General features: G+C 36.9%; 1 pseudogene; it reads left to right on the plus strand.

The window, feature by feature from the left end:
* The first annotated feature begins 34,613 nt into the window (after positions 1–34,613).
* LOC100025557 (40S ribosomal protein S11-like) lies at positions 34,614–35,189 on the plus strand (annotated as a pseudogene).
* Positions 35,190–72,089: the final 36,900 nt, after the last annotated feature.

The raw sequence follows: 72,089 nt of genomic DNA on the forward strand, positions 1-72,089 counted from the left end.
AGAAAAAGAGAATAATATTCTGGCATAGTACACTGAGGCAGGCACCACATATCCTGGAGAGTGATTCCCATTTCTCACCTAATCCAAAACAGGACTTAGGGCTCAGCCCTCTATTTGCTTCCAAGTTTAACCACATATGGTCATATGTTTGGCCTCCCTCCAATTAATCCTCCACATACTGTACAAAGTGATATTCCTTAAGTTTAGGGCTGATCATGTTACTCCCCTACTCAATAAACCCTAGTGTCTCCCTATGACCACCAGGATCAAACATAAACTTTGTATGACATTGAAATCTCTTTACAACCTGGTACCTTTCTCCTCTTCTATTCTTCTTACATATTCCTTCTCTTCATACATTCTGCAATCCAATGTATTTGCTGTTTCTCAACATTATCTTCTGATCCTTGGTCTTCTAAGCTGTTTCCTAAGTTGACTACCTGGCATTTATTTTTTATATATAATTTACATATATACATATACATGCTTTTATGTACATATGTTGACCCTTGCGCTAGAAATGTAAACCCCTCAAAATATAGAGAACTGAGTCAAATTTATTTATTCCATTAAATTTCATTTTTTTCAATTACACATAGAGACAATTTTTGAGAATTTTTTTCCTGACATTTTTCTATTCAGATTTTTCTTCCTTTCCTCCCTTCATCTCCCTGAGATGGTAACTAGTCTGATATAGTTTTTACCAGTGCTTTCATGCAATATGTATTTCCATATTTCCCACCTCATGATTGAAGAATACATACCACATATATAATAAATTTTATTTATTTATTAATACATATTATATATGTAAATATATAATATATAAATAAATAATATAATTTTCATGAAGAAATTAAAGTGAAGGATGGTATGCTTTGATCTGCAACCAGATTCCAACAGTTCCTTCTTAAACTGTGGGTTTTGTTTTCTTAATCAGTTCCCTTAGGGCTATCTTGGAACCTCTTTTTACTGATAGTTTAGTCCTTCATAGTTGCAGACACTGTTTTTCTGTTTCTGTCACTTCACTTTGCATCAGTTTATACTTGTCTTTTCAGGTTTTTCTGAATTCATCCCAGTTTTTTTTTGCCCATTTATCAACTGGAGATTGATCTTTTTATAAAGTTGACAAAGTTCTGTATATATTTTAGATCTGAGATTTTATCTGAGGGATAAATTTTTTTCCCTTAGTTTTCTTCTAATCCTGGTAACATTTGTTTTATTTGTACAAAAAAAGTTTTCAATATAATGTACTGAAAATTATTCATTTTACAATTCTATCTCTTGTTAATTCACAAATTCCTTTCTTATACTTAAATCTGAGAGGTTATATATTCCCTGTTCTTCTAATTTACTTATGATATCTCCTTTTATAGTCTAGATCATGTATCCATTTTGATCTTATCTTAGTAAATGATATAAAATACGGGTCTACACCTAGTTTCTGCCAAATTACTTATCCCAGAAATTTTTACTAAACTGTGATATCTTATCCCCAAAACATGGACCTATGCTTTTGTCAAATACAAGGTTACTATAATCTTTTACTGCTGTTTATTGTATATTGTATATCTATTCTGTTCCATGGATCTACCTTTCTATTTCTTGACCAGTTCCAAATAGTTTTGATAATTCCTGCTTTGTAATACAATTTAAAATATGGTACTGCTAGACTTCTTTCCTTTGCATTTTTAAAAATAATTCTTTTGATATATTTGATCTTTTCTTCTTCCAAATGAATTTTATAATTTTTTCTAACTCAATAAAAAAGATTTTTGGTATTTTAATTGGGATGGTATTGAGTATGTAGATTAGTTTAGGTAACATTGTTGTTTTAATTATATTGGTTCTGCCCATTCCATGAACAATTAATATTTCTTCATTCACTTATATGTGATTTTGTGTAAAAATGTTTTATAATTATGTTTCTGGGGCAGCTGGATGGCTCAGCCAATTGAGAGCCTGTTTTTCTGGTTCTGTCACTTCATTTTGCATCAGTTTATACTGATCTTTTCAGTATAAGGCCCAGAGACTAGAGGTCCTGGGTTCTAGACATTTCTTAGCTATGTGACCCTGGCAAAGTCATTTAACCCCCATTGCCTAGCTTTTACCACTTTTCTGCCTTAAAACCAATATACAGTTCCTTAACAGGTATACTCCCAGATATTTTATTCTATCTGTAGTTATTTTAAATGGAGTGTCTCTTTTTAACCTTCTCATAGGATTTTGTTAGTAATATATAAAAATTCTGATGATTTATGTGGATTTATTTAGTAACCTGCTACTTTCCTAAAATTATTAATAGTTTCAACTAACTTTAATTGAACCTCTAGCATTTTCCACATATACCATCAAGTCATTTGCAAACAGAAATAGTGATTTTTGGTTGTTGGTCTAGATTCTTTGCCTTGATGAATATTATATTCCCTGTCTTCTGATCCTTTAAAGTAGAAGCTAGGTCCTGTGTAATTTTGATTGTAGATATCCACAATATTTGAATTTTCTGGCTGTTTGTAGCATTTTCTCCTTAACTTGGGATTTCTGGAATTTGGTTAAAATAATCTTGTGATTTTTAAATTTGGGATTTCTTTCAGGAGGTGACCCAAGGATTCTTTTAATTTCTATTTTCTCTTCTTGTTCAAGAACATGAGGACAGTTTACCTTGATAATTTTTTCTGAATGGTATCCAGCTTCTTCTTCTTCTTCTTTCTTTCTTTCTTTCTTTCTTTCTTTCTTTCTTTCTTTCTTTCTTTCTTTCTTTCTTTCTTTCTTTCTTTCTTTCTTTCTTTCTTTCTTTCTTTCTTTCTTTCTTTCTTTCTTTCTTTCTTTCTTTCTTTCTTTCTTTCTTTCTTTCTTTCTTTCTTTCTTTCTTTCTTTCTTTCTTCTTCTCTCTCTCTCTCTTTCTTCCTTCCTTCCTTCCTTCCTTCCTTCCTTCCTTCCTTCCTTCCTTCCTTCCTTCCTTCCTTCCTTCCTTCCTTCCTTCCTTCCTTCCTTCCTTCCTTCCTTCTTCTTCTTCTTCTTCTTCTTCTTCTTCTTCTTCTTCTTCTTCTTCTTCTTCTTCTTCTTCTTCTTCTTCTTCTTCTTCTTCTTCTTCTTCTTCTTCTTCTTCTTCTTCTTCTTCTTCTTCTTCTTCTTCTTCTTCTTCTTCTTCTTCTTCTTCTTCTTCCTCCTCTTCTTTCTTCTTCTTCTTCTTCTTCTTCTTCTTCTTCTTCTTCTTCTTCTTCTTCTTCTTCTTCTTCTTCTTCTTCTTCTTCTTCTTCTTCTTCTTCTTCTTCCTCTTCTTTCTTCTTCTTCATCATCAAAGCTTTAAGGGAATCTAATGATTCTTATATTATCTATCCTAGATCTATTTTTTATGTCAGCTCTTTTGCCAGTAAGAAATTTCAAATTTTGTTCATTCTTTTTAATTTTTTTTATTGTTTCTTGCTTTCTCATGAAATAATTAGCTTCCATTTGTCCAATTCTAATTTTTAGGGAGTCATTTTCTTCTTTGAGTCTTTGTACTTCCTTTCTTAGGGATTTATTTACCTATTTGACTTATTGTATTTCCTTTCTTAGGAAACTATTTTCTTCAGTAAATTTTTGTTCTAATTTATTGATTTTTTCCTATTGTCTTCTTTTCTATTTTTCCCTCTAACTTTCTTATTATTTGTGCTTTAATCTTTTTTAGAGCTCTTCCAGTGATTTATTTTGGGCTTGTCACTCTTTCACATTTCACTCTGAGGTTTCACATGTTTTCATTTTTGTATTGATATTCTTGTGTGAGAGCATTTCAGTCCTTTCCTATTGAGATATTTTTCTAGCCTCAGGCCTTTTCTCTGTCTTTTGTTCATTTGAGCTTATTTTTCCTTTTGATTTTGACTATATGCTGAAGCTAACTTTTACTCCTGTAGTGGAGGGAGTACTGTCCCATGCTTGTACTGTCTGGGGTCAGCTCAGTTGTCTTGATCTCAGTTTAAGCACTCTGCAGAGCCTGCAGCATTCTGCCTGGTCGGCTTACTGTGTGGAGGTTCATAACTCTTCAGTTCAACTGGTTGGAGTTGGATTCTGCCCAGATTCACCAAGGTTGGATGTTGTTGGGTTTCCTTTCCTTGATTGGGCCAGGTTCTATTCTGGTTAGATTATGGAGGGCTGATTTCCCCTCATTGTTTCTTGTTCTGTATTGCTTCGGTTTCCACTCTTACCTTGCTAAGGTTGGGTTGAGCTGACTGTGCTCTTTCTCCTGTTGCTTGTACTCTCTCATGTCTGAGTTCCACTGAATCTTGTTTAGCACTTTCTCCTTGTACCCCAGTGAGATGAATCTTCCTTGCTATCTCTCAATATTGTTCTTGGCTGGAGCTCTGCTTCATCTCTGCTTCTGTTTGTTCTGTTGTTTTAGCATTCATTTTGAGGTGCTTTTTGTTCTGTGATCATTTGGAAGGTGGTTGGAAGGTTTTAAATGTTTCTTTGCCATCTTGACCTAATCTGCCATTGCCCCTACTGCTGCCACTGCCACCATCCCCACCCTAATACAACCATTCTCCATTCTGGAGAGCAATTAGGAGCCATGCACAAATAACCATAAAACTGTGCACACTTTTTGACCCACCAATATCATGCCTAAGTCTATATCCTAAAGAGTTCAAAGATAGGAGAAAAGGACCTACTTTTAAACAATATTTGGAATAGCTCTTTTTGCAGTGGCAAAGAACTGGAAAACGCAGGGATGTCTGCATGCAGACTGAAGCATACCATTCTTTACTTTAGTTCTTCCATGAATTTTCTATATATATTAATATATTTTTACGTACTAATAATTTCTCTCATGTATATCTTCTTTCACATGATGAACTTGGAAATACTTATTGTATGATAACACATGTACAATCTATATCATGTTGACATATGATCTGGAAAAAACAAAAAAACAAATGTATGCCCATGGAGGGCAAGGTCTATTTCACTTTTATGACATGTTTAGCATAGTACCTGACAAATTGTAGATCTTAAATGATTTGATAGCTGGTATTCTATCTGAGGAAAATCAGGTTAAGAGCAGGCAAATGGAAGCTAGAATATCATATCAGACTCCATTTCTTTGATTATTTTAAAGTTAAGGATCTGTAAAAAAGAAATGAGGACATGGGTATATATATATGTGTGTGTGTGTGTGTGTGTGTGTGTGTGTGTGTGTGTGTGTGTGTGACATGGGTAAAGCAATTAAAAAACTGCAGATTAGAAGAAAGAAACTGAAGGCAGCAGATTCTTTCTGACTTCTATCTTAGGGCTGTATAGTCAGTCTTTTATTTTCTCCCAATTATTTCCTTTGTGCATTGCTATTACAGTTATGTTATAGGACTATCATGTTTGCTTGTGTGAGTCCAAACAGGCCTGGCATAATTGTATAGGCAAAATATAGTCTTGGATCAATTTCAGTGCCATTCTGAGGGTCAGAGCCTATTTTTAGGTTCAAAATGAGCTCAAAGAATTCAATGGGTTGAAGGTCAAATGGATTTCAAGACCTTAATAGTTTTTGGCATCCTGATGATCCTCCATACTTATATTGACTTGGTATTAGCATAGATTTCCAGGGGTCAATCTAGTGCCACCAGCATTCTCAGAGACTTTATCCAGCTCAGATGTGACATGGGACATAAACAGTTTTCAACTTGCTTTGTGACCTACGTGATTCTTTTCATTTTTCCCTTTCTTATTTTCTCTTCCCCATTTCCTCCAGAGTCAGACAAATGCAACCTTGGATGTCTCTAATTGTTAGAAAGTTTCTCTTTACATCCTGGTTGTTCTGGACAACAAGCTGTTAAATTTTCACTGCAGGTATTTACCCAAGAAAATCAGTAAATGCTACAAATCAGGACTTGGTTGAATTTTTTGATGATTTTTTTTTTTTTAGACTTAGGAAAGTGATGGAGGAAATGTTAACCATGCACATTGAAATTTAAAAGTGTGTCATGAGCACATTTTCTGAGAGCAAGTTGTTAAACATTTTCAATCCCAACTTCCATCCATTATTTCTAGTTCTACTCTTAGAGGCCAAGTAAAACAAGTCTTTTGCTCTTCCACATGACAACCCTTCAGATCCTTCAAGACAATTATCATCCCCTCCCTTCCATTCCCCAAGTGTCACATTTCTAATTCCTCTTACTAGTCCTCATCTGACAGGATCTCAAGTACTTTACTACAATGGTCATTCTCCCCCGAATGACCTGTAGTTTAATGAAGTCCTTCTTAAAATGCAGAACTGAAGAAAATATTCCTGATGTGGTTTGACTAGAGTAGATTAGGGCGATCACTTCCATTGTCCTTGGATGCTATTTCTCTTAAAGTAGCCTAGAATTTTAGTAACTTTTTTTTTCTTTTGGTTGCCATCTCATATCAGGGGCAGAGAACCAAGACTAACACCCTTTTTTTTTTTAGATGAGGAAACTTGAAATCCAAAGAGGTTAAGTGACTCGCCTGAGGTGCCATTATGTTAAGTGTCTGAGGCAGGATTCAAACTGTCTTCTTGACTCTAACTCCAGCCCTCTTCTTTGCTCTTAAAATGTGGCATATAATTGCAAAACTAGAGCAGCAATGCTCAGAAATATTGAGATTATAGGTGGGACGGTGGAGAGAGGGGTTGGGCTTGGAATCAGGAAGGCATCTTCCTGAGTTCAAATCTGGCTGCAGACATTTATTGGCTATGTGATCCTTGCGAAATTGTTTAACCCTGTTTGCCTCAGTTTTCTCATTTTTAAAAAAGAGCTGGAGAAGGAAATAAATGGCAAACACTTATAATATCCTTGCCAAGAAAACCTCAGATGGGGTCACAAAGCGTCAGATGTGGACTGAAATGACTGAACAATTACATAAACGTGCAATTGAATATAAGTGACATCTGATAAGAATACTTAAGATGTTTTGTTATTAGATTAACATTATTTTGACATTTGAAAAAAAAAGTAGATCAGCACAGTGCCTGACACATATATAAGTGCTAATTCTCTTCCCTTCTATTGATGCCTCTAAGTCTTTTCCCCAACTCCCCTCCCCATCCCAAGATCAAGGTATAAAAAGCACCAGGTAAGCTAAGAGTTGTGTAAGCAAACAAAATGTGGCACACCAGCCTCCCACTCTTCTGAATTAAAAAAAGGAAGGGAAAATGGTTCACTGGAGATAAAAATTCCAAAAATACAGTTATAAACAGTCCCAGGACAAATAGTGGAAAGGAGAAAGGAACAGGAAAATAAAGTGATTGCCAGCCTAGTTACTTGTCAAAATACTGGTTGGCAGCTAGTCCCAAAGACTTCAGTAAAAGCTCCTAATAAGGTCACTCTAGGTACTGAAGCGAAACCTCACTTTCTGGATGGTCTAATGTTGACCGCTTCGTGTTTGGGGACTGACAGTGAATTTTGAATATCAGGTGGTACCTTTACTCCAGTGGAAACCTACTTTTTCTATTAAGAGTTTCATAGGTGGCATCACTTCAGTATAACACTTACTTATTCCTTGTTTCCTCACACAGTAGGAATGATCCCCAAATAAGGTCTGTATTCTTCCCTTAAATTTCAGTATCATGATATTAACACAATCATTATAACAGCAATTTTGCTTTGGTCTCCAGTTTCTACTTGAATGTGACATGTAGGATTTGCATGGGGCAGTTAGGTGACCTAGAAGATAAAGTATTAGTCCTGGCGTCAGAAAAACTCACCTTCCTGGGTTCAAATCTGGCCTCAGACACTAGCTATGTGACCCTGGGTAAGTTATTTAACTCCATTTGCCTCAGTTCCTCATCTGTAAAATGATCTTGAGAAGGAAATGGCAAATCACTCTAGTATCTTTGCCAAGAAAAACAATAAAATAGGGTCACAAAGTACTGAAAACTACTGAGCAATACCAAAGAGAGTCTCATATGGCATAATGTGGAAAGGCTACAGACTAAGCAGTTGGAAGACCTGGGTTCAAGTCTTTTCTGTTTTTTCTTACTTATATGAATTTAAAAACTATGTCCTCATCTTCAGCACTATCACCACCACTATCATCATCATCATCATCATCATCATTGCTGGCATTATATAATCTTTTGAAAGTATTTTATATATCTTATCTCAATTTGATTCTCTAATGGGATGCCATTCTTTCCCCATTTTTGCAGGGGACAAAACTGAGGGTCACAGAAGTTAAGTGACTTGTTCTGGGGCCATACAGCTAGTAAGGGATTTGAAACTGGTATTTTCAGATTCCAATCCACTACCTGGAAAGGAAAGTTCTTATCAATAGTGTCCTTGGTATTGTCAACTGACTCAGTGTGATAAATTGACATGTTTTTATCAATGGAAATTACACTAAATAATATGCTTTAGTATCTGCTTTGATGCTGCACATAAAGGGTTACTGTAGCTTTCCATTTGACTTGTAACTGCAATCTCTGATATGTCTCCTTTCTCCCTTCTCTATTAGCAAATGATAGCCTCAAAATTAAATCCTTGCTGCTTAGCTCAGTGTTTTGCACAAAGTAGATGGGACTCCATTTTAGAGTTTTCTTGGCAAAGATACTGGAGTAATTTGCCATTTCTTCCTCAAGCTCATTTTATAGATGAGGAACTGAGGAAAATGGAGTTAAATAAGGTTACTTGCAATTGATTAAAGGCCAAATTTAATGAATAGCCTTTTAAAAAAGTCCTAACTATTTAACCTTGCTGTAATTTGGGGGCTATTGGCTACTCCTTTCATATTTCATATTTCATAAAGGCTACTCCTTTTCTTTGTATTGGTTTTCCACCAACCTCTCTGACCATGTCATTAAAGAGCCAATTAAGTGTCAGTTTCCATCTAGACTCTAGCTTATCCCCACCTCTCTTTTTTTTCAATGTTCTGTACTCAAATTATTTTGTATATTAGAGGTAGGTAGGTAGGTGGCATAGTAAATAGAATTTGGGGCCTGGAGTCATGAAGATCTGACTTCAAATCTTGCCTTAGACAGTGAGTAGCTGTGTAACCTAGGGCAAGTCACTTACCTCTACCTGCCTCAGCTTCCTCAAGTTTAAAATGGGAATAATAATAGCACCCACCACCCAGAGTTATAAAGATTAAATCAGATAATGTCTCTAAAGAGCTTAGCACAGTGACTGACATGTATAAGTGTTATGTATAAATTTATATAAATTGTACATGCTTCTTCCCTTTCTCCTTCCTTGAATTTACTTATATTTGTAAATCTTGTCAATTGTAAACTTTTTGAGGATAAGACTTATTTTTCATTTTGCCTTTGTATCACAGTATTGTACAGTAGTACATCATAAATCATTAAAAGACTGTTTTTTTAAAAATAAATGCTTATTGGGTTGAACTGATGACATCATCTGGACTTATGGGTTCCAGTATCTCTAATATGCAAATAACTCAAATCTATATATACTCTTTCTCTTTTTTAAACCCTTACTTTCTCTCTTAGAACTCATTCTAAGTATTGGTTCCAAGGCAGAAGAGTGGTAAGGGCTAGGCAATGGGGGTTAAGTGACTTGCCCAAGGTCACACAGATCTAACCTCTTCTTTGAACTCTCTTCATCTTGTATTGCCTTCTGGGTATCTTGAATGCCACATACCCAAAATACGAATTCTATTTTATTCAAAACCCATCCCTTTGTCAGGGAAAGACCAATAGATGGCAGCAGAGAGCAGCAGCATCTCCATGGAGATGTCCAGCAAAGAAGAAATGAGCAAATCTCAAGTATTAAGAGGTATGAGTTTCCCTGGTTGTGAGTGTGCCCAGAACAGATTTGTTCCCCATATCCCTACCTGTGTTTCACTTCCTACATTTTCCTTGGCCACGTGTTTCCTACATCCCTATGTATGTATGTATCTGGTTATGAATTTGACTTAGCCATACATCTTCTCTCCATGGTCTGGTCCATGTCATGTAGCCCTGTTTATATGAATAAAACATTTATTGTCATTTATTCCTCTGTGCTTTTGGATGGCATTGTTCTTCATTCTGTCCATTTATTAGTCTAAAAAGAGAAAGCATGGCAATGGGGGCTTGTGACTTAAGTTTTGAATATATGCTATCATACAAAGTGACTTAAACCTGAGGTAGCTTCCTGGGGTTCTGTATAGTTGGAAATTCTTGAACCCCTAAAAAGTACATTATCCAAAATTTCTTCCTGTATTACCTAGAATCCTTTCCCATTTTCCTGTGTCTTCACGTTTGTGAGATTGTATTGAAGTTTGCTGTGACTCCTCCCTCTCTCTCTTCTCTCATAATAGGAGCTGAGTTAGGCAGGTTTTACTCTAGTTTTTTTATTTCAAGTTATAATTAATAAAACTTTAAAAATATAATAGTTATTGTATATTAATTTTAAAACAGACAGTTCCATGTGAGGAAGTCCTGAATACCCCATTAGCCTAACTAATACATGGCTACAAAAGATATGCCTTCTATCTCAAAATAATTAATTTTAAGAACGCCTTTTATTTTTATCCATATCTACTCACATGAATAAAATCACAGTTTTCAAAGATTGTTTCACCCATTTCTCTAGCTAATTATGTGACTGGATATTTCACTTATTCTTTCATGGCTAGTTTCCTTTTCTGTAAAATGACACTGTTAATAGTGATAATACCCATCTTAGAGGATTGGGGTAAGACAAATGCTTTGTGAGCCTTCAAGTACTTTATAAATGTGCTCTCTCTATCTTTCCAATTCTACATAAATCATCTTGTTTTATTCTCTTAAAAATCTTAGGAGTCAGGCAATGTAAATATTAGGAATCCTTGCTATCGTTGAGGAAATTGGATTGAAGTTCTGAGGGGTCAAACAATTTATACAAGCTTGCATGGCTATGACTAGAAGCCAAATTTTCTGCATTCAAGGCTGGTATAGTTTCTACTAGTTCATACTAATTCTAGTCTCATTTGATAGTCTTTGTGGGTAAGAATGATATCTGTTGTTTGTCCTTCATTTTTGAAGAATAATAGTACTATGGAATGTCTTGACTTGAATGTGAATTGGATTTAAATGAGGAAGAGTTGCACAAAGTCATCAGCCTTTCATCATCTCTCTCTTCCAGAGTCATCAAAGTCCACTATTAGAACAAAAGTCAAGACAACTGGAGATGGCATTGGATGCAGTGGATGATTTGAATATCTTTGATGTCTCACCAAACTCGAAGCCTTTACAGCTTTTGGTTCAGCCATCTCCATGGCAACTGGAACAAAGGTTCTTCTCCTCCCTCCCTCATTCCAATAAGGGAAGTCTTTTCATGCTTGGGCTGGACATTCCTCTAACTCACAGATGGGTTTGAGGCCTGTAGGTTATCCTCAACGTGGTTTAGCCAATCTGCTAAGATGATTTTATGGGCTGTGGCTTCTGGGCATGCTATAGCTTCTTGGAGTCACAGGTGAGAGCTGGGTGAAAAGTAATTAAAATGAAATGGCAATTAAATAGCTCTGAGAAGGGCTCAGGTAGTCCTCCCACGTGAGATATTAGTCCTTCCTGAATACCCCATACACACTTGCAACGTTGAAGCATATCTATTGAGCATTTAAAAGATTTCTAGAGCAATAGAAGATTCATGAGACTATATAAACATTTTTGATTGGCTAAAAATAGTTTTAAATAATGCTAGACTTAGTAACCATCAACACCCCCCTCCATTAACATTCAAATAGACAGTAATTTAAAACAATTAATGGTACTTGTAAAGATAGACTTCTGTTATGCTGTTATATATTCATAAAGTATGGTGAAAATAGGGAAAACTGATTAAAAATTCACACAACAGTGCATATATTTTTTATAAAGTTCTTTGATATTTCTTGTTGATTCTTGGCTTCATGACTTTTATTTACTTATTTTTAAACTTTTCATTATTTCATTTTGTTAACCATGTAGCTCATTATAAGGAAAATGGAAAAATATGTGTGCGGTCATGCTGAGCACTGTGACCTATCCATTTAATATGAGCCCAGAGAGGGCTCTTCCCTTTGTTCTATGATTATTATTCAAGGCTCTTACAACATTTGGAGCCTAAGTCTGAAGAAAGAGGTTAGTTCATCTCAGTGTGCTTTGGATAAATGGTTTGAATCATTTCCATGTGAAATCAAAGTTTTCTTTTTTCTTCTGGATCTGAGCTCTAATTCTCAAAATGAGGAAACATTCAAGTTCCTTCCAAGTACCAGAGGGCCCCATGACCTCTTCTTTGTGTTTTTATTTTTTTTCCAGATCATGTGAATCAAGGTCCCAGCTGGAGATGTTCTGTGGGACTATGGAAACTTCTAGAATCTGCAGATAAACTTGTCTGTGCTTAAGTATCTTAAATCCTTGCTATAATGGTCTGAATTATTATTAGACTGCCTTGAATTATCATCCTTTTGTTGTTAGGTGAATTCAAAGGAACCATATTTTTGGATAAAAAGCTCATGTAATAAATGAGAAAATTAGGATAAGATAAAAATGATATCTTATTTTCTATGTTCAATTATGCATTTTGGGGGTCTTTATTGGACACTGAGTTTTGAATGAAAATTTTTGATATGAATAAATCCAAAATATTGTAATATTTTAAAATTTGACAATTAGGGTACAGTGGAAATGGTGTGTACACTTGTGCCAAAGAATCTGAGTTTAAACTCAGCCCTTGACATTTGTTACCTGCATAATCTCAAACTGGTCACTTCACCTACTTGGACTTCAGTTTCTTAATTTATAAAATGGCTTAGCTGGTCTCTAGCCATAGTGGTAGGAGATTAAAGTGATAGTGATAGTGATAGTGATAGTGATAGTGATAGTGATAGTGATAGTGATAGTGATAGTGATAGTGATAGTGATTGATAGTGATAGTGATTGATAGTGATAGTGGAGGAGGGCCTAATTTATTTTCCTTTTTTGTATTTTTTTGGAAATTCATTACTTTCGCTAATTTTATTTTAAAATATTTATTAATTCCTTTTTCATTTAAATTACAGTGGATAGAATGCCAGGACTGGAGTCAAGAAGAACCAAGTTCAAATCCAGCCTCAAATACTTATTAGGTGTACTATGATGGGCAAATCACTTAAACCTGTTTACCTTAGTTCCTTCATCTGTAAAATGAGCTAGAGAAGGAAATGGCAAACCTCTTCAGTATCTTTACCAAGAAAACCCCAATTGGGCTCATGATTTGGGTATAAACAAAATGAATGAACAATACTTTCTAGATAAGTCTTTCCCCTCAGATGCCCAGATTTCCCTTGTAATGAAGACAAAGTTTGCTTTTAGAAAAGCAATTGACAGAGCAAATATATATTATTGAGGATTTAGCATTCCACAACAACAGTGCTCCAGGTCTCTTTCAAATTTTGCTAATGTTTTCACTTGAAGACTTGTTCCACCTGAATAAAAAGAAGCCTTAGAGAAAGTAAGGGAAGAAAAAGTATTTGGATGAGAAACCATTCCCTATGAAGCTTGTAGCAGTAGCAAGGGAGAAAAGGCAATGGTGAGATTCTCCCTTCTTCAATCACACAGGTTTGGTTCTATTATGACTTTGTTTGGTGATATTATCCTAAAGAAGGCTCAGAGGGTCCTGCTTCACTTTGTCTTGAATTTTAGACTCAAACCCAGAAAAGCAACTGGAATTCTTGCCCCCAAAACACATGCACCTTTGAGATCTGGTACTTAAAACTATGTTTTGCTCGTGTGAAGCCTGAATTGTTCATGGCTATATAACTCTTTCTTTGTATAGCTCCTCTGGTTTTCAGGGCTTAGAAAACAAAATCTAAAGAGCTCAGCCTACTTGTTTCTCCTCATTTTACTGGAGGTAGGGAAACATAAGAAATCTTGCCTCTCCCAAGATTGTTGACTACAACAGGAGCTGGTTAGTATTATTTCTCTATCATAAATACCAGGTCACAGCCTAGAATATCACCACCATTAGAGTTATAATTAGGGTGGCCAATTGGACCTTTCCTCCAATACAGCAGGTGTTGACAACATTATCTAGGAAGGGGTATGCTTTTCATTCTAAGTCTTCCCTTGCCTAGAAGTATTCCTTCTATAAGCTTTGACTGAGGATGCACTTCTGTCTTTTTGTGGCCAAGAAATCTAGAGGACAAAGATAATACTTCCTCTCCCTGTAACTCCTTCCTTGCCCAACCTTGAAGTTGACAGAACAAGTTGGAAATATTGCAAGACTAGAGAAGAGCAGATGATGTTCTCATCTTCAGAAAAGGGGAAGAAAGTAAAATCTGCAAATAACTGGCCAATGTGCACTACTCGAATTCCCGAAAAATGTTCTTGAACATGTTATTGAAGGGAAGGTTAATGAAGCTCCAGGAAAAGAAGTGGTGATAATAGAATCAATTCAGCTTAATCATGAACAATTTATACCTAATTAACTTCATTTTTCTTTTTTAAAAGGCAGATCTGAAAGATCAGGTGAATGTTATTGGCATGGATTGCCCAGATATTAGTGATGCATGTGGCGAAATCTACTTTGCTATTTTCACGGAAAAGAACAATGGGTGAGATAATAGATGGATTTGGAATTGTTGAATGGTTTCCTCCCCAAAGTAGTTATTGATGGTTCAGGGTCAATTTGGAAGGCAGAAGGCCGTACATATTCCTTCTAAATATTCCTTCTAAAATAGAAATGAACTTTTAGAAATGAACTCTTGCTTTATTTATCTCTTTATTTCCTATTAGTATTAGCAGGGAAATAAGAACCATAACAACATACAGAACTTCAAAAAGACTCTGTACCAGTTTCAGGACAAGCAATGTTTCTCCCTTGGAGGGGGTCAGGAAGAATATAGCTCCTCTGATCAGGGACACCAGCTAGTAGCAGTGGAGAGAAAAGCAGGATAATGAATCCCTCATCAATGATCTGTGTGGCTGCATGTGTGAGGCAGACAGTAGGGACTGTATTATTTATGACTTTGCAGAAGACAAACTTGTGGGTTTCATTAGGAAAAGAATAAGATGACTTCTAATAACCAAGGAATGGACTCTGAATTTCCACTGGTAATTAGTTTAAATGTTTTTGCTGTAGGAGCCCAGGACTTTAAAAAATTATCCTACATGCATAATGAGTATTCAGTGGATTAGTGATCACCTGAGTGAAATCACTCCCATCAGTGATACTGATTTCAACCCATCCACGCCATCTCTTCCTATATGACCTTCCTTTATCTTCTCTAAATCCATCCAAAAGGACCTACCCAATTATTCTGGGGCTTAGATCACTGGTCATCAATAATCATTTTCAATACTTGGCTCTTCCACTTTTGTTTATTTTTTCTTTAGGCCTAGATCTGCCTGAAAACATTCATTTATATTGTTTCTCGTTTCTTGAGGAAAGTGCGTTTTTAATGACAACTTGAAAATAAGACCCATTTTGTTTTTTGTTTTTTGATATTGGATCTCTTCGTCTCACTCAGGCTGGCAGTAGAGGGCCTTCTCACAGATAGTGTCCCGTCACTAATCAGAAAGGCAGTTTTGACCATTTCCAACCTGAGCCAGTTTTTCCCTGGTCAGGCAACTTGGTGACTCCCCACTTCTGGTGGATCAGCACATTAATGTCTTATCTAGAACTTCACAGCTCAAGAGATTTGACAAAGAGTCTTTTGGGAGCTGGGATTATACAAGTGTGCCATTAAATGCAGCTTTTTTATTTTATCATTATTTTTATCATTTTTGTTTTTATTTTATTTTATTATTTTGTCATTATTATTTTTAAACAGCAAATAACTTTCTGTTGGTGCTCTATCACTAGGAGTAATGGAATTCCAGCTTCCAAAGAATTAAAGTTGAGAGTCATCTCTAGGGCAAGGGTAAAAAAGCATGAAGGGGACAAGGAGACAACTAGTAGTTTTATGTTTTATTTTTTAGAGAAGGACACTATATTCTAATCCTCAATGATGGGATTCCAGATCCAACAGTGATTCAGGTAAGAATACAAACAGAAGGTAGATAACAGGAATAAAACTCACATGAAGCATCATGGCATCCAGTTTCTATTTACAAGGTAAAAGCTCCAGTTCATCTTTTATTTTTTTTTTAATTCTTGACATTACAGAATTAAACTGAAATGTATTAATATTCCACTCTTATGTTTCAGTGACAAAAACATTGCCACACAAGGTGTGTATGTGTACACATATACATATGAATGCATGCATATATATATATATATATATATTTCTAATCCAATAAGCACTTATTAAGTGCCTACTATATGTCAGGTGGGGATACAAATAATAAAGAGACTAGCAATCCTTGCCCTCAAAAGGACTTATAATCTAATAGGAAGTGTCACAGAAAAGGAGTCAGAAAAGAAGAGGTGGGGGGACATTCATACTCAAATTGGTAGCCAGTTCCGAGACATCTTGTTCCCTGGAATTGAAACCAGGTAAAGCAGGAGATGCAATGTGGAGTGATTGAAGGGTTCATTTTCTACCCTCTATATAGGAGGACATTGGAAGGATTTGATACTCTGCTCTCCATCCTCTATTCAGAGGGAAGTGGAGGTGAGGAAGGTGGTGTCAATCAGAGTCAGAGTCAGAAGCAAGATGATGAGATAGAAATGATGAGCTTATCCTGGGAGGGACACCTCATACTTTGGCATTGAAATCAAGCAGAATAGCAGAAATATATTACTATATAAAACTAGTCTTAAAAAACACTTTGAAACATAGTTTAAGAATTGGGAGATAACTTAGAGGTAATTTTTGTCGAACTCTTTGTGATTCTATTTGAGGTTTTCCTGGCAAAAATATTAGAGTGGTTTGTCATTTTCTTCTCCAGTTTATTTTATAGTGGGGGGGAAACTGAGGCAAATGGAGTTAAGCAACTTGCCTAGGTTCATGCAGTTAGTAAGTGCCTGGGGTACAATTTGAACTCATGTTTTCCTGACACCAGACCCCATGCTCTACTGAGCCACCTTATAGGTAATCACTATATTTCTATATCTGATCAAGAATTCCCTGTATAATATTCATGAAATGTGTTCATCTGGTCTTTTCTTGAGAACCTCCAGTAAGATGACAATTCCATGAAATTTCCAATATAGTGTGGAAGATAGATTGGATCAATGAAAAGAGTAGTGTATTTGGAGTCAGAGAATCTGGATTTGAATCCTGACTTTACTACTTGGTGTCTGTATGAACCATTTAATTTCTCTAGACCTCTTTTAATTCATGTATAAAATGATAGGAATAGATTATATGATTTTCAAGATGCCTTCCAGCTCAAAGTCTATGATTTCATGATATTTTAAGGAAGTCCATTCCTCTTCTACAATGCTGAAATTATTGGAAGCTTTCTTTAGGCAAGCATACATTTGTTTCTCTTTTGAACTCCTTTTATATTTTTTAAATGCTTTCCTTGTTTCTTAGAATCAATACTACTGTGTATTGATTCCAAGTCAGAAGAACGAGAAGGACTAATTATAGGAGTTAAGTGATTTGCCCAGGGTCACACAGCTAGGACGTGGCTGAGATGATATTTAAACCCAGGACCTCTGGTCTCTAAGCCTGACTTTCAGTCCACTGAGTTACTTAGCTGCCCTTCTCTTCAACTTTCTGTTCATTGTTCTTAGATCATGTCTCGGAAATCAAGCAGACAATCTAATTCAACTTCTCTATTTCAGTTTTTAAAATACTTGAAAACAACTTCTTTCCTAAGACCACTCTTAACCAATGTAATTATTCCCATTTCCTTTAACTATTTTCCATGTTTAGTTTGGAGGATGAATACATGAACCTTAACTTCAACTCTCTCTTTTTAGCTGATCCCCACCCAATCTTTATCCCACCCAACCATCCTACAGGAAGAGGATATCAGGGACTAGTCAGGGCAGGCATCATCTCATTTGCCCTGCCATACTTGTGTTTCTCACTCCTTCTCACTTTTGTTCTCTTAGAGTGACATTTCTACTTCCTTTATAAGTGTATTGAAGATTGTGATGCTGTCTTCATCCTCCTCCTTCATTTTTCCTCTAATCCTTCTTGCTGTTCTATAAGCAATACTCATAAATTTCTACTACTCTTCATAACATTTAACAAACTAGCTTTAGTTTAAAATGGAATTGCCATTGGATGTTAAATCTCTATGCTTGGAAAATAGGTTAAATATTTGCTCCTCACTGCAAGTTATATTTTGGGGAAAGAGGTCTTGCATTCTTATATTAGTAAGTGATTTGGAGGGAAACATCAAAAGTGATATTTGAGTCTAGGTTTTCTGACTCCAGAGTCTGTGTTCTTTCCCCTGTTCTAAGCTGACTCATTCATGTCAATGCCTTTTTCTGCATTTATTTCTTGTTCTAAGATCTCAGAAGTTTTTCAATGAACTATGGAGCAACTACATTTAACCAAAAATTTATTTCCCCAAATTATATGTAAAAATATTTTGAGTTCAATTCTCTCCCTCCATCCTTTCCACTTCCCAGAGACAGCAAGAAATTTGATCTAGATTTTACATTTGCAATGATGTAAAACATTTTTCCATATTAGTAATTTTCTGGAAAAGAACTTAACCCCCCCCCCAAATGAAGAAAGAAAGTGAAATATAGTATATTTCAATCTTCATGCAGACTCTATCAGCTCTTTTTCAGGAAGCAGATGGCATTTTTCATCATGAGTTCTAGGGGATTGTCTCAGATCATTGTATTGCTGAAAATAGTTGCCATTCATAATTATTCATCATACATTATTGCTGTTATTGTGACTAATAGTATTCTGGTTCTTCTCACATCACTTTGCATCAGTTCAAGTAAGTATTTCTGGTTTTCTGAAACTATCTGGCTTGTCATTTCTTATGTAATAGTTTTCCATTACAATGATATGCCACAATTTGTTCATTTGTTCCCTAATTTATGGATGTCTTTTCAATTTCCAATTTTTGCTATTACAAAAAGAGGTGCTATAAATATTTTTTACAAACAAGTTATTTCTCCTCCTTCAATAGTATGTGCCAGAAACTGTGCTAAGCACTTTACTTTAAATTTATTTTAATTTTTCTTTAATTGTTTACTTATTGATACAATTTAAAAAAATCCCTTACCTTCCATCTTAGAATCAATATTGTGAATTAGTTCCAAGGCAGAAGAGAAGTAAGGGCTAAGCAATGAAGGTTCAGTGACTTACTCAGGATCACACAGCTAAGTGCCTGAAGCCAAATTTGAACCTGGAACCTCCCATTTCTAGTTCTGGCTCTCAATCCACTGAACCACCCAGCTGCCCCCAATATAATTTTTAATAATGATTTTCTGACATTTTGAAGTCCATGTCCTTCCCCTCCCTCCTCTTCCCCCTCCCGGAGATGGTAGGCAATATGATATAGTTTATACACATGCTATCATGCAATAAATATTTCCATGTTCATCATGTGAAAGAGGATGTCTATCACTTATACAAAAAAAAACAACTCATGAAAGAGATAAAGTGAAAAATCATATACTTCAATCTATATTCAGACTCTATCATTTACTTCACAGCTTTTTGTTGTTGTGAGTCTCTTGGAGTTGTCTTGGGTTCTTACATTGCTCATTATAGCTATGTTCTTCTAAGTTGATCATCTTACATTATTGATGTAACTGTGTGTAATATTTTTCTGCTTCTGCTCACTTTACTTTGTATCACTTCATTTAATTCTTTCCAGGTTTTTTTTAAATGACTATCCTGTTTGCCATCTCTTATGGCACAATACTATACCATTACAGTCATATACCACAACTTGTTCAGACATTTCCCAAATGATGGATACCCCTTTAGTTTCTAGTTCTTTGTTACCACAAAAAAGAACTGCTACAAATATCTTTGTATAAGTAGGTCCTTTCCCCCCATGTTTGATCTTTTTTAGGATATAGACCTACTAGTGATATTGCTGGATCAAAGGATATAAACAGTTTGATGGTCCTTTGGGCTTGATTCCAGCTTGCTATCCATGGTTTCTAGAATGTCAGTTCCTAGATCCACTGACAGGGTATGTGTCCTAATTTTCTCACATATTTCTCACATAATTTATAATTCTCCAATATTTATCATTTTTCTTTTTGGTCATATTAGTCAATGTGTTAGGTGTGATGTGCTATCTTAGAGCTATTTTAATTTGTGTTGTTCTTATTAATAGTGACTTGGAACATTTTTTCACATGATTATAGTTTTAACTTCTTCATCCTGGGACTGCCCATTCTTGTCTTATGACCATTTATCAATTGGGAGGCTTGAAGTCTTATAAATTTGACTCAGTTCTCTATATTTTTGAGAAATTGAGGGGTTTGTCAGAAATATTTGCTATAAGTCCCCCCCCCAATTTGTTGTTTCCCCTTGGATATTGGTTGCATTGGTTTTATTTGTGTGAAAAGTTACAAATTTAAAAGTTAAAATGATCTATTTTACATCTTATTATGTTCTCTTTGTCTTACTTGGACATAAATTCTTCTTGGGATATAGAAGTAGAAATGATATTGCTGGATTAAGGGATATATACAGATATATGATCCTTTGGGTTATAAAAATATATGGATATTTTTATAATATATAAAAAATAAAAATATTACACATACTATGAATAGTATTGAATATTATGTATATGTATTTATTCAAAATGATGTATTTAATTTTCAAGAAAGAGAATAACCAATTTCCTGATTAACTCCTGTTGACTATAGTGTTCCTTTTTTATTAGACTCATTGGAAAAACTAAAGATCCTCTTTTTACCTTTCTAAAACTGCAGTGAGACATTTTAAAAATGAATTTTTAAACAATCAATTCTTTTCATAGACTTACAGGATCTTGGCATTGGAAGGGAAAAAAATCTCTGATAAATACTTCCACTGATAGGGAACTCATGATGAGACTTCCTGTTATGTTGTTGGAAATATTATTCTCTGCATAAGAATGATGTAAGAGTAAAACGAAATAATGAATATAGTTTTTTGTAAACCATAAACATGGGGCAGCTATGTGGTGTAGTAGAGTGCTAGGCTAAAGTCAGGCTTGATATCTTATACTACTTACTCTAAGAATAGTAAATTGAGTAAATAGGGTGAGAGTCCTGGAGTCATCTGAATTCTAATCCTGCATTTGAAATAGTCTCATTGGACAGGTAGGTGGCCAGTGGATAGAGTACTATGCATGGAGTCAGGAAAATCTGAGTTTAAATCTGGTTTCAGATACCAGCTCTGTGACCCTAGACAAGTCACTTGACTCTGCTTCAGTTTCTTAATCTATAAAGTAAACTGGAATAGGAAATGGCAAATTGCTCCAGTATCTCTGCCAAGAAAACCACAAATGGGATCACAAAGAGTTGGACATGACTGAATTGATGGAGCAACATCTACAAAAACCTTAACTATAGTTAAAAATAGTTGTCAGATAATTATACCAGATACTTGTAGCAGCAAAGAACTGGAAACAAAATAGATACCCCCTGACCATTAAAGGGATAAAATGAAATGTGAGAGTATAATAGGATTTTATTGTTCTGTAAGAAATAAAGACTATAAAGATTTCAAAGAAGACTCATATTAAACTGATTCAGAGCAATGCATGAAAAAACAGGAAAACAATCAACACAAATACCATAAAAGTGTAATTGGAAAGACAAAAAAAAAAGAAACTGAATTCTGAATAATTAATTGTAATGACCAAGTTTGACTCGGAAAGAAATATAGAATACATTCCTTCTTCATAAAAATGGATGTGCAGCCTTGCATATATTGTCATACTTGGTTGATGTATTGGTTAATTTTGTTGAACTTACTTTTTCCTTTAATTTTTTTATTCTTTGTTGTAAAAGACAATTCATTGTATGAGGGAGAGAAGAATATATTTGGAAATGAAGGTGAAATAAAAAGAAGAGACAAATAACAATTATCATTTTTTTCAATTGTCAACTATCCCTCTTCTTGCTGAATTATTTGGAAGTTCACTTTTCTCCTTCTCTGAATCTAGAGGACCCTCAATTTTAATTCTAATGCACTGCCTGTGTTATGTCTATATAAGGGTAGTGAAGTGAAGAACTGAGGCAATAATTCAGAGACTTTGAACAGGAAAATCTGGTGTATACATGAAAAAATTCATCAGAAGAACTACTCAGCTTCTCAGCCCCCTTTGTCTGACTACACATAACTGTAGAATGCACAAAAGTTTTAAGAATGCAGTACTCAGCAGTTGTCAAAGCAAGTCCTTTAAACGGAACTGAACTGTGAATGGAGATGAAGAGAGAAAAATGTGTGTTCGGCAGAAAGATGGACAGAAGTTGCCTTCAGAGTCTCTTTGACTAATGATGAAACTTTATGGGCTATAAAAATACTGCTACTGAACCTCAATGCCAAGTTTTTCATAATAAAATTTTGCATGCCTTCCATTGAACAGTTTTATGTGAAAACCAGATGAAAAAGTACCATTCAGCAGCTGTAAGGAGAGCACAAAACCTTTCACAAAATGTGTCTTTCAATCCAAAACCTGCTTTCAAAAATACGACACAAGGCATTTTAGGTTGGGTCTTGGTCCAAATAGACATTTATTATAACCCTTGAAGTGTCTCTTGTAAGAAAACAATGTTTCAGAACATACAAGAAAACAATGTTTAGGGGCTAAGTTTCTAATCTGGTAGGACAGTGGGAGAGTTGATTTGGGTGACTGTGTATCTGTGTGTGTGTGTGTGTGTGTGTGTGTGTGCTCCCACGTGTTCTAACTTCCTTCACATAACCCTTTTACTTGAACCAGTCCCATTTACTCCTTTTTTCTAAATAAATTTGTAATAAACACTACAAATCAGGGATCCAATTTATTATTTTGTTGATTTTCTGTACTTAGAAATAAAGCATACCTGGAAAAAATTCATCAGGAGAACTATTCAGCTCTACCCTTCCCTTTATTTGACTAAATATAAGCATGCATAATTTTAAGAATCTAATACTCAGGGACAGTCAGGTGGTACAGTGGATATACTGCCAGGCCTGGAGATAAGAAGGTCTGGGTTCAAATTTAGCCTCAGACATTTCCTAACTGTGTGATTCTGGGCAAATTACATAACCCCTGTTGCCTAGCCCTTAACTTCTTCTACCTTGAAATCAATACTTAATATCCTAATTCTAAGACAGAAGGTATGGGTATTAAAAAATAAAGAATCCAGTACTCAGTAGTTGTGCAACCAAATGATGGAGAAAATGCTACTAATGAAGATTAAATTTAAGTGTATCATATATACATTTTTCCTCATCAGAAAGCTAGTTATTAAACATTTACTAGCACTTTTTCTTTTTTAAAACATTATCTTTATTTTATTCTAATAGCAAATTTAAACATAAGTTTTCCAGAGTTATATAGCATTCCTCTTCGTAAAATAAACACATAATCAGAATTTGAAGCCACTGATCTATATCACTCAGTTAGCAATGGATGATGTAACATTTTGTACTCTAGCTTAATCATCCATGTCTTTATGCTTCATTGCTTCAAGAAAAAAATAAGTTGTTTGAGGTTGGAGACCTGGTTTTATAATTCTATGCATTCCCTATAGTTCCTTGCATGGTACTCTGAACATCATACAGGGAATATCCAACATCTGTTGATTGATTAGGCAAGCTAGATGGTGCAGTGACTGGAGGGCTTTCTGAATTCTGAAAAACTCATTGTTCTAAGTTCCAATGTGACCTCACTCACTTAGTAACTAATTGTACAATTCTGGTGGAATTACTTAACCAAAATGGGGCCTCTGTTTGCCTCAGTTTCCTTACCTATAAAATGAATTAGAAAAGGAAATGGTAAATCATGTCAAGAAAACCCCAAACTGGGATAAGTAAGTGAAAGATATGATTGAAAAACAACTGAACAACAACAAAATTGATTGATTGTCTCCTCAAAAAATTATTGATCAATCAACAAGTAATAATCTTTTGAGGTCACTGTATTATTATCCCCATTTAGCAGTCAAGGAAACTGAGGCAAACAGAATTTCAGCAACATGTCCAGAGTCATGTAGCTAGTAAAATATTTGAAGCCAGATTTGACAACAGGTATTCTTTCTCACCCCAGGCCTGATGTTCAGTGCATTGCATCTCCTAGTTGCCTCTAAGGGAAATAATATGTATCAAGATGAAAAAGATGGGTTGAATTCACATTACAAAGAACTTCAATTACCAATGAAAGGAATTTATTTTTGATACTAGAGATAAGAGAGCCACTGGATTTATTGAGTAGAGGAGAGACACATCTGTGTTTTAGGAAGGTATTTTTGGCAACTAAAAAGAAGGAATTAGAGTGGAATTAAGAACTGATGCAAGGGGCCGAATAGGAGGGTTCTCTAATAGTTCAAGGAAAAGGTGAACAAGGATATAATCAGAGATTTAAAAATTAAATAACAAGGGGTCATAGGAAACTATGGGCTAGGGATTGTATGCAGGAAGAGGATAGACAGGATTTGTCAGATGTGGCCAGTTTTATTATCCTGATTTATAGATGAAAAAACTGAGATTGAAAAGAAGAAGCAAACCCAATAAGGTGTCATAGCTAGTCAGAACTAGATCTCCAACACTTCAAATTCAGCACTCTTTCAGCTTCTTTTACCTAAAACAAAATCCCAATACATGCAGTTGAATAGAAAATATAAAATGAAACAAAGATTTTCTTCAGAAAACATGCTGATTTCAACTTCAAGACAAAATGGGCCAAATCTTATTTTGTGCACCTTTAAATAAAACCTCTTTGTTTTCCCATTTCACTGGAAGATAAGGGAATTTATGCCTCATCTGTACAGTGAAGGAGTTGGACTAGATTGTCCCTAAGGTCCTTTCCAGCTCTAACATACTATGATTTTAGCAGCTGGTAATGAGAAATCCATAGAAAAAGAAGGACAAGAAGTATGAAAGAACTTTGCCAATCGTCTAGACATAGAACATCTAGACAAGCAGGAAATACATACTGTACCCCTTTGACTTGGAGTTTCACCTTTAACCGGCCTTTTCAAAACCTGGGTTTCTCTAAGGCAGCAGAGATTGCATAAGACCACATCAATACCTACTCTACCATTTCTCCCAAATTCCTTCCTTTCCAGTTATGTTACCATCCCTGCTAAAGACAGTATTGGTCACATGAACATCCCTTAAAAATATTATGATTAATTGGTAAAGGAATCACTTACTTCCAGATGGAATTATTTTAGAAACCATGTTGCTCTGATGGTTTCAAGAAGATCTAAGAGTCCTCCCCCCCCCTCCCTTTCTTCCCCACCTCTCTCCCCATATCCCTCCATATGAAGAATGTCATCTATTTTTTCCTTTCCTCTAAATGGATCCTATCATTTCCAGGCTCCTTACCTCAATGCACCTGGACTCAAATTCTGCTCATTTGTCAAAGTTCAGCTCCAGTCCTGCCTCCTGAGGCTGTTACAAATGTAGATCATAGATAATGAGGCCAGTGTTAGGCAGTCCAGGATGAGAAATAAGCACAACGAAAATGAGTATCACATAACTGAAACCCAGATGTTCTCCCTGCCTTTGGACTACCCCCTTTCTAATAGCCTCCATGCAACTGATATTCCTAAAACATGGATCTGACTGTGACACTTTCATACTCAAAATCTTTTGTGGATTCCTAAGGTCTTTGGGAGAAAATATAGAATCTTCAAACTAGTATTTAAAGCTCTCCACAATCCAGTTCCCACTCATCAATCTGGTCTTCTTTTATATGAATCCCCCCCCTTTTTTTTTACCATATTCTGTACCAAGGATGTATATATTTGAGAAAGAAGACTTCTCATGGAGTCAGAAGTCTCTGGTTAAGTTCTACACTTGTGTTGTCAGACAATGCAAGAGGGATGGGAGACAAAGGAGTTAAGACTCTGGAAATGGGTAGACATCATTGAACAGCTTGTGTTGAATGCTCAGTAGCTTGAGGCCTAGAAGACATATCTTGGGGGTGACAGAACCCTGGAATTCTTTCCACCCCTCCCTGAAGCCTTCCAAGAACTGATACCAGATGTGATTTTTTCTGGGTCTTTTTTTCTCTTCTACCTGTCCCATTTCACTTCCTGCCTGGACTTACATTGAATCCAAACCTTTCCATTTGTTTACTATTTATTTTCATTTCATTACAATTAGTACTTTTTTCTGCAAAATACCACCCAGCCCCCACCAAACTATCACATATATTATCAAACTGGCCTCATAACCATTTATTGTATGCAATATTCTAATATACAAATAGCTATGTATTTACAAGATATATAGAGGGTAAACTAGAGGTTATTTCAGAGAAAAAAGAAATAGCAATACAGGGTGCCTAGGGAGAGGGGCACCAGGAAGTTTTCCTACCAAAAGTGGGATTGGAGTTTCTTAAAGAAAGCTAAGAAAACTAGGAGGAAGAGGAAGAGATGAAGAAGAGGTGGAGATGATGGAGAAGAGTCTTTTGGTATAGACAGCAAATGAAAATTGCCAGAGGGGAGAGATGCAGGTTTATGTACAAGGAATAGCAATGAGGCTTGGGGAGCTGGGTCACAGAGTATATGGAAAGTAACTAAAGTGTAAGAAGACTGTAAAGGTAGGAAGGGACTAGATTAGGAAAGGACTTCAAAGTCAAGCAGAGGATTGATATTTGAATTTAGAGGTGATAGAAATCCACTTGAAATTTGGAAATTATGATTGTATTTTTAATAGGATAATAGTATAAACCTCATTCAAAAAAGCCATTATAGCAAGAATGCTAAAAATGATCAAATCATGGCAATATTAATTTCTGAACATATTGAGGATTCAAAACAAAGGTTTCCTACTGAGAGGAATATTTTTAAAAGATTACTTGGCCATTATATGCATAATGAACTGTTTTTATTTCATTATAGATTAAACTTTTGTAAATGAGGAAACACAATTAAGTAATATTATACTTCTTCGCCTCAATCTTTTAGGATCTCTAAATACCTTCAAAGCATAACTCAGATGCAATGACTTATATAAGACTTTAATTGTTTTTATCACTCTCTGTCTCACTAGTTCAGGCATTTTCTTCTCTCTGTATCTGTCTTGCTCTTCCCCCAATCCCACTTTGTGTACCTTTTTTTAATGAAATAAAGGCGTAAATTCTGAATTTACTTAACTGTGTGGACCCAGGTTACCCAGTTGTAAATGTTATTTGCCCAAGTACAATGTAGGTTTCAGGAGCAGCTAATATTTGGTTTTATCACTGTATCTTCAGTAACTAGCACTGGTGTGCAAATGGGAGTTCTTATTAAATCTTTGTTTAACTAGATTGAATTAATGTAGGTGTTTTAAATGAAGCCCTTCTTGAGAATTCTTAAGATACAGGAATTTGGAGTTGCACACAAATGCAACAACCCTATTTTAAAGACTACTGTAGTTTTGACATGGAGGCTATATTAGTGATAAAGATAATCTCCAACTTATGGTTTTTGTTCCAAAGGTTCACTGGTCAACCAGTGTTTCTTTTGAGCTTAGAATACATTTTCCAATACAAGTAATGTTGTAAAGGTATGTGATGATTAAAAATTCTGAGAAATTGGGTTCTGGGTAAGAAAATAAATTCAGTTTCATGGATCATTAAATACAAATTTGGAAGTTCATTATTTAGCCTTCCTCTGGACTTCTCAAGACATCCCTATTTGATCAATAGCTAATGGGATATGACCGACATTCAGGCTCTCCCAGATGCCTTGACTGATATTGTAAAATTACACACTTTGTCCTAAGTTCCATTGTCGAAAAGAAGAAATCAGATTCTGCCCCATTAGAAGTGATTTTTTTCAATATTTTTCAATGTCAAGTTCAAGGACACTTTCCTACTGTTTATAGACATACCTGGTCTAAGCTGAGTTTTATTTACCAAGGCAGATGCACACAAAATAAACTGAAAGTAGTCTCAGAGGGAGAGCATTAAGATGAAGATGTACTGAGCAAGGCATCTGACAGACAGTGGGATTCTAGCTTAGATTTGGAGGCAGCTAAGGGCATTAGGAAGTAGAAATGAGGAGGGAATGCTTTTTCAGTGAAAAGATTTGAAGTTAGAAAACAGCATAGAGGAGGAGACCTATGTCTCTGGTGAAAACACGAGAGTTAGGTGTAAGAAGACTGAAAAAGTATGAAGAGGTCAAATTATGAAAGGCTTTAAAAGCCAAACAGAATTTTAAATTTATAAGTTCTTTGAAGGCAGGTATTGTTTCATTTTTGTTTTTTGTGTCCTCTGTGCCTGCCTCAACCACTTACACATAGTAATTACTAAATAAATATTGACTTGTTGATTGATAGGATGACAAATTCTAGGGAATCTTTTGTTTCTATATTTGCAAAGGAGAAGTCATTCTATCTGCAGATATTCTGAAATGGGAAACAAAGACAGTTACATTTTTGCCTGGGAATGAATGGCCAGAGCTAGACCCCACAGAAGTTTACTCACACAAATAGGTGTAATAGCTGTCTACAGTATTGTATATTTTTTAATTACGCTTGGTGCTCGTTCAAGTGTCTTCACAGTGGAATGAGCCCATGGGAAGCTGGCAGGAGATCCATTTCAGCCACATCATTTCCAACTACTTTGAGAGATGAAGAGAACAACAAATGGATACAATTTAGAACAAATGTTGTCAGCATCTCTCTAGCCATCTATTTTCACCATCAATGAGAGATTTTATACAGCAGATCATATTTTTAGTCACACAATTGGCTCAGAGGTATAGAGAATACAGAAACTCTCATTTATTAATTGCTTATTGATTATAAAAATGCATGTGACTCTGAGGTATAAAACTCAGATGTCTTTAAAGCTGGAAGAAAAAGGCTTCTGAGGCCATTAAGCACATATTCCTCATTATATAGATGAGAAAAGTGAGGTACAGTTTTGTAGAGATATACATAATCTCCCCATTGGAATGTCAGTTTCTCATTCAACTAGCATTTAGAAACATCTATTATGTGCCAGGCACTGCAGTAAGTGCTGGGGATACAAAGAGGGACAAGAGTAGCTCTTGCTCTCAAGGAGTTAGTTCACAGTCTAATGGGGGGAGACAGCACAAAAACACCTATGTGCAAGCAACATACAGATTCAATTGGGGCTAGTCTCAGAGACAAAATACTAAAATGGAGAACGGGGAAGGAGGTGGAGATGAGCAAGTATTTCATGCATGAGGAACAGTAAGTGAGAACTTCAGTGTCTTGTCTAGGGGTAGAGTTATTAGATATCTGAGGCAGAGTTTGGACTCAGATCCATATCCAATGCGCTTTCCACTGGGCTGCTTGATTACCTTGTGGGATACCATAAAGGTATCTCTGGTGAATATGTTAAGATCATATATAAGATCAACCCAGGAGTCTTTGGGATATATAAACAAAAAGATAATTTTGTTCAATGAGCATAAGTTGTGAGACAAAACAAAAGGTTTTTGCTACTGTTGTGGAGTCCAAATGGAAGACAGATTCCTTATAAATGGTGATGTTCTCCAGATGTTCTTAATGGTGATATCATGCTAATTGTGCTATGCTTTAGATTGAGATCAGTCATTAAGAAAGATTAATTTAGTGACTTGCAGAAGCAGAGGAAATGTTTGAAGAATATAGAATTGCCTAGATTTGACTAGGCTAGGCAGCCCAATGAATTCATAGAATATGCAGATGGACCATGAGATGAACCTACATTCAATAGGTTGGAAATAGGTTGGAAAATTGGGGGAAATAGTGAACCATTTTGAATAATTCTTGACTGCTCCCAAACAAAATCAAAACAAAACATCTATTCAATTCTAATGTTCTCCTTTTGATAATATATAGCTATAGATCCCAGAAAACTATTTAGAATTATAGATTGAAACTTACCATTCTTCACTTTATTTTATTCATGAATTTTTCTCTAGTGCAAGCAATATGTACCTTGTTTAACATGATGAACAGGGAAATATACATTATATGATAATATTTGTACAGCCTATATCATATTATCTGCTTTCTTAGAGAGAAAGGAAGGGAGGGAGGGAGGGATAAAAGGAATGAGACAGATTTTTGGACATAGATAACATTAAAATTTGTTTCTCTTGGATAAACATATGTATTATATTTTTTACATATATATAACAAATCATATAGATTATATTATTTTATATAACATATTATATTATGTTATAAAATTATAATAGAAAAAAGCAGTGCATAGTAGACATTGAAAAACAATTGACGATGTCCCAAAGGTAACTGAAAGATGCATGGGGATGTAGCAATTTGGTTATAGAATTTTATTAGCAATGGCTAGTATTGAAGTAGTAGCAAAAAGACATCATTTAGAGCAAATATGATCAGAAACGGAGGTAGATGATTGAATAAAGTATATGATTATAATGGAATACTATTGCACCATAAGAAATGATGAACAAGATGATCACCAAAAAAACTTCAAAAAAACTGGAAAGACATAAGAAATGATATAAAATGAAGTGAGTCAAACCAGAAGAACACTGTATGCAGTAAGAGCCATAAAGTACAGTTATCAGATGTGAATGACTTAACTATTATCAGCAATCCAAGGATCCAGGACAACTCCAAGAGATGCTCAAATCAAAAAGGCTATTTACTAGCATAGAAGGAACTGACAGCGTCCGAATGCAGTTTGAAGCATGCCATTCTTCACTTTGTTATCTCCATGATTTTTTCTTTAGTGTAAGGGACATATATCTTCTTCACAACAGAATAAACATGGAAATATATATTGTATGATGACCATGTACAACCTATATTATATTACCTGTCATGTTGGGCAGGGTGAAAGGAAGAGAACAATTTGGTTTGCAAAATGTTAGAAAGCAATTATAGAAAATAGCATTGACATGTAATCCTGAAAAAAAAAAAGAGATGGAGGCGTTCATGTCATATAGTACAAGTGAAGTAGAATGGAACTTAATCAAGAGAGCATTTCATCAAACAATTGACCCCGACGTCCCCTGACCAAACCCTTATACAAGATGGTCAGAGCTAGTATTCCACTTTTATCTATTAAATATGATAAGACTCATGGAATTGCCTCCAATGGGTTGGGCAGATCCTCTATAGATTTGTGGAAGCCTATAAAGAAAAATCAGGCAGGATAAGAAGGCTGGGATGGGTTGTGTACTTTGATGACGAGGTTAGACACTGATTCTTTCTTATTTTTAAACTCTTACCTTTCATATTAGAATCAATACTGTATATTGGTTCCAAGGCATAAGAGTAGCAAGGGCTAGGCAATGGGGGTCAAATGACTAGCTCAGGATCACACAGCTGGGAAGTGTCTGAGGCCATACTTGATCCCAGGATCTCCTGTCTTTAGGTTTGGTTCTCTCTCTACTGAGCTGAATAGCTTCCCCCAGATCCCCTGATTTTTCATGGAATTACTTAAATATTGGAATATACTCTTTTATCTTTCTTGGTGATCGCATTGGTTCCCATAGGTTGAATTTTCATACCAATACAGATGATTCTCAATTCTGTTTATCCACCTGGGACCTCTCTCCTGAACTCCAATCTCACTGTCTTTTGTATATTTCTCATAGACTCAAGGATGTCCCATAATCTGTGAGTCATCAAGCTTTTGATAACATCTACTATATTCCAGGCACTTTACTGAGCCTTGAAGTTATAAGGAAAAGCAAAAGATAGTCCCTATTCTAGAGTAGCTCACAGTCTAAAGACAGAGATGACATGAAAGCAACTCTGTACAAATGATATATTTACTAGGTAAATTGAAAATAATCAACAAAGGAAGGAAAGATACTAGTATTAAGGGAGATCAGAAAAGGCTTCCAGAAGACTATGGGATTTCAGCTGGCACTTGAAGGAAACCAGAAAACTCAGGAGGTCAAACTAAGGAGGGAAGAGTTACAGACTGTTATGATTAAAATTCTTTTGAAGACTGTATATTAATTTATTTAATATTAATCAGAGAGGGACAGAGAGAGAGACAGAGATAGATAGATAGATAGAGAGAGAGAGAGAGAGAGAGAGAGAGAGAGAGAGAAGAGGTGAAGGAGGAGGAAGAGGGGGAGAGAGAGACAATGGAATCCTACCAAATGAGGTGAATCTGCTAGAATAAGTAGGTACACTTTACATTGCATTCACAAAAGACATGAGAGACAGCCAGTAACAGGAGATGAATTATCTTGTGAGAGGAGCAGTAAGAAAGCAAGTATCACTGGATCAATAAGCATGTAGGGGTGAGTGAGGTGTAAGGAGATTGGAAATATAGGAGAATGTCAGGTTATGAAAGGCTTTGAATGCCCCAAACAAGGTTTTATATTTGATCCTAAAGATAAGGTGCCCATAAAGTTTACTGGATTGGTGGAGGCAGGGGAAGAGTAAAATAGTTAAACCTATACTTTTGGAGGATAAATTTGACAGCTCAGAGAAGGATGTTGCAGAGTGGGGAAAGACCTGAGTCAGAGAGAACAACCAATTAACCATAGAAATCTCACACTTACTATGTCCAAAACATTGTTATTTTCCCCATTGTCCCAACCCTCCTCTCTTAACCTCTTTTAAGAAAAAATCCTTGTCTTCCATCTTAGAACAAATACTATGTATTGGTTCCAAGGCAGAAGAATGGTAAAGGCTAGGCAATGGGGGTTAAATGACTTGTCCAAGGTCATACAACTAGCAAGTGTCTGAGACCAGATTTTTAGACCTGTCTCTCAATCCACTGAGCCACCCAGTGGCCCTTTATTTCTTAACTTCTACTACCATTGAGAGCACCAGTATCTTCTCAGTAACTCAGAAACTGAAATCTCAATGTCATTTTCAACTTCTCATTTTCATTTACTCCCCATATCTTATCTGTTGTGACCTAGTTTCGGCTTTTACAGCATCTCTTGTATATGCCATCTTCTCTGCATTAAAAAAGATGCCAATTTGGTGCAAGTTCTCATCACCTCATGCCCAACTATTGATTGAAATAACTGTAATTAGTTTCCTTGCCTGAAGTGTCTTTCTACTCCAATCTGTCCTTTAGTCAGCTGCCAAAAGTGATCTTTCAAAAGAAGAGGTCATCCTCCTACTAAATAAATTATATTTGCTATATATTAGCTCCAGGATCAAATATAAAAGCCTCTATTTGGCTCATAAAACCCTTTATAACCTGACCCTTCCCTACCCTTCTATACCCTATTCTTCAATGACATGGAGACACTGAACTATAATAAAACACTACATCTCTTGACTTTGATCTTTTACTGGCTACCCAAAATTTCTTTAATGCTCTCCCTTTTCACCTCTGCTTCCTGACTTTATTTAAGACTCAATACAAGTCCCACCTTCTGCAGGAAGTCTTTCTCAGTCCCCTTTTCCCCCCTCACTAATAGTGCCTTCTTCCTTAGAATTCCTTCTATTTATTCTGCATATGTCTTGTATATACAATTATTTTCATGTTGTCTCATCAGTTAAAATAGGAGCTCCTTGAGAGTAAGGAGAGTGTTTTTGCCTTTGTATCTTGGGTACTTTGTATAATTCCTCACACATAGTTGTTTACTGATGGACTGACTGGGATGGAGATAAGATTGTCCATTCCTTCCTGAAATGGCAAACCATTTTATTAAAAAAAAAACAAAACCCAACCCTTACCTTCTGTCTTAAGATTGATATTAAGTATTGGTTCTAAGTAAGTAGTAAGGGCTAGGCAATAGGGCTTAAGTGACTTGACCAGGATCACACAGCCAGGATATATCTCATGCCACATTTGAACCCAGGACCTTCCATTTCTAGGCCTGGCTCTCAGTCCACTGAGCTATCTGGCTGATTCTGGTAGGATATCCTTAAATGTAGCCATTCTCACATATCAGGCATGCAGCATTTTTTACTGGAGGTTACAAGTAACAATATGTGTAAACTTTTGCATTTGGCAGCATGTGTATGATTGTTATACAAGAAGGTTCTTTCAAATCCTGGCTAAAATTTTATCTTCTACAAAAAACATTTCCTGATCCCCAAAATAACACCTCCCCGCCCTCCCCTCCTTTATCTTCATTTATCCTGTATCTTGTTTGTACCTAGTGGCTTTCATATTACCCTCTCTATTAACTAATAAGCTCCTTGAGAATGCTTGTTGTTTTTTACTTCACTTCTATCTCCAGAGATTTGCCCAGTACCAGACACATAGTAAACACTTGATAATTGCTTGTTGACTTAATCTGACTTCATTTAACACTGAAAGAAATTAAATGTACAGAAGCCTCTTCATCTTTCTTCTTTCTTACATACTGTCAACTTTTTCTGCTTACAGGTATTTCCTAGCTTCTAGGGTAATAGTGTTATACAGTGGAAGGGTGTTAGTTATGAAGTTGGAGGATCTGGGTTCAAAATCTGCCTCTGCTACATATTACCTGAATAAGTTAACTAGATAGCTCCAAAATGGTTTCCAGATATAATTCTATGACCACCATTAAAGGGGCATCATTGAAGTTGTCACATGTATTTTAAAACTCCATGAGCATTAATTTATGAAGTTAGAGAAACACGGGAGGCAAAGGGAGATATATAAACGTATTCCTGTAGAATCTCTGAGTTGGGGAAATGCTTATGTTGAAAACATTTAGGTCGACGTAGCTTAGCTTACCAACACAGAAGAGGCACTTAATAAATGTTTATTGGGCTTTTCCCATCCGGCAGCCTGAGTGAGGAGAGCGAGAGCCGGTAGGAGCGGCGCCATGGCGGACAGCCAGACAGAGCGTGCCTAGCAGAAGCAGTTGACCCTCTTCCAGAACAAGAAGCGGGTGCTGCTGGGGGACACAGCCAAGGAGAAGCTGCCCCGCTACCCCAAGAAAATCGATCTGGGCTTCAAGACACCCAAGAAGGCCATCGAGGACACCTACATCGACAAGAAGTGCCCCTTCCCCCCGGAACGTGTCCATCCGCAGCGGAATCCTGTCTGGTGTAGTGACCAAGATGAAGAGGCCAAGGAACGTCGTCAGTCGCCAAGACTACCTGCACCACATACGGAAGTACAGCCGCTTTGAGAAGCGCCACAGGAACAGGTCGGTGCACCTGTCCCCCTGTTTCCCAAACGTCCAGATTGGAGACATCGTCACTGTGGGCGAGTGTCGGCCTCTCAGCAAGACCATGAGGTTCAACGTGCTGGAGGTCACCAAGGCAGTAGGGACCGAGAAGAAGTTCCAGAAATTCTAAGCCCCTCCCAGAGGCGGGCAGCAGGGCACGCGGGCATTGAGTGTGCCCTGACCCGCTGCTCTGCTAATAAAGGCGTCCTCCCCTAAAAAAATGTTTATTGGTTTTGATTTATGTCGTGGTTATTAAGTTTGTTGTGGTAAAACTTTTGGCCTATACTTACTTGTAATTTTCTCAGTGTTAGTCTACAATCTTAGTTACCTGGGACACTTAGGGATGAATCAACTTGCCCAACGTCCTACAGCCACGATGTGTAAAAAGAGGAACTTGAACTCAGGTCATTTTGACTTTGATACTACTTTCTCTCGACTATGCTATATTGCCTCGGATTTTGACTGATCGATAGGAGGCTAATTCTATACAGATCAGTCCATAGCTAGGAAATAATTTGGGCTGAATTGCAGTTCTTCCCTGTCCCAAGTAGAAAAAACAGTATTTTGAAAGTACATGACTTTTAAAATATGGAACCAATTCATTTTGTATAACCTGAAGTCTTGAACCTAAAAAAAAAAATTTAGATTGAATTAGTAATGTGTTAGGCAGCTGTTAATTTTTTAATCATTATGTTAAGAACATAGTAAAAAGGGGAATAGGGAAAGTTGATGGTAGCAGGTACCTGAGTCTATAGAATTTGAAATTATAATTTCTTTATTTTTAACGTTCTTTAAAAATTAAATCCAAATTCCCTTCTTTCTTCTCCCATTGAGAAAGCAAGCAATATATCACTTATACATATGAAATCATGCAAAACATTTTCATAATAACCATTTCAAAAAAAAAGCAAGACAGTGAGAAAAATTAGACTTTGAATTGAAATTAGAGTTTCATCAGTTCTCTTTCTGGAAATTGATAGCATTTTTTCCTTATGAATCCATTGATCAGAGTAGCCAAGTCTTTCATAGTTGATCATCATTACCACATTTGCTTTTATTGTGCATGGTAATCTTCTGATTTTTCTCTCTTCACTTTATATCAGTCCACTCTGTCATTCCCCACAGTGTAGTAGCACTCCATTATAATCATCTACCACAATTCTTCAGCCATTTCCCAAGATGATGAGTCTCTCCGTGATTCCTAATACTTTGCCACCACAAAAGGGCTGTTATAAATATTTTTCTATAGATGTCTTTTCTCTTTTTCTTCAGTTTGGGATACATAGTGGTGATACAGTTGGGTCAAAGGTTTATATGCACATTTTATAGACTTTTGTGCATAATTCCAAATTGTTCTCCTCCACCAATAGTTCAACAGTGAATTTAGTTTCCCTTCATACCCTCCAGGATCTGTTATTTCTGATAGGTGTGAAGTGGTACCTCAGAATTGCTGCTCCCCCTGCCTATTTTTTTAAAACTTTTAAGGAAGCATAATAAATTCTGCTCCAATCCTTTATTTTAACTCTTTGTGTTTTTTTTTTTTTTGTTTCAAGTGTATCTCTTGTAAATAACATATTTTTGGATTCTTGTTTCTAATCCATTCTTCTATCTGCTTCTGTTTTAGGGGTGAGCTCATTCCATTTATAATCATTGTTGTGATTACTAACTTTGTCTTTCCTTTGACCCCATTGTCTGTTTTTTTTTCTTCTCTTTCTCTTTTCATCTTGTCTCTCCTCAAAAATCTATTTTGTCTCTAACTACTGCCTCCTTTAATCTACCCTCCCTTTTACTATTTTTTTCTCTTATCTCATTCCCCTATTAGGTAAGTTACATTTCTATATATAACTGAGTGTGTATATACCTTCTTTAAATCAACTCAGATAGGACTGAAGTTCAAGCATTGTGCTGGCCCCAAACCCATTTTCCCCTCCATTGTAAAAACTCTTCCTTAAGCATCTCTTTTATGTGAGAAAAAATTCCCATTCTATTTCTCCCTTCCTCCTTTTCCCAGGGCATCTCTCTTTCTCCCCACTACACTGTTTTGCATCTTATTCCAACATAATAGACTCACAACCACTCCCTCAGTTTTCGTAAACTCCTTTTAATTGCCCTAATAATGAGAACATTTCTAGAAGTTATATTCATTATCTTTCCATATAGGAAATGTAAGCAACTTAACTTTATTGATTTCCATATGGTTACACTTTCCTGTTTACCTTTTCATACCTCTTGGGAGTCTTGTGTTTAAATGTCATATTTTCTACTCAGTGCTTGTCTTTTCCTCAGGAATGCTTAAAAGTTCTTTTATTTTATTTTATCTCCTGATGGATTATTCTCAGTTTTGCTGCATAGGTGATTCTTGGATATAGTCCTAGCTCCTTTGCCTTTCAGAATATCATATCTCAAGCTCTTTTCTCCTTTAATGTGGAAGCTGCTAAATCTTGGGTGGTTCTGATTATGGCTCAACAATATTTGAACTGTTTCTTTCTGTCTCCTTGAAGTATTTTCTCTTTGACCTGGAAAATCTGGAATTTGACTATAATATTCCTAGGAGTTTTCATTTTGGAAGTGCTTTCAGGAGGTGATTGGTGAATTTTTTCCATTTTATATTATCCTCTGAATCTAAAATATCAGATAGTTTTCTTTGATAAATTTCTTGACATGTTATCTATACATTCTGTAGGTACTTAATCATTGTTTATTTGATCAACAATACCTTAGTCACACTTTCTAGCTATATCTTCATTACCCTGTATTTTAAAAATTATTTTAAAACCTCTTGTGGGTTTTTATATTTATTTCCATTACATTTCATCATGCCAGTCTCAGCATGCAATTGTAGCTATCCAGATATTTTAGGATTCAAGTCCAATTATCCTGAGTAGTGCATATCCTTCCCAATTTAGAGTCATTCACATACTTGATAAGTCTATCATCTCTGCATTCATTTAAGTCCAATGAAACAAATCCAATATCTTTTCATCCAAAATATAAGCAAAACTATAAACTTTACTAATGCTTGAAATGTCTGACAGGAAACTATCTCTCCATCACTTATATATTTCAAAGAAACTAATTTTATAGTAATGCAGTAAGAGTAACTGGAAACATCTAATTCAAGTCATCCTAAAGCCTAGAATCCACAACTGAAGGCTCAAATAATATAATGGTATCTTATATTTACAAAATGCTTCCAAATACTTTTTTTTCATAGGTAACCAGTTTATTCAAGTCTCCACTGCCTGGAGGACAGGTGTGTTACATTTTACCCCTCTCCTAGAGTTCTGTGTTCTTCTTAAGGGGATTTGGGAGTGCCTGCTTTATGGCATTAGGGAAAGCACCCATTTTCATGTTTCCAAGTTCCATTTAACAATTTTACAGTCTGATTGACATTGACAAAGGAATATTTATGTTAAAGATTATTGTTGTTTGTCCTTCAGTTTTGAAGAGGATTAATGACATCAAAGGGTGATGTCTTGATGGGTGCATGAATTGAATTTAATGAGGCACAATTGCACAAAATCATCAATCTCATTCTCTCTTCCAGGGTCATCCAAGGCCAGTGGCAAGACAAAAGTCATGATGGCTGGTAATGGCAGGGAATACAAAAGGGGATGGCAGGGGATCTTGGTGTCTTTGATGTTTGATCAAGTTCTAAACTCTTCACAGTCCCTGCTTTAGCCACTTTCATGGTCATTGGAACAAATTGTTCTCATTTGCCCATTTTGTGGAATGGAGGAGGGAATCTTCATATGATTGGGATAGACATCTCTCCTAAAGATTTGCAGCCCATTGGTTATCCTCAACATGATTTATTCCATCTGCAAAGGTGGTTTACCAGGGTGTGGCTGCTTAGCATACCATAGCTTCTTAAATTTGAGAGTTGAGTGCCAGGTGGACACTAAAAGTGAGTAAGCAATCCTGAAAAGGGCTCAGCAAGCCCTTACATCAGAGGTGCTGGTCCTCTTTGAATGCCTATACATCATTATACTTAAGGTATAGTAAGAACAAACACAAAATTCTCCTTCCCTCCAAAGCCTTGGAGGTCTAATTTCATTCTTTACTTCCCCCAAGTCCACATCACTTTAGGTTCTAGGAGGGGAAGAGGATTAAAAATATAGTTTAACAGTTCCTATATAGCATAGTTTAACCAAGTCCCAAGTCTAAAGCTCCTTTTATAACCATGGCTTAATCTCTGGGGTCTTGGGACTCTATCATCAATGTCTAGAACTAAAAAGGAAGAATGAAACAGACCCAAATCTCAAGCCTGATTCTTGGGAGCACAAGGCTAAAAGGGAGATATGGGAAGTTAACCCTTCCTCCACATGCAGATTAGGGTAGGATGCCCATGAGTCAAATGAATGAGACCCTCAACTCCAATATGCAACTCAAAAAAACTAGCAAGACTTCCAATTTGACAGCTTAAAACACTCACTCTATTTTGGTTTTGCAGTCAATAGAAAGAACACCGGGTTTAGAGTTAGGAAGATATCTGTTTAATTCTTGACCCTGACACATGATAGATATGACCCTGTACCATGCTTCAGGCAACTGCTTAGGACTTATCTACTTAATCTTAGAAGGGTTGGGATCTTTATAGAATCTTAAATGGTAAAAAATATTCCAGTTCAGAAGTTCCATGATATCCCATCTTCTGCATATTTCTGTAACAGGTAAGGAAATGGAACATTTCAAGTCATCAAACTAGCAAATGACAGAGACATGATGCCAACTTAGATCTTCTGATTCTAGTTCAAGTGCTTTTATTTCTCTACTATCTTGTGACTAGGAAAAGGGTAGAGATCCTTCTTGCCTTACTGTCTTCCCTGCCAGGAACAATATATAATGGTTTATACTTTGCAAAACACTTTACAGTTTTATCTGATTTGATCCTCACAATAACCCTAGGAGGTAAATGCTATTATCATCTTCCATTTTCCAGATGAAGGAATGGAGGCTGAGAGAACTTAAAGACTTGTCTAAGGTCATACCACTGACAAAGGTTAGGTCTTCTTAACTCTAAGGTCATACTTCCAACCATTATACTACTAGTTGTCTCTAGATGCATCTTAGATTCCTAGTTCAAGAACTGAAGGGAGCTCAGAAGCAATCAACATGGTCTAAATCTCTCATTTTTCAGATGAGGTAACTGAGGTCCAGAGAAACTAGTAATTTATACCAGGTGACATAGTTAGTATCAGAGCTGGGATTGAACCTAAGACTCTTGACTCTAGACACTTTCCACTATAAAATATTGCCTTTCTTAAAGTACATCACCTCACTTGCTGAAATTGTAAAGATATTGGTAAGCTCTGTATCTCCCCAGATCCACTACACTATTGACTGGGTAGAGGTTCACTCATGTCCAACTCTTCCTAGTCCCATTTGAGGTTTTCTTGGTAAAAATAATGGAGTAGTTTGTCATTTCTTTCTCCAGATCATTTTACAGATGAAGAAAACAAGGCATACAAGGTTAAGTGACTTATCCAGTATCCCACAATTCATAAGTGTCTGAGGTTGGATTTGAATTCAGGAAGGGGAAATCTTCTTGATTCCAGGCTTTGAACTGTACCCACTGCACCACCTCGCTACCCTGATCATGTTGAGATAATTTAAGGGGAGATTCTGCTTGATACTTCTCTGAATCAGGCTTGCTCAGAGTTTCAGTACTATCTGGACACTAGTGAAATCTCTGCCTTTTCCATTGCTGCCTTGGGTCTTAGTGGTCAGAGTCAGTCTCTCAGGTAGTTAGTTGACTTTGAATTTTTCCAAATCTCTAACTTCACTGCCATATAACAGAATTCCTTTGATGTTGCTTTTTTCCCTTGCCCAAGCTCTTTATATGGCATGTTCAGCATTATTTCAACCTCAAACCCATTTTCTCCCTTTCATAAGACTGTTAAATTTAAGTGCAGCAACAAAGAAAAACACCTCATCAAGAAATAATGGGTTTACCTTTCAGTCAGTGTGAAAAAAAATAAATCCACGTTCTGCCTGCTGGAGCCCAAGCAACTTCCTTTCTAATCAGTTTCACACTTTCATTTCACTTGAAGACACAGGACTAATACATCAGGAATCAGGAATGAGATTGCTTGGTGGCTCCCTTGTAAGGCTTCAAGGGAATCAGCATAAAGTTATTTCACTGAAATGGGCTTCAATTATTTACAAAAACTAAGCATTTAAGGGGAAGCAATGATTCAACCAAGCATATGGAGAGTGGGGCTCTAATCCTAGACATCCACAACCACATCCACAACTAGATGGGTGAACTTGGATAAACCACTAGTAACTCGATGCCTCTTTTTAAGACTCATTTATGATTTTGAAATAGTATTTCTTTTAGACTAGGTTACATGCTGGCTGATAAGTTCGGAATCTGGAAGATTTGATTGGTGAATAAAATAATAATTCCCATTTGTTGTGGCTGTTTAGTTGTTTCAGCTATGCCTGAGTCTTCATGATTCCATTTGGGGTTTCTTTGGCAGAGATATTGGAGTGATTTTCCATTTTCTTCTTGAGCTCATTTAACAAAAGAGGAACTGAGGCAGAGTTGAATGAGTTGAGAGCTAGGAGTTGTCTGAGGCTGTATTTGAACTCAAGTCTTCTTGACTCCAGACCCATCATTCTATCTATTGTACCACCTAGCTATCCTGCTCTGCCTAGCTGCCATTTTTACTAAATATAAACAAATATTTTAAAAAACCCAAATATTGAAAAGCAAGTATAAATGCAAGTTCAGAATCTGGAAATTTTGAATGAAGGAGACTAATAATAATAAACCTTTTATTAAATACAAACAAATACTGAAAAAAGATACATTCAAAAGCATTAAGTTACAAGTGTGTATCTCTTGTTCCTCACCTACTAGGAGACATTCAGGGCAACAGCAATAACAACTCCAGGGAATAAACCATGTATAAGGATTATCTTCCTTACTAGATAATAGTTGATACAGTTGACACAAGATTTTATTGACATCCCCCTGCCTAAATAGTGCATTAGCCTAGCCTAAAGTACATTTAGCACTCACACTAGGTGTCCATTATGAAGGATCAAGCATGCATTTTAAATCATTCATGAGGGGCAGGTAGGTGGGTCAGTGGATTGAAAGTCAGGTCCAGGGAGGTCTTGGGTTCAAATCTGAACTTAGACACTTCTTAGCTGTGTGATCCTGGGTAAATCACAACTCCCACTAACTAGCCCTTGTCACTCTTCTGCCTTGGAACCAATACACTGCATTGATTTTAAGATAGAAGATGAGGCTTAAAAAAATCATTCATGAGATGCTGCTTAAATTATCTCCTTTGATTCCTAAGATCTTCACTGAAAGAATGATTATGAAAACCACTCTTCTTCATTATTTATTATGGAAAGTTTTTCACTAATGTCAAAATGAAAATAGTCCCCATGATACAGGTGAGGGGAAGGGACATTTGTGTGTGTGTGTGTGTGTGTGTGTGTGTGTGTGTGTGTGTGTTAGGAGGAAGGAGGGAGAGTTCATTAATTCTTATATCAAAGAGAATCTATCTACTGTAAACTTTAAAATTTCACAGACTTATGAATTTTAAAAATTTTACTCCACATTGGTGAAAATCAGGCCAGAATATGAATTCTCAAGGCTTCCTTCTTTGCAAGGATTAAACTATCATTCAAATAAGAAATTATTAGTTTTGTCTGCCTTTCATGGAGGAATCTCTGCCTAATACCTGTATAATCAACATTCTCCCCTCATTACCTTTTCATGCTTTTGAAATCTCCTCCTTTTACTGTTTAATTTGGCTTTGGACACTCAATAGCTTCCCTCCACCTCAGCCTCCTCTCCTGTCTGACTGGAAGACTGGAGTAGAACATTCCTCCCAAAGCTTTTCTTTATAGAGGACAGGAACTAGACTATGCAGCTCACTCTTCACTTTCCACTTGCATCTCTGTTTGGTTTGAATTCCATGGAACAATTTGTCCCTGTGCCAGACACCCCTTGAGGCATTCCCTGTCCCCCTTATCCCATCTTCACTCAATTTCTAGCCTCCATTTCTAATGAGGGAAGACAGTGTGCTGTCTTTTGTGAGAACAAAGACCATCCTTTTTTTTCTTATTTCTGTCCTCAGCTGAGCACAATATCTGGCACATTCATTCAGTAATTTTTCAGGTATGTCAGACTCTTTGGGACCCTATTTCTAGATTTTCTTGGTAAAGATACCGAAGTTGTTTCCTTTTCCAGCTCATTTTACAGATAAGGAAACTAAGGCAGACAGGATTAAGTGACTTGCCAGGGTCACACAGCTGGAAAGTGTCTAAGGTCAGATTTGAACTCAGGAAAATGAATCTTCCTGATTCCAGGCTAGGCATTGTATTCACCACTCCACCTAGCTGCCCTCTACCTGTCACAAAATAGGTGCTTAAGAAATGTTTATTGAATTAAGTTGTGAATATTATAATTGAGGAACTTCTCATTTCTTTTATCCTTTCTAAGAAGTTTGAGATACATTCTGAGAATCAAGACTTTTCTATTTCTACCTTCATATGAATGCCCTTATCATACTTCAGTCTGATTCCTATATTTCTCCACATGTTTCATCTCAATACATAATATTACCTCATTACTTTTTAAAAATATCTGTTTTTTTTAAATGGTGTTCTGTTCCAGAGCTATAGTCCACCCATACGTCCCATTCCACGTAGTTAGAGTAATCCTTTTTTTTTTTGTCTTAGCCTGTGTGAAGAACCCCCAGCACAGAAAATTCCTTTCCTGATGGAGAGAAACCATAGGAATTTATTGTTTTTTAGGATGGCCTTAGAGCACTGATAGACTAATTTACCTCATTCCCATAGTTAATACTTTGTCCAAGGAAGGCCACAAATGCAGTATTGAATACAATATTCTTGACTCCAAGACCAACATTCTATCCATCTCTATCTCTCTGAGAGAGATTTCTGAAGCTAATGTTTTCTTGTCTTGGGAGCACTAGTTCTTGTTTGTTACCCATACTTTGAGTGCTTATGTACAAACATTTAACAATTTGATTTCATTACTGTCTCATATCTCCTAGAGAATCTTTACTGTTTTTCTTACATTATAGTCACTCTCTATGGAAATTTGACTTGGCAATGGAAGAACAATTAGATATGTGGCTTAATTAGTACAGGGGACTCCTGGGTAAAGAAGTCCTTTCTACCAATGCAGATTGGCCCCTTCTTTGATACTTGTCCCTTATTTATATTCCCAGACTTACTTTCTCTCCTGTGCCATATCACCAAATGCTTACCAGATATTTTGAACTGGGAAGTCCCATAGATACCACATATTCAACAATCCCAAAACAGAATTCATCTTTTCTTCTAAATCCATACCTTCTTTTAACCTTCCTTCCTTCCTTCCTTCCTTCCTTCCTTCCTTCCTTCCTTCCTTCCTTCCTTCCTTCCTTCCTTCCTTCCTTCCTTCCTTCCTTCCTTCCTTCCTTCCTTCCTTCCTTCCTTCCTTCCTTCCTTCCTTCCTTCCTTCCTTCCTTCCTTCCTTTATCTCTTCCTTTCTTCCTTTCTTTCCTTCCTTCCTTTGTTTCTTGCTAAGTGACTTGCCCAGGATCACACAGCTAGGAAGTGAATTTGAATCCGGTACCTCCTGTCTCCATGATGGGCTCTCTTTCTACTCAGCTACCTAGTTGCCCCTTGTTTCTTTCTTTTGAGGGCACCATTTTTCTCCCAATTGCCTGACTTTGCCACCAAGAGGTCAATCTGAACTTGTTACTTTAATTGACATCAAATCCAATTAGTTGTCATTTTCTTTATGTCACCCCCTACATTATTTCTTGGGTTTGCATCTCTACTCACATTACAATGACCCTAGTTCAAGCCCCTATGACTTCTTTCTGGACTACTGCAGTAGACTGGAATAAATGGATGTTCTAAATCCATCCTCTCCCCTCTTCACTCTATCTTCTTCATAGCTGCTATTTAAATATTTTTACCTTGTAAATGAACTGCTGTTCATTTATTGTAAATGAATTGGAAGAAAGAAATATTTATTAATCACCTGCTATGTTCCGAGCATTATACTGTTTTTACTTTTCTGTTATTTGCCTAAAGAGTGCAAAGCTAGTAAGTGTCAGAAGTTAGATTTGAACTTGGGTCTCCTTGATTTCAGCCCCAGTGCTCTCTATCCACTATGCAACCTCCATGTCTTATAACCTTACAACCCCTCTAGGAGGCACTATTATCCCTACTTTACAAATGATAAAACTGATATTGAGAAAGATTAAGTAACAACGGTCACTTAATGGTGCCACCAAAATGAAGTAGTAGGGGTAAGATTGGAAGCCAGGTCTTCCTGGATCTAAATCCAAAATTATATCCCCTTTGACACACTCGTATAACTTACTCTTTTCATTGTAGAAACTCTTGGTTTTTTAGCAGAAGATTTCACATTTCTTGAAAAAAGCTCTGCAGAAAACTTAGCAATGTCCATAAAATTTGTAAAGAAATATCACTCTAATGGAGTCTGGACAGGTTTTCTTGGCGTCAAGACTGTTATCATCTGGATTGTAATATTAAATGATCCCCTGAATATTACGAGCCTTAGGCTTCATTTTCCTTTTTATAATTGGAGGCCCAACAGGCATTGTATTAGCTAATTCTTCATTAGATATTGTTTTACATGACACATATTATGTGGTAACCCACTTTCAGTATGTCTTATCTATAGGAACTGTATTTGTAATTATAGGTATATTTGTTCACAGATTTCCTCTATTCTCAGGCTATATACCTAATGATATATGAGCAAAAATTCACTTCTTTATTATATTTGTAGAAGTAAATTTAACATTTTCCCCACAAGACTTCCTAGGCCTATCTGGTATGCCTGTTAGTGTGAACTGATTAGTATCCAATTTTTGGCAATTTCGCAGCCTTTTTGACTTGGACAAAATATAGACTGCTAAATTGAATTTTTTTCCCAGTTCTATGGAGTCTTCTCTCAATGACATCTTTCTTGGCAGTTATTCTGTTCTCTATCCAAATGTGTTTATTCCTTGACGCGTCAAAAGGAAATAATTTGAAGGTGATCTCCCAGAGGGGTCATACTATGGCATGTACTCTGACATCACTAAGGTTCCAGTTGCCTTTTTTATTTTCCAAACAGGGAATTGGACATTTTAGATAGAAATGCTTTAGTTCTTCTTGGAAGTTTTGGGTAAACATCTGCATTCACTAAAAGCCTCTCCTCCCTTAGGCTGTGGTGGAGTAGAATGCCATAATACCACAGGGCTAGATGTTCTTGTTCTCTCTTGCAACTTTCAGCAAGAGAGCCCTAAAGCATACTACATTCAAAATATATTCTATAGACCTCTGGAATGGTTTTTCTTTTTCTAAAAGAGTAAAACATCTATCTGATGATCTTGAGACGTTAAAAATGTTGGAGTAACACTTAGCAATGAGAGTTCTTCTGTGATGATTAACATTGATACAGAGAACTATGATTTAAATAACAAAGATGGGAATGAGTATGATTTTGAGAGCTACAATAGGGAAGAATAAAGTGGTAGTGATCACAATGTGACTAATTATAATGGGGAATGGCCTATAATGGAGATGATCATGAAGACCTTTATTAAGTCTTTGGTCATATTTTCATAAATGAGGGAGTTCTGCTATCCGATGGACAAACAAAAGAAAATTAGGAGGATTCCAGAAATAGCACCTTCTGCTCTGTATCACAGGTAACCTCAAAGCCAACTAAGGATCCTGAAAGATTGGGGAGATGGGTGATGAAAGGCACATTAATAAATCGGAAAAGAGAAGATGGAAGAAGTGATATTTGAAAGGAAGAAGAAATCATAAAGGAGAAAAGGAAAAAAAGATGTAAATGATAGGGAAGGAGGAAGAAGGAAAGTTGAATTAATCTTAACGTGAAAAGGATCCTTTTTTGTTTAGCAGTTTACTCTAGTGCAATGGGAGAAACTTTTTTCTGTTGTTGCTTGGAAGAGTTTGTCATCTGGCTGACATGCTAATGTGCAAGCCAGACCACTGGACTGTGGAAAGAAAAGGATGGGAATGCAAAATCATAGAATAGAGCTCTGGGTTTTATATGGAAAACACGAAGCCAGTTCAATCCAAAACATTAAAAATAACAAATTCAATTTCAATACTGTGGAATGTTTAACAAAATGGCAGGAGGAAATCATGTCTCTTCTTACATAAAGAGAGAAGGCATTTGCTAGTATTTACTATCAATCAGGTACTTTGTTAAATTCTAGGGATAAAAATAAGCAAACAAGGTAGATTCTGTCTTGGAAAATTTACATTCTAATAGAGGAGTAAAACAAATATAGAAGAACTTAAGGATGGGCGTCAGGAGGATTTCAGAGAGAGAATGAGGAGATACATAGCTGAAGCTCTTTCTGAAAAATGGCTATCCCAATGAAGAAATCACTAGTCAGCAGAGGAGAGCCTCATCTTAGAGATTTCTCAGGGTATGGAGGAGGCAGGTGAGAAGGATTCCAAAAAAAGACCACGTCTGAGTAAGGTAAAGCATGGAATACCACTTAGTGAACATGCCGTCTAACAGATTACATGGGGGAAAGTAAGGAGTAACAAGCCTGGAAATATAGACGGTTGCCAGGTTGTAAAGGGCTTGAGTGCTGAACATATTTCATATTTGATCCTGATGGTAATAGAGAATCACTGGAGTTTATTGAATGTGGTGAGATTTTGACATGGTCAGACATATTTTATTTTTAGAAAACTGACAGCTGAATGGAGGATATCCTGAAATATGGAGAACTGATATAGGGAGACCAACCAGAAGGCTGTTAGAATAGTTCAGATATGAGGTGATGAGGTGATGCACCAGGGTGGTGGCAATATCAGAGGAGGAAGGGGAATATATAAGAGATGTTGTGAAGGTAAACCAACAGAATTTGGTAACCCTATCTCAGGAATGTGTAACTTTATATGTCTCTTGACTAGAACTCATTTTTTTTTCATTTATAAAGTGAAGAGCTTGAATGGCCTCTGATGTTCCTTCTAGCTCTTGAGCAATGATCTGTCAATCACTCTATAACTTTAATTTAGTGCCTATTTTGTGCCAGGCACTATGCTAAGCAATGGAGCTACAAAGAAAGAGACAAAAGAACATTTCTACCTCGAGGAGCTCACAGTATAATAAGGAAGACAACAATTAAATAAATACATACAAATAAACTATATAAAAGAAATAAGAAATAATTAAAAGAGGGAAGGCACTAGAGTTAAGAGGGACTGAGAAAAGCTTTCTGGAAAAAATGGGACTTCAGATCTGTTAAATGAGGTGTCTGTACTATATGGATAAAATCTTATAATTTCCCAATGAAACTTTTTCAAAAACAGTGTCATATGCAAATTTTTTTTTCTTCCTAACTCTCCTGATTCTTTTTCTGTCCTCATTTAAAAAGTTACACAATTCTAAAACCTTTCCTCATGAAATTAGAAAAGTATTGGTCTTCTCTACAACTCAACTGATATTCCCTTCAGTTCAATCCAATAAGCATGATATAATAGTAGTAGTAGTAGTAGTAGTCTCTCAGTGACCGAGAATGACTATTGTCTTTGTGCAGTTATGTGGCTTTGCAGTCCAAAGGCTGAGGCGCAGAGTTTGTGGCACATGGGGCATGGGACGCCAGTTGTTACGGGAGGTGCGGTTGTGGTCTGGTGTCGGCATTCACGCGCAGCGGCAAGACGTCGATGTCGCTCATCTTCAAAGGTGGTGGCGGCATGGTTAATGGGGGTTCACCAGTTGCTTCTGTCAGAGGTAGCGAGTTCTAGTTGCTTTGGTGTAATGCCAGCCCACTTCAAGTTGGACTTTAGGTGATCCTTGAATCTTTTCTTTTGTCAGCCTTGTTTCCTGAGTCCAGCTGACAGTTCACCATAGAATACCTGTCTTGGTATTCGCTGTGGGTCCATGTGGATGACGTGTCCAGACCATCGTAGCTGGGTGTTGAGGACCAGGACTTCGATGCTGATGGAGTTGGCTCTGTCAAGGACTTCCTGTTTGGTGATTCGGTCCTGCCATTGGATCCTCATGATTGACCGGAGGGAGTGTTGGTGGAATTGCTCCAGCTGTTTCATGTGCTTCCGGTACAGTGTCCATGTCTCACAACCGTACAGGAGCGAGCTGAGGACCACTGCGTTATACACTTTGAGCTTCGTCGCAGTGCTTACACCGCTGTGTTGGAGGACTTTGGAGCGCAGCCACCCGAGTGCCTGGCTGGCCTTTTGGATCCTGGCATTGACCTCGTGGTCTAGGGACCCGTCGTTGGCGATGCTGCTGTCCAGGTACTTGAAAGTGTTGATGTTAGAAAGCTGCGTGCCATTGATTGTAATGCACAGCTGGTTCGTTGGCCTCCCTGGTGCAGGTTGGAACAGCACCTCTGTTTTGCTGAGGCTGATAGTCAGGTCAAACAGTTTTGTTGCGGTGGAGAACCTGTCCACAATGGTTTGGAGATGATTTTCTTGGTGGGCCATGAGAGCACAGTCATCTGCGAAGAGAGCTTCCAGGATGAGTCTCTCTATTGTCTTTGTTTTTGCAGTCAGGCGCTGAAGGTCGAATAGTGAGCCATCCAGTCGGTATTTGATGTAGACGCCCAGGTCTAGATCCATCACAGCATGTCATAATACTTGGGTGAAGTATAGGTTGAATAGTACCGGAGCGAGGACACAGCCTTGTTTCACGCCATTGGAGATGTTGAAGCTATCAGAAGTCTCTCCACCAGATAGGACTTCCCCTGTCATGTCAACATGAAAGAGCTGGATCAGTTTGACGAATTTTGCTGGGCAACCGAGTTTGCTAAGGATCACCCACAATGCGTCCCTGTTCACTGTGTTGAAAGCCTTTGTCAGGTCTATGAAGACAATGTAGAGACTCAGGTTCTGCTCATGGCATTTTTCCTGCATTTGACTCACCATGAAGACCATGTCGATGGTGCTGCGATCTGGTCAGAAGCCACATTGTGATTCAGGCAGGTTCTGCTCTGAAACAGATGACAAGAGTCTGTTGAGTATAACACGGGCGAGGATCTTTCTGGCAGTGGAAAGTAGTGAGATGCCTCTGTAGTTGTCACAGGCTGCTCGTGAGCCTTTGTTCTTGTATAGGGCTACGATGGAGGCATCTCTGAGTTCTGGGGGCATGTCTTCCTCTTCTCATAAGCTAGTCAGCACTATGTGGAATGCCTGGAGCACCTTTCCATTTAAGGCCTTGGACACCTCGGTTGGGATCCTTGCCTGCACTCATTTGTTTAATGGCTTTTTAGACTCCTCTATTGAAGGAGGGACGTCAAGTTGTTCAATGGAGCGGTTTTGGGGGATCTGGTCAAGGGCGCTTTGGTCGACTGAAGAGGGTCGGTTGAGAAGCTGACTGAAGTGTTCTTTCCACCTGTTGCTGATGCCTTTCTTATCTTTTATGAGAGTGTCACCGTCAGAGGATAGCAAGGGAGTGGTGGTGGGTTTTAATGGCCCATAGACAGACTTGAGGGCACTGAAAAATTGTTTGTAGTTTTTCCAACGCGGGCGTTGAAGTCTCCCAGTAGTATCAGCTTGTCCTTTGTGGGCACTGAGTGCAGGACGACACTCAGGTCAGAGTAGAACTGCTCGATGGTCTCCTCTGTGCTGGTCAGTGTTGGGGCATATGCGCTGATGATTGTGGCATACTGGTCTTTGCTGAGAGGCAAACGGATCTTCATGAGCCTCTCTCTGATGCCCACAGGCAAGTCTGGCAGCTGTTTGAGAAAACTGGTCTTGATAGCCAGGCCAACACCGTGGATTCTGTCTTCATTTGAGGCTCTACCTTTCCAGAAGAAGGTGTATCCAGTGGTGGGTTCACTGAGGGATCCCTCTTCTGGTAAGTGTGTTTCACTTAAGGCTGCGATGTCGATGTTATATTGTGCCAGTTCTTTACCGATTAGAGCTGTTCTTCTCTCAGGTCTTGGGGTATTCTCTCTATCAAGTAATGTTCTGATGTTTTATGCTCCTAGTAGGAGTTTCTTTGTATTTTTTCTTTGATTTCAACCGCTTAAAGGGGATGACCTGCCAGCCGCGGTGTGCTGACCGGGTGTTTGTAGGGCAGGCAATGTTTGGGACACCTTTTCTAGTCCCCTCCCTTGATTAGGGTGAGCAGTGCTGTCCTAGAGAGGGCTGCTCAGTCGCCCAGGATGCTGCCGAACGTCCCCGCTGCCCACAAGGCCGAGTGACCACTGGTCCGTGGGCCGCCTACATGCAGGATTGTGACTACAACTGCCAGTGGTCACCTCCACCTGTTGCGTCGCCACTCCCCCATCGCCGCAGGTCTTGAAGAGGGTGGATGGGGTTAGGATAGATGAGTGTGCACAAAGATACTTGTGCGTGAAGGAGATTTAAGAGGAAGAGTCGATGTACAGAGACAGTCCCACTCTCTCGGCGTCGGAAGCCTGGGTCCAATGGCACGAAAAATTGTTACGTCTGGAGACTTCCTCAGCCGCACTGGATGGCCGTGTTGACTTTTGTGCTCCAACACGCCCTAAGCACTCCACAGTGCTTTGCTGCGTCGCCCTCTCAGCTGTTGAACCTTCTTATTGATATGAACACCTACTGTATACTAGGTACTGTTTTTAGAACTGGAGATACAGTGACAAAAAAAGAAATGATCTCTTCTCTTTCTGATATTTCATACCATTGGGGGGTTATGTACATAGATATATAAATACAAAATGCACACAAATTGACTTCAGAGAAGGGAATTGCCAATAAATGACCTATCTCAGGAATCCCTTCTTAGAGATTGTTCTGGAGCTAAGCCTTGAAGAGAGGAGAGGATTCTTTAAGGCACAATAGAGGAGTCAGTGCATTCTTGGCATCAGGGCAGCCTGTGCTAAGGTTGAGAAGTGGGATATATAACAGGAGGAGAAACAAAGTTGGCCAACTTGACTAATGTGATGACCTGATAGGTAGCAAGTAATTTTGTTTAACTATATTACATATTTACTATTTAATGTTTATGCTTGTTTAATGTATATTACAAATATACTTAGAAGTGAATCCTCAGAAATCAGAGATTATTTTATTTAATTCACTTAGTATTGATAAAATTGTAGGTAAGTATCTCTTTACCAACCATTTCTGATGATTCCAATAATAAATAATAATTATGTAAACATTTATCATTATAAAATTTTTAAAGTATAAGTGATTAAACCAGAATAATAATGAGTAAAGGGGAATAAATAGAATTACCTAGTAATGTAACATAAAGATAGAGGAATTTCATTGATTTCCAGTTTCCTTATTTAACAACTTTGTAATATTGGTAGATCAAACTTGAACCATTTTCCTCTCCCTTTTCCCCCTCACCTGCTTTCCTCCCCTTAACATCATTTCAAGATAAACTAAAGATGGGTTGAAGAAAATTAGCATTACAATTCTGGAGGAAAAAAGACTTATTGGAGTCATGAATGATAATCAGGTATGTGAAAGTTTCTTAAAGAAAAGAGGGAGTAGATTTGTTCTATTTCACTCCATTAGGCCAAACTAAGAGCAATGTTTGGAAGTTGTGAATAGATAGACTTAGAAGTCTGTAAGGAAAAATCAGAGCTAGCAAATGGAGATTGAATTGCCTCCAGAAGTACAAGATCACTAGAGGTCTTCAAGGGTTAGATGGATACTTTTGTAGAAGAAATTCCTGTCTGGGTGTCCATTGGATTAAATCCCCTCTGAAGTCCTTTCCAATTGGGAACTTGGATGATTCTGTAAGGCACTAAGAAGGGGACTCCCAGGTTTGGCACTGAGAGGCAGGGCTCCGGACATTAAAAACCCTCTGGCATTATTCAAAACTTTAGATGTTGGTCCCAATGTGTTTGGCTCCAGTATATAAGAATCGCCAAAAACTGTGTTTGATACATCCCAGTGTGGATTAGTCACCATATAAAATTTAAAGCAAATGTATTTCTTCAGTCTTTTACTGACATTTTCCATGACCAATCATCCCTTTCTCTTTGGGTTTGAACCCAGTTCCCTCCCTGTGGCAATTTTTCTTACCTCTCTTTCTTCCCACCAAATCACTACCTGTAAGACATATAGTTTATTAAATTTATTTCCTACTTGCCATTAATTCCTTCCTTAGAGTCAATGGCTAGTTATTTTCTTTCTTTCCACATGGATTCAAGAAAATATTGCTGTTGTAAAGGCAGCTAAAACTAATACACTACTTGAACTTTTGTGGGGTTGCATTATCCAGTGGCCCTTGAGGAAGTTTTCTTCTGGACATTTTTTTAATTGGCCAAGAGGTCTGACAATGCCCATATGGTATCTATAGAATTTCCAAAGAGATTAATGAATTCATGCCAAGAAATAGTTTTCAGCCCCATATCACTGAAATTCTGGCTCTGGCCACATGTACAATCTACTTTTCAAGTAGTTTTTTTAAGCTTTTAGGTGTCCCTACACCCCTTGAAACCAGTTCTTCAGGGCTCCTAAGGACTAAAGAAAATGTATAAAAAAACAAAGAAACAAAAACCAAAAAGTAAACCCAAAATGCCAAGACCTTATTTATCTCTTGACTATCTACTTAGCACAAAAAATGGAGTAGACTAATTAATATTAAAACAAAGCAATTGGATGTTATTGCCTATTTATGCTGAAATTAAGGCATATCTAAAATTACATTATTCATGTCAAGAAACAGAAAATTCTGGATTCCTCCTCTGCTACTACAAGATACAGAGAAAGATATCAAGCTGGGGACATATAGAATATTTATTGGAAACCACAGTCTAATTTCTTTGGATCATAGAATAGTTGGAAGTAGTATGAAAAAGAGTTGTAAAGATAGAGTTTTTATCAGATTGCTGATCACCTTGAATGCCAAGTTAAGAAATATGGACTTTATTTTGCCAATAAAATCAACCAACTGAAGAATGAGAAATTCAGGGAATTCAAAGATTTTTCTAGGCCAGTGATTTCTAAAGTTGGAGCCTTCATTCATTGGGGAGTACTATGGTATGATCCCAAAAGGTTTTGAATCAACCATATGGAGGACAGCAAATTATAGAGTTGTCTCAAACACAACTCTGCTTACTCTTCATTCATTATGCATAACAATCTTCTGCTATCCTCCTTCCATCACTGTGCAAGCTCCTATCTAACCCTTTATTTACTTAGGATTAATTGGAGCTCCAGAGAATCAATAGTCTAGCTGTGACTTGATCTGCCATTGCAATAGCTATGTAGGTACCATTGGAAAAAAATATTCCTCCTCATTTCCACTAGCATATCCATCCCCTATTCCTGAAACCTCATGGCCTGCAGCTTCTACCTCTTGGGGTATGTGTGACTTATGAATTATTTATTTCCTATTTTTCATTTTGGATTGGACAGACTGATTTGTACAGGATGAGTAGGCATGGATGGGCTGTGGTCTTCATTGCAGATTTCATTATATTTTGAACATCTTACCCTTGCAAACCTACTTCTGCCATAAATATTCCTGATTCTTGGTGTCCTCTTGACTCCTGGCTCTTATTCATTCCATATATCTAAAAATTATCAAATATTGTTGTTTCTATCTCCATAATATTTCCAAGCTTTCAGCACCAAATATGTGATCTTATACTCTAAAAGACACAGATGGATTTGTGTCACAGTGCATATAGCGTCTGATATGGACTTGGGAAAATCTGAGTTCAAATCCATTCTTAGATATTTCCTATCTGTGTGACCTTAGTCAAGTCACTTAATTATGTTTACCTCAGTTTCTTCATCTATACAATGTGTTAGAGAAGGAAATGGCTAACCATTCCAGTAAATTTGCCAAGAAAATCTCAAATGGATTCACAAATAGTCAGATGACTTAAATGACTGAAGAGCAACAACATACTCTAAAAGAATTTTTCCACAATTCATCTATCCCTTCTTCTCTATTCATCCAACTTAGTTCAGGAGCTCATTACCTCTTATCTGGACAATTGAAATGGCTCATCTCTTTCCACTTCAATTCATCCTCCACAGAGATGCCCAAATGATTTTTCCTAAAATCATAGCCAGACTATATTACATTACACCCTGGCTTAGTAAATTAGCTTCAGTGGGTCCCTAATGAGTCAACATTTGTTAAGTGCTTCCTTTGTGCCAGGCATTGTGCTAAATACTAGCTCTACTATAAACTCTTCTATTTTGCCTATTAAAGCTATTCCTTATCTCGTCCCACCCAATTTTTTTGACTTTATTATTTATCATTTCTCCTTCCTGAACTCTACTGTCCAATCAAACTGACCTACCCGTTGGTCCTCCCACTCACACAAAAACTTAACTAAATATCCAAATATGAATAAGAAATTAAAGTGTTATTGAGCAAAGCCATCTAAAGCAAACTGGGAGGGATTTAGATATAGAACTTTATGCTGATGAAATCAAAGGCAATTTATTTTTGATTGTTGATGTAAATGAGTATTTACATCAGCTGAGAAGTTATGCTCATTGATTGATGACATATTATTCATTGTTACATTATGTACCTTTCTTTAAAAAGTATCTTGGAAAAAGAAATTCCCTTGGTTGGCTTGTTATCAATGAAACAATTAATATATAAGTATTCAATATCCCCCAGAACATACACAGATATATTTGGAAAATAATGAAATGCATTCAATGCTTTGTTCTTGAGAGGTTTTTTTTTTGTACCATTAGTAAATAAATGTTTTTTAAGATTACTTCATCTTTATCTCCATCCTTTCTGGTTTATATTTTTGAATGCTTTATAACATATATAATACACTCATGTAGTATTATGAATGTATGAATTATAAATGGCAAATATGCATCTATTGGGGAAGTATACTCAAGAAATTTTAACCTAAACGAGGCAAAACTTCAAATCCATTGTTTTCGACAAAGCCAAAAATAAAATATAATTTGTTAGTGCTATTTTTCTTCAGCTAACTAATTTTCAAAATATGAATTCACCAGATGTTTTAGTGTTGCGTAGATAGACCAAAGGGCAATAGAGACTGGAAAAAAGTAAGTCAGTAATGAAAGTCAATGGCAATCATTAAGCTAGACCTGTAAATAGTTAAGAGAAAATGTATTGCATCTTCAAAAAGTTTCCTTAGCAAGTTAAATTTGGCTTAAACTTAGATGCTTGTTTATTGAAAGTGATATAATATAATATCCATGTTTATCAATACCAAACACATACCTCTCCAGCCTTTTACTGATCCATCCATAAGATTCCATCTCTCTAGGCCAGGAGAACTGAACCTGATCATAAAGCACATGCATCTTTCCCTACTAGAAAAGTTTCCATAAAACCTAACCACAAAAGGAGGTTGGAAGTTAACAAAAATTAAGATAAAATTTTTAAAGGTAATTTTTTCAAAAGTCATTATTTAATTTCCAAAGTTTTACTTTTGTGTCTTTTATGTCTACATTGAATAGTCATTACTGTCTAGACTTTGGCCATTATAAGCAGAAGTGTTTTATCAGTTAAGCAAGAAAATAGGGATGCTATTGCTCCATGCATTTAGATCTAGGACCTGCTACTGATTTTCTATTTCCAAAGGAAGTCCTATATGTACAGTGAACACAAACAAAGAATTTAGGCAAAAACTAACCCCATCACTTTGTCTTTTAAATACCCAATTAATTAAAGTAAAGGCATTTTGGGTGGAATTATGAAGAGTATCTTTTAACATTAAAAATGTTGCTATCAGGGGCAGCTGGGTAGCTCAGTGGATTGAGAGCCAGGCCTAGAAACGGGAGGTGCTAGGTTCAAATCTGACCTCAGATACTTCCCAGCTGTGTGACCCTGGGCAAGTCACTTGACCCCCATTGCCTAGACCTTACCACTCTTCTGCCTTGGAACCAGTACCCAATATTGACTTCAAGACGAAAGGTAAGGGTATAAAAAAAAATGTTGCTATCTACATCTAGAGAAAGAACCATGGGCGTGGAAACACAGAAGAAAAATATATGACTTATCATGTGGTTCTATGGGTACATAATTGGGGACTTTGGGTTTTAAAAGATCACTCTATTACAAATATGAATAATATGGAAATAGGTTTTGAGCAATAATACATGTATAACCCATTAAAGTGCTCATCAGCTTTGGAATTGGGGAGGGAGAGAAGACAAATTATGTAACCACGGAAAAATATTCTAAATCAATCAATCAATAAATTTAATTAAAAGATTAAATTTTTAAAAACGAATATAAGCTAAATGAAAATGGAAAAATAAAATAAAAAGCCATTCTAGTTTTTAAAAAAATGTTTATTTGTTATGGCCACTTAGAAAGATTTGGAAATAGAATTTCTAACATAGTCATGCTATCCTATAGCTCCATAGAAATCATAGTAATTTCTTAGAAGTTCAGTGAAAAGTCTTTTAAATTTCCAGTGATTTCATACAGACATGTCACTTTTAAACCAGGCCTTTGATGCCCTTGGAAAGAAACTTGTTCATTTAAAACTGGGATGCAGTCCATTGCAGTAGAAATGATAAAGAAATAAAATCAGAGTAAATGTTCTACGAAGCATGATGAGGTTGACAGGATAATATATGTACAAACATCTAAGTGACTAAAGGAAATACTTAATGCCAGTCATGAGGAGGATAAATTGCCTTTATTAGCAACTAGTAATTCTGGCACCTGGGGGCCAGTAGGGAGATGGAACACCTAGGTGAACCCCATAAGCACAGGAGCAGATGGGTCAGACTTTGGAGGGAGGAACTTGCCTGGGGATGGGGGAAGGCAGTAGACTCCCACCTCCAGGGTTTGTCAGTCTTTGCCTTCAAGGTAGCTAATGGCATAGACAATAGTATGTTGGACTTGAAGTCAGAAAGATTGGGATTCACATCCCACCTCAGAAGCTAGACCCTGGCTTAGTCTTTTAAACTCAGCCTTCCTCAGTTTTCTTATCTGTAAAATGGGGATGATAATAGTAGTATCTACCTCCTAGTGGTATTACAAAGTTCAAATGAAATAATATTTGAAAAGCATTAAAGAGTCATATAAGAGCTATTTGTTACTTTCATCCCCCCCTTGTTGACTTTTCTGTGAGCCACTAAGGTATAGTTATGCTGAAGTAAGTGTAGCCCATACCCTAGTGAGCTGAAGTCTATGTCTATCTATTGAGAGAGACAATACAGTCTTGGTTTGGAAGGAGGAGTGGGGTGACAGCCATTTTCCTCTTCCCTGGGATACCATAGAATTACAACAGATACAATGGGTCATTGGCTCCCCTCTTTGTTAACCTGCTTGGGTTCAACCTCATGGAATATGCTGCCCCTCTCAGGATAAGCTTTTCACTTCAAAATACCATTATGTTGCTAACTGGAGCCCCCTGATTGACACCACCTCCTTTTTCCCTCTGATTGGAAGGCTGAATGGGGGGAGGTACCAAACTCCTCCCAATGCCTTCCTTTAGAGAGGGCAGAAACTGGATTGCCTCATGCTATGCTTTATCTGCTTCTTTGCCTGGCAGTGCTTGGTATCTCCTGGTGTCCTGCTCTAATGACTACTTTCCTGCCTCCTTCTGTGTATTGTATATTCTCATTAGATTGTAAGTTCTTTGAGGTCAAGACTTTTTCCCCCATTAATTGTATCCCCAATGCTTAACTTGGTGCCTGGCACAGAGTAGACAATAAATATTTATTGGGTTCAATTGGATTGAATTGTCCCCAAGAAAGGGACTTAGCTATCAGGGGTGATAGATTCAGATGAGGAAATTAGGGCAATTGGAATCAGTGAGGAGGTTTTTGCCCTAAATCAAATCCCTTCCATTTACCACAAATTTCTTTACCTTAATCTGGACTATTATGATAGTATCTTCATAGTTTTGATATTTTGGATAGATGGTTGATATTGAAACTTCTGATGCTAGTAGGGAAATCTTCTAGTCGCTAGGTCTAGTTGGATCCAACACATATGATCCAAGACAACTTTCTGCCATGTTTCTGCACTCTCACCTCCTCATTTTTGCCTGGGCACTCTGGCTCCTACATTGGGCTTCAGAGCTTCTTATTGGTGAGCATTCAACAAAACTAGTCTGAATCAGAAACTCTACCCTGCTCTTTCAACATCTTTTTTTTTTTATCTTACTCACCCCCCTCCCCAACTCTAGTTCTAAGGATTCAAATCAATTCAACACTACCATGAATTATCCTATATCAGTGATGGTAAACCTTTTAGAAACTGAGTTCTCAAATTGCAACCTCCACTCTTTACCCCACACAGGGAAGGGAAGAAGCACTTCCATTGGGCTGCTGGACAGAGGGGTGGGTGATATGAGAAATATCCTCAGGGTTGCATGAAGAGGGGGAAAGGAGAAGCTTCCTCCAGGCACACATGCTTCACAAACATGGCCCTATATAGTCACCATCATTATGACTTTCCTAGCCAACACTCCCCTATATGTATTGACTCCCCTTATTAGAATATAAACTTATTGAGTGCAGGAATTTTCTCAATTTTAAAATTTGAATCCCAGGCACCTAGCACAGTGCCTGATATATAAATATTTAATATATTTTTCTTACTTTCTTTGATGTGGATATGTCAGCTTAGAGAAAACTCTAGGAGGATACAATAATTATCTTCAAGTTTTTGAAGGATTGGTATATAAAGAAGACATTCAACTTTTATTTTTGTCCCTACAATGCACAAGGAAGAGCAATGCATAGAAACTCTTAAGTTACTTTAGACTTGATGAGAGAAAACTATCCTAAGAAAACCATATGTTATTAGGAAGTTGCTACCTTGAGAGATAGTGAGTTTCCCCCTTACTTGACATCTTAAAGGGGAAGTGGGATGACCACTTGTTGGGTATGTGGTAATGGGATGTTTTTCTAATGTGAAGTGAATTTGATAGACACTAAGGACTCTTTCAACTGTCAAATTCTGTGAATCTTTATGTTAATAATTTTTATATACATCTAGGTGACAGTGAATAAAGTGCTGTGTCTGGAATCAGGAAGACCTGAGTTCAAATCTATCCTCAGATACTAGCTGTAACCCTAGACATGTCATTTAACCCTGTTTGTTTCAGTTTCCTTATCTATAAAATGAGTTGGGGAAGGAAATGGCAAACTACCTTAGTATCGTTGCCAAGAAAATCCTACCCTACAAGTTTCCATTTTCTTTACTCTAGAGAAAATACTGCTAATGGGACCACAGAACTATGGATCTTGAGCTGGAAGGGACATTAAAGTTCATCCAGTTCTACCTCCTCATTTTATAGATCAGGAAATTGGTAACAGTAGAGGTTAAGTGCCTTGCTCACTCACACAAGTATAAGTTTGGATTAAAAGCTAAGATCTGTCCTTACTAAGGCCATCTTCTTACTCAATAAACTTCAGTGGCTCCCTACTACTTCAAAGATTAAGTGTAAATTCCTCTTAAATCTCATCACAACCTGGCTCCTTCTTACTGTTATTTTACTTAATGTATTCTACAGTCCAGTTACACTAGGATACTTCCAGTTCTTCACACATACTATTCCATCTGTCATCTCCCTGGCTTTTCATGAGTTTTCCCCATGACCTGAATGCTCTCCCTGGCTTTTCATGAGCTTTCCCCATGACCTGAATGCTCTCATCTGCTCCTTTTAGTTTCTCTGATTACCTTCAAATCCCACCTAAAATCTCACTTTCTATATGGATTCTTTCTTGATTCCCCACATAAAGATCCCTTTCCTTCTTTTCACCTACTACATATATAACTTATATTTATCTACTTATTGCATGTTGTTTTCTCTCATTTCAATGTGAGCTTTTTGAGGGCACTGACTATTTTTACCTTTCTTTGTATATTCAGCGCTTAGCCATTTGCTTGGCACATTGCAATCATTTATTATTTTTTAAAAATTAAAATATCTAACTTCCATGTTAGAAGTAATAGTATGTATTGGTTCTAAGGCAGAAGAATGTTAAAGGCTGGGCAATGGGGATTAAGCAGTTTGCCCAGGGTCATGGAGCTCACAAATATCTGAGATCAGATTTGAACCCAAGACCTCCTTTCTCTAAACCTGACTCCCTATCCACTGAACCACCTAGCTGCTACCTTTGCAGTCACTTTTAGTAAATTCTCATTTTCCTGGCTTCCTGATTGCCCATTTCACCATATTGCCCCTTTATTGACACATAAAGATGATTCCTAACCAGTTTTCTGAGCTAGTCAGGGTTTTTTCTATTACCTTGCATCTGTGAAATTCATTTCACTAACTTTTAATTTTTAGAATAAGTATAGGCTAGGCTACACTTTTAGAAAAGGGAAGGGATAGCCAAAAGACAAAACAAAGTAGGTCATTGGAACCCCGCAAAGGTTCATAATCACTGTAACAGAGGTTCCTTTTAAGAACATGGTCATTTTTTCTAAATGAAGCTAATGATAATTATCATGGACTTATAGAATCCTAGCACTAGAGAGGACCGCAAAGGACCTCAACCCCTATTTTTGCAAACTATGAAGCCCATCCACAAGATTGCCCCTAAAGTTGTCCATTTGTCTTTCATTGAAAACTTGGAATTTTGGGTAGTGTGGTGGAAAGGCTACTGGGCAACCAGACATGAGATCTGCATTTGGATTCCAGTTCTGTTGTGAACTAGTTCCAATATGCATTCAATAGACCAGTCAGATTGACTTTCAGGCTTATCCTCACATATGTTTTTTCATTTCCCATCTCTATGCCATTGCTTTGACTGCCCCCCCAAAGCTTGCAATGCATTTTCTCCTCACCTCAGATTTTTGGAATCTCTGGTTTCCATCCACCCATCCATCAATCAATAAACATTTATTAAGTGCCTACTGTATGCCAAGATCTGTCTTAAATGCCAGGGATATAAAAAAGAAGCAAAAATATAGCCCCTGCCCTCAAGGAGCTTATAATCTAATGAAAGAGATGAAATGCAAACAAATATATACAAAGCAAGCGATCCAGTATATATAGGAAATAACAACAGAGGGGGGAAAACTGGAATTAAGAGGAATTAGGAAAGGTTTCCTGTAGAAGGTAATATTTTATTTAGGACTTTTTATTTACTTTTAATTTCATTATTATTTTATTATATTATTATTTTTTAATGTAGGAAGACAGAGAGGTCAGTAGTTGTTCCTAAATCTGATACAGCTAGTTTCCTATATTTTGTTAAAATTGGGCAGCTAGCTGGCATAGTGGATAAAGCACAAGATCTGGAGCTGGAAAGACATCTTCCTGAATTCAAATTGGCCTCAGACACTTCCTACCTGTGACCCTGTACAAGCCACTTAACTATTTGCCTCAGTTTCCTCATATGTAAAAATGAACTGGAGAAGGAAATGGCAAACCACTTCAGCAACTTTGTCAAGAAAACCCCAAAAGGTGTCATGAATAAAGAGTCAGACATGACTGAAATATGACTGAACAATAAGCTAAAAGGTGCCCAAAGTGGAATTCCATCCCAAGTCTTCCTGACTACAAGTCTAGTTCTCTGCAACCTGTGCCCCAGGGCCTATCAATGTCCTAGAAAATGAAAGCATTCAATTAGATGATCTATGAGCTCCCTTCCAGGTAAAAAAAATTCCATCAATTTTGCTAATTTTGTCAACATAGTGACATTAGATATAATTGTTCAATTCCTTATAAGTACTTTATTGACTTTTCCTTTAACTCTGAGGGTTTTTATATTGAAACTAAGGCTGTTTATTGATCAGCTAAAGCTAATCTATTAAACCTATTTTGTAGATGGTCATCGGGGGTTTAACTATTGTGCTATAGTATAGTAATAGTCTCTCGGTAACGAGGATGACGATTGTCTTTGTGTGTTTTCATCTATGGTGTATAGATGAGTGTGCACAAAGACACTTGTGCATGAAGGAGATTTAAGTGGAAAAGTTGATGCACAGAGACAGTCCCACTCTCTTGGCGTTGGAAGCCTGGGTCCAATGGCACGAAAAGTCGTTACACCTGGAGACTTCCTCAGCTGCATTGGATGGCTGTGTTGTCTTTTGTGCTCCAACACGCCCTAAGCACTCCACAATGCTTTGCTGCGTCGCCCTCTCAGTCGTTGAACCTTCTTGTTGGTTTCTTCTGTCTGTTCAGCTGAAGCAGTCTTCACATAGTAGTAGTCTCTCGGTAACCAAGGAAGACAATTATCTTTGTGCGTTTTCATCTATGGTGTATAGATGAGTGTGCACAAAGACACTTGCGCATGAAGGAGATTTAAGTGGAAAAGTTGGTGCACAGAGATAGTCCCACTCTCTCGGCATTGGAAGCTTGGGTCCAGTGGCACGAAAAGTCATTACACCTGGAGACTTCCTCAGCTGCATTGGATGGCCATATTGTCTTTTGTGCTCCAACACGCCCTAAGCACTCCACAGTGCTTTGCTGCGTCGTCCTCTCAGCTGTTTAACCTTCTTATTGGTTTCTTCCATCTGTTCAGCGGAAGCAGTCTTCACATGCTGGGTGAACAAAGCCCTGGTTCACCAGGGGTCTACAACGACCTGATGGCTACCCTCACAAGGTTTAGCCAGCTTGTCGAAGCCATTGCCTGGGGTGTGGCCGCTGCTGCATGCTAGCAGCTACTAGGAGCCACAAGTGAGAGCTGGGTGTTGTAAACCTTAAAATTTCTTAGACTTATAAATGTTGGAAATTTCACCATTGGGAAATTTCATACTTGAAAAATTTCCTATTGTTAGTGGGAACTCTATTGGAATGTGAACCCCATTGGCATGGGAGGTTCCTCCTCCTCCCTTCTTAAGATTACTTTAGGACAGAAACCTTTTGCTGAACAATGGAAAGGGCTTTGACCTATGCTTAAGCATAGAACAGGAAGTTCTTTGAGTCATGATTGATTTTAGAATTGATACAATAGAGATACTTGGAATGACAGAACCAGGTCTTGGAAAATACAATTTCCACCCCACTCAGTCCTAACAGGATTTAGGAAGGGCTGGAAGGGCTGCAGCAAAGGATCAAGATTTAATTATTTGAGAATATGACCTTCAACAGACATGTGCAAAGCCACAGACCTCTGGGCGGTCCTGGGTTAAGCTAGAGCCACCATTGGCACAGGGAAGACATGGACAGTGATTGGTAGATGTGAGAACTGAGGGGAGGGAACTTGGATGGTTTCCTTAAAGATAGAGGGGTCTGAGGACGGAGGGGTTGGTTGGAAAGGTTTTTGGTCTGAGAGGTGGTGCTTTGAGAGTTGGCTCTGAAGGAAGCTGGAGGTGGAGGCCCCTGAGACTGTTTCTCCATTTTGGTCACGTGAGTGATAGGGATTGATCTCCTTTTTTTGCCCCAGCTATCTAAGGGCTTGGGCCTTTTGGCCCAACCTAAACAGAAGGGGTATTTAAGCCCTATTCCCTTCTCTCCCCTTTCTCTCTCCCTCTCTCTCTCTATCTCTAATTCCTTTCTTCCTCCTGTTTGTAATTAAACTCTATAAAAGGTTGACTGCTGACTTGAGTTTTCATTTAGGAATTACATAGCTGAATTCCTTGGCGACCTTAAATTAATATATATCAGTCTTTTAAAGTGATTTCCTTGTCACATTGTCAGGTGAGGGTCAGAGGCTGGAGATCTGCCCTAAGAGGGCACGACAAGCCCTCCATACCAGAGATACTACCCCTCCCTGAGCACCCCATACACCCCAACTATTATGCAGTCAGTTGATAAAAGGCCAGAAGCAGTTTGGTACAACCCTTATTTATTTGGAGGAAAGGTAAGAAGAGAGAATAGGAAGTAGGAAATAGGATTATATCTATTAATCATATATTATGTCTTAAATTCTAAAGCTATACTAAAATATCTAAATAAACCTCCAAAGATCTTTCTTTGCATTTTCTTCTTGTCTGCCAAGGCAGACCTCCTTAACCTACTCTCAACTATCTTAAATAATATTTCTCTATCTAACTAAACTGTTCTAATTAATAAAATCTTCTTTAACCTCATTAAAGCAAGTATCAGTTCTTTTCCACTCCAACCTCCTCAAGCCAACTGTTGGAATCTCTTAGCCAAGAGATCTTAACAAAGGCCCTGCCTTCAAGTCAAAGAGATTGAACAGAGCCCTTCAGACAGCTCTGCCCCTCTCCAGGAGAAAAGCTCTCCAAAATCAGACCTTAACTCAAATCCATAGATGTTTCCCAAATTCTCAAAGTCTGTCTAAAAATAACTAACATCTTACTTATCTGAGAAAAAGTGGTCCAGCAGTCCGGCTCCCAAGGAAGTCAGAGAAAACTGCTCTCAGAAGTCACAAAATTCTCTCTTTTATCATAGGTCTCTTAAAGAGCCAGAAGCAAGATCTGTCTGCTCTGTGTCTTAAAGGAGAAAAAGTGATATTAATAAAACTTTGGCTCTTAATGAGACATAATGAACCTAATAAAACTCCTTATAACAGGGCATACAGGATTGTCTATATGGCACCAAGTAAAGTGGGACACTGACAGCTCTTTGAGAAAAGTGATATTTGGGCTTCCATATCAAATGTCTCACAAATGGAAAACCATATATGTACTCTAAAGCCTCCCTACATTCATAATAGAAACTCACATTTATATTGTGCTTGAATGTATAAAGTACTTCCCTTATAGCAACTCTGAGAAGTAGATAGAATGGATATCCACTCTATTTCATAAATAAGCAAACTACAGTCATAAATGTTGAAGAAAAGTTGTCTTGTAGTAGTAGTAGTAGTAGTAGTAGTAGTAGTAGTAGTAATGAAAGCATTTATATAGCACTTTAAAGTTTGAAAACCTTTTTACCAATATTATTTCATTTCATCTTCACAATAACCTGGAAGGTAGATTATCCCCATTTTATAGATGAGGAAACTGATGCAGACAGAGGTTAAGTGACTTACCCAGCATTATATAGTGCATAAATATTTGAAGTTAGATATGAGCTCAGATCTTCCTGATTCCAGGTTCAGAACTCTATCCATTTTGGGCAAACACCTAAAGCAGTAGTCCAACTCTAGTCTCCTGATTCTAAGCCCAGTTGTTCTCCACCAGACTACTTGTGACATTAGCTGGTTGGGAACCAGATTCTCAAGAGATGAAGGATAATAAGATATAGCACCCTTGGTAATCTGCAGAACTATGTAAATTCTTCATAAGAATGATATTTGCAAAATGAAGGCAAACACAGAGCCAAGATGGTTTGGTAAAAAGAAGGACCCACATTTTAGTTATTGTTCTGAGGGTGTCTCTGGCATAGTTCTAGGATCCATTACATCAATTTTCCAATACGATATCTATGGGCAGAGGCGGCACTTTTTTTTTCCCTACAAAAGAGCTAATAATGCCAAAGTCCAGCATCTGGATTCCAATCTTTTCTGAATGTATCTTTTCAACAGATTTGTCATCTGCAGTGATGACTCAGATTGCCAAAAGTAAAACAAAACAAAATAAAAAACAAAACTTCCACATGTCAGACCTTTCAGCTAACACTCTTCTTGAGTAATAAAGTATAATGTGCACATGAAAAATTTGCAACACCTGAGTTACATTCCCAGCATCCTTTTAAGTTATGTCCTCATTTTACGTAAGGAGGCTTGGGAGATAAATTTGGCTGAGACTCATGCTGAGGGGCTCTTTTTCTTTTTTTTTTGGAGCTTGTGCTTTTGGTAAAGTGCTGCAGGTGTGAGTCTGTCTCTCTTTGCTCTGCTCACTTGACTGTAAGAACCTTTTTTGTTACCCCTCTCCTTTGATTACTATTAAAAATCCTACAATAGCAACAATAGACTGTTACCTTTCTACTGAGGCCTCTATCCTCATACTCAATCAAAAAGAGAAGAGTTCTTTGGGGAGCAAGGAGACAAAGTCATTCTCTTCTAACTTTTGAAGGGCTGTCACGTATAAAAAGGATGAGATCAGCTAAACTTGACCCAAAGAAGTAGAACCAGGAGCTATATGTGTAGTTACAAGGAACTGGATTTCAGTTTAGTGAGAGAAGAAACTTCCTAAAATGCAGGTCTGTCCAATAGAATAAAGAACCATCTTATTCTGAAGTGGAAGTTTTCAAAAGGAGCATGTGTGATCAGTCATGATGTAAAGGGAATTTTCATATATCTGTAATGAACAAGGAGTTGACTAGATGACCTCTGAGATTTCTTGGAACTCTATAATTAAATGAGAAGCACTGTGGGTTTGTTAGAATGAGAGCTCGTCAAAGAGTTAAGAAACAATGATTCAAGTTCTATCTCTGATTTATACTTGACTATGTGATCCTGGACAAGTCACCTAACATCTTAGTGCTTCAGGAAATTTTGTAAGACTGTAAATTGTAGATAAGAGAATTTATTGGAGATATAATATCCTTATATCTCATTTCTTGCTCTTTCTTTTCCTGTCTGGATATCTCCTAGCTAATTTTCTACACTTCTATTTCTACATGTCATTTTCATTATCTGATATAATATAATCTCTGATGAGTTAAGTCCGTGTCGGAATACACCTCCCATGAAAAGGTTTTCTTATCTAACCACCAATTCAATCTTATGAAATTGTCTGTAGTTTACAATTTATTCCTACTGATTTAAAATTCTGTAGAAGAATTTTTTTTTGGTTCTGTGGTGTATATTTATTGTCCATATATGGTGGAATCTCCTTTTATTTTTACCCCAATTACTGCTTACTAGAGTTTTCTATACATGGTAGTCAATGAATAAATGTGGTTGATTGGCCAAAAGGGTTTGGAGCTCAGAAACTGACAAGGCTATATTGAATACAAACTCATAGAAAAATAATTTGGGCATGATATTTAAATGTATATTTAGGAATTACAAGGTATTCCTCATGTTATATTTAGTATTAGACAGATGGGCATTAAAACAGTGTTTCAATTTGGATTTTGCTATCTTAAGAACTTGGAGAAGGTCCACATGGACACAGAAATAACATCACAAAATCTTTCACAAAATCATTAGAATGTGTCAACACATTTTAAATAAAGTAGAGAATGAAAGCAGTTACTCAGATAATTCAGAACAGAGAACCATTTTCTTTTCCAATAAGAAGATGACGGAGATAAAAGTTATGTTTCAACTTGATAATTACCTCCTGGAATCATAGCATCTCTGAATTAGAAGGGGCCTCAAAAATCATCTAGTTGAACAACATTCCTGAAAAATGGTTCTCCAGGGAAGCTATTTGGCTGAGGAGATAGAGCGCTGGACCTGGAGTCAGGAGATATGAATTCATATCTTGTCTCAGAAAATTACAAGCTATGTGACCCTGGCAAGTCACTTTACTCTGTGTTTGCCTCAGTTTCCTCTGCAAATTGAGTTGGAGAAGAAAATGGAAAACCACTCTACTGTCTTTGTTAAGAAAACTTCAAATGTGGTCACAAAGATTTGAACATGACTGAACAACAACAAATAAGGAGGAAACTCACTGAGTTCCTGAAATTCACTGAAGTGATCTAGTCCAATTTTGGATGACAAAATTTTAGAAAGTTTTTTTTTTAAATTTTCTATTTAGCTATAATATCCCAGTCTTAAAAATTCCAACTAAATTTGTCTTCTGTGACCAAGAGTACCAGTCCAAAATGCCTTTTACATGACAGTCCTCCAAATAGTCGATAGAATCTATTATGTTCTCTCTCAGTCTTCACTAGGCTCACTTCAAAAGACCTTTTTTATGACATGCTTTCCAATCCTCTTCTCATCATGGTTGCTAGCCTCTGAACATACTTTGATTTGTTAATGCCTCTCCTAAAATGCAGTGCTCAGAACTAAAAGCATTTTTTTTCTATATTCTACAGTCTTGGCCCGATTGAAGCAAAGTTGCATGGTTGAAGCATCATCTTTCTTATTCTAAATATATATTTTTCCCTATTAGGGTCTGACAATGTATTTTTTCTTGGTTTCTATGTCATGCTATTAACTAATTTTGAGCTATCAGTCACTCAAAATCCTAGATCTTATTCAGATAAAGCTATTTTCTAATGACCCCTCCTCTTTCTTGTACCTGTGAAATATATCAGGGAAAATGTTTAACTTATCGCTATTAAATTTCACCAGATAAGACTCAGCCCAATGTTTTAAACCAAGGCATGATCCTCAAAGTATGGTTCTAGGAATACTGGTGTTATGTGTTCCTGAGACCATTTTAGGGGGCCTACAAGATCAAAATGTTTTCATAATAATAAAAAGGCATTTTAACTTCTTTCAAAAATGGCAAATATCAAGATATAAGTACCTCAATTATTGTTAAAAGTATGGAGGGGTAGAAAAAGTTTGAGAACTACTGAGGTAGCCTATTAAGTGATTTTTTTTGACTTTCATTTTTTATTCTGTTACTTGTAGAAACAATTATTTTTATAATTGCTTTCTAACATTTTGTGATTCAGATTCTCTCCTTTCCTCCTCTCCCCCATTAAATAATTTTTTAAAATCCTCCTTCCTTTCTCTCCCTGAATTGTGATTTTAAAAAGTTCTACTTTTAAAATAGCTATTTTTTCTAACTTTGAGTAATTTACAAATTTGATAAGAATGCTTTGTCCACTTTCTTTTAAGAATTTTTTTTAATGTTACATTGTACAGAACCCAGGAGAGATCCTTAGGGCATTCTATTAGAGTTCCATTCAAGTCAATATCAATTCACTAATGATCCCTTTTTGAGTCTAGTTATTTTATGCTCTGAATCACCCTAATTCTACTATTATCTGATTTCTATTTCTTTATCTATAAGAAACTTTGTTAAATGCTTTACTGAAATCTAGGTATACTCTCTCCACATCATTCCCCTGATCTAATAAACCTGATGAAGAAGTGCACTTTCAATTTAGCATAAATTTTTCTTGATAAAGCTCTGAAACCTCATTGTGATTGTTACTTCTTTACGAGTCACAAATGATCTCTTTAATAATACATCCTAGAGTTTTGAGCAAAATCCAAATCATAATTCACCAACTTGTATTCTGCTTTCTTTTATTTTTAATTGAAAATTTTATTTAATTAATTAATTTAGGATATTTTTCAATGGTTACAAGATTCATGTTCTTTCCCTCCTCCCCCAACCCCCAGTAGCCGATGCACAATTCCACTGGGTTTTACTTGTGTCATTGATCAAGACCTATTTCCATAATATTGATACTTGCATTTGATGCATGATCAAGCAGTTGTTTTTCTTCTGTGTTTCTACTCCCACAGTTCTTCCTCTGAATGTGGATAGTGTTCTTTCTCATAAGTCCCTCAGAATTGTCCTGGATCATTGTATTGCTGCTAGTAGAGAAGTCCACTACATTCAATTGTGCCACAGTGTATCCATCTCTGTGTATAATGTTCTCCTGGTTCTGCTCCTTTCACTCTGTATCACTTCCTGCAGGTCGTTCCAGTTCACATGGAATTCCTCCAGTTCATTATTCCTTTGGCCACAATAGTATTCCATCACCTACAGATACCACAATTTTTTCAGCCATTCCCCAATTGAAGAGCATCCCCTTATTTTCCATTTTTTTTGCCACCACAAAAAGTGCAGCTATGAATATTCTTGTATAAGTCTTTTTCCCTTTGATCTCTTTGGGGTATAAACCCAGCAGTGGTATGGCTAGATCAAAGTTCTGCTCTCTTTTTAAAAATTAGAACATTTGCTTTTCCCCCCAGTCCTAACAATCCATATAAGAAAAACCAAATACATAAAAAATGTGTATTGCCCAGATTCTGACATACAGTTGGATAGATGCCTTGTTGAGTCACTCCATCAGTGTATATACTTTGGATAGGCACTTCAGATGGCTCATTAGCCAACTGGCCATAGAATTGAAGAGGAAGAATAGAGTTCATTGGATAACTTTTGGAAAACTGCACTGCTTTTAATTGTTTTAAGCTGATCTCTTCTGAAAAGTTCATTTTTTTAAAAAGTAGCATTTTTCTATTGATGCTACATGGTTCAAAATCATGGAACAATATGAGCTTCAAAGAATAAAAATTGCACATTACCCAAAAGACAGCAGATAGATGCCTTGTGTTTTGTAAATAGGGTATGCTACAGTAGAGGCAACTAGGGATCCCTGAGCGCTAGGATAGGATATGAGTAATAATATTAATATAATAATAATAACTGAAATACTAGACTACTACTATTATTAATAATATTATTTAATTAGTTTATTGTTAATTATTATTTAAAAGTATATTGTTAATATTAATGTGTACATTAGAAATGGGACACAAAGATATTAAAAACTCATATGAGAAAAGGAGGCATGCTTGCCAAACAATGAAAGCTTGTTGTATGGACATCCACAAAATAGCAAGGAATTCAGAGGAAGATCTCTAGTATGTTAAGCAGATTCTATCAATCTTTTCATCTACTCTGCATATATTTTGTATCTATCTAGTTGTTTACATGTCTCAATGACTGGAAAATAAACTCTTTGAAGTACGAATTATTTTTTGTTTTTATCATTTAAAATATTCCTTAGTATTTAGCACAGTGATTGGTACATACTAAGCATTTAAATGTTTGTTGAGTATATGGAAGAATTTAAAGGCTGAGTTAAACAAGAATCCTGAAAGATTAGAAGGTGTGAATGATTTTTAGCATCTGTAATAATGGATAACATTTTAACAATGTTTTGTGGATTTTAGGGAATATTATACTATCTTATTTGATCATTGTACCAACAACAACCTAATAAATTTACAAGTGAAGCCCAAGTTAATAAGATCAAGAATTTATAGAATTATGAAAGTTAGTATTCATCATGAGCCTTAGGTTATTGAAGTTTTAGTGTTGTTGTTGTCCGTGTCACAAGTTCCACTTTAGAAACCTTTCCACCTTGGTAGGAAATCTTCCCAAGACTAGGCTCTGATGATATAGTCTCAGAAAGGCTAGGTCACTTAGATAGGAGCCCTTTGTAGAAGAATACACTGAACTGACAGATGAAGGAGAAAGTTCAATCACTCTTTCAGAAATCTCCAAACACAGGAACATTGTAATTATATAAGCAGATCAAATAAGAGCACTGGAGATAGGAGATCTGAGTTCTAGTTCCAACTCTTCTATATTGATTTAGAGTAAGATCTTGAACTCACTAAGACTCTTAGGGCCTCAGTTTCTTCATCTGTAAAAAAGAGAGTGCTCTACTAGTTTGGCGTTGTCAAACTAAGCAAAAAAGAGAGCCCCTAGAGGCAGCAAAG

This window comes from Monodelphis domestica, chromosome 3 (assembly GCF_027887165.1).
Source record: "Monodelphis domestica isolate mMonDom1 chromosome 3, mMonDom1.pri, whole genome shotgun sequence".
In the NCBI taxonomy this organism is placed as follows: domain Eukaryota; kingdom Metazoa; phylum Chordata; class Mammalia; order Didelphimorphia; family Didelphidae; genus Monodelphis; species Monodelphis domestica.